The sequence below is a fragment of the Helianthus annuus genome, chromosome 16 (assembly GCF_002127325.2).
Source record: "Helianthus annuus cultivar XRQ/B chromosome 16, HanXRQr2.0-SUNRISE, whole genome shotgun sequence".
NCBI classification, from domain to species: Eukaryota; Viridiplantae; Streptophyta; class Magnoliopsida; order Asterales; family Asteraceae; genus Helianthus; species Helianthus annuus.
Genome location: NC_035448.2, coordinates 43,289,503 through 43,361,591, shown reverse-complemented (window position 1 = coordinate 43,361,591; position 72,089 = coordinate 43,289,503).

Here is a 72,089-nt window from a genome sequence, read left to right as displayed (position 1 = left end):
GATACATTCGACTTCTGTAATACATTTGATATTACAATCAGAGGTTGAAATATATTTATTTATCTTTAAGCTTCCGCTGTGCATTATATAACTGTGTGGTTTGACTATATTGTTGCCAACATCGTCACGGTAATCCCCCACCGGGCCCACCGGTGAGACACGTGGAAATCGGGGTGTGACAGGTTGGTATCAGAGCCAACATTGAGTGAATTAAACACTATCCTAATGTGTTTAATCTCAATGACACAATTGCACATACTTGAGTCTAGACAAGAACTTAGGACAAATTCGAATTGTTATTCCAATTTTGTCTTTTCTTTTATTATTTGTGTTTAAAGTTTTATTAAGCAGGAAAATGCCACCTGTTATATTCCGAGGAAGAGGAAGGGGGAGAAGAGGCAGAGGAGAAGTCGTGACACATCACGATAACGAAGCTGGACCATCTGGTACAAGACATCCTTCGATGACACGAAGCGAAGAACCACAACGACGAAGAGATCTCTACGAACCCGCGAGGCATTCCACCTCGCACAGCTCGACGCCATCCTACCGGCACTCCCTTGGCCCAAATTCAGAAAATGATCCCAACAACCCACAACCTTCCTTCATACCGCTACAACGTTCGGTATCGCACCGAAATTACGATGACCCTACTCCATACTACATAGGTCAGTTTAATCCGGCTGACTACATACAGGAACCTTCAGGCTTTGTTCCCTTAGGGCCACAAGATCATTTCTCCGAGGACCATATGGATGAAGATACTGATCCAACTGAACCTGCGCGTGGTACGCCCATGCATCCGATAGAAGTCTCTGATGGGTCATCCTTCCATGGCACACCCTATCAGGGACCAGACAGTTTCCAAGCGTTGTTTGACCGACATGAGTGGTACTACACGCCACCTCAACAGACATCACAACAACCGCGACATCCACAGGATCCCTCTGAGGATTCACGCTTTGAGGCAGTTACGCCACCACCTCCGCCACCGGCGCAACCAGTAATACCTGATCCGCCAAGGCGTAGGAGGACAAATGCTCGTATGTCTACACGAGGAGGAGGGGGTATCCACTTCAGCACTCCTCGACATTCTAGTAGTAGCCACTATCCGCCACTACAAGAAGAAGGACCTTCAAGTCCTATACAGGAGGCGAACTCCGCACCAGCTGCACAAAATTCGCCACCATTTGGGTATGACCAACCCATACCTGCTTACACAGGTCCAACGACTTACAACCCGTTCGAACCATCACAAGCACAATACAACTACGGCTATGAGCGCGACCCATATGTGGTGTCGGCAAGATATAATGCGCGCTACCCTGACGGAGCACACAGAAACATGGGACCACCGGACTACTCAGCTCATGGGTATCCAATACCTCCCAGACCTCCAGTTCCGCATCAAGCGCCACAACCACGTTTCTCTCCTCCTGAACAGGAAGAAATACTCCATCGACTAGATCGTGTGGAGAAAGAGTTCGAAGAAGAGAAAAAGAGCCACCGAGGATTTCTCAAGGGCTTGGCTAACCTACTAAAGGGCAAAAAGAAGAAACGTGACCACTAGCCCTTAATAGTTATACTAATGTAATTTCTACTTTGAAATAAGTCCCTGCGTGGACAACTTATCGTATTTCAGTCCCTACGTGGACTTACCTTTGAGTCCTTACATGGACATCTATCTTGTATTAGTCCCTGCGTGGACTTGTCACTTATTTTTAAACCTCTATGGAGGTATGTACTATTTGAAAGACCCGTTTAGGGCAATATGTAATTGTATTTGAGATTTTGGAATGTATGTTATGAGTTTTGTTTTCATATGTATAAAATAAATCAAAACCAATCCTTTTAATTGATCTGCCTAAATAAAGAATCTTAAAAGGTGAAACCTAGCTTGGTGTCTTTTAAGATCCAGTCAAGATGGTACGACCTAAATGAAAAGATTATGCTTCCCTGTTAACCTCTGTATGCATGTTAACATTCATGGCAGATGTGATTCGTTAAAATCACGCACGTCATTCTTATACAATAATCCTTTAAGGATTTCAAAACCCAACTAAATGATTTATAAATCGTGGGTTAAATCACCAATGAAGGTGATCAGTATTATAAAAACATCCATTAGTGATGTAGTGCCTACGGGCCAACCTTATAAAAACATCCATTAGTGATGTAGTGCCTACGAGCCAGTATGATTAAAACATCCATTAGTGATGTAGTGCCTACGGGCCAGTATTATAAAAACATCCATTAGTGATGTGGTGCCTACGGGCCAACCTTATTAAAACATCCATTAGAGATGTAGTGCCTACGGGCCAACCTTATTAAAACATCCATTAGAGATGTAGTGCCTACGGGCCAACCATATTAAAAACATCCATTAGAGGTGTCGTGCCTATGGGCCGTAATAATTGTCTTATAACGACAAAAGGCAGTGGTGGTCTATGACTCCCTGTCAGAAAGAGATAAAAGAACTACGGTTCAAATCTCTATGCCTTTGATTCTCTGAAATCTCGGCTAATATTATAAAACATCCTCGTGATTAGGCTTTGTGCCGCCAATACTATTTATATAGCTGAAATAGGATATATTCAAATCCTAATATGTAATGAAATAATAAGTTAACCAAATATGGTCTCTGTACCATGGTTGACAAATTGTCATAAAAAGACAATTATATAATAATCTCCTGAATAAAATTTTGTTATCTTCTGTAACAGATTCAAGTTACAATGGCGGATCCCAACGGAGAGAATAGCCATACTAATGAAGATGACTACGACAATAAGCCAGTGCAATTGACAGGCGCACAACTGAAGGCTCTGATTGACAATGCTGTTCAGGCAGCTCTTGATCGTCAATACACTGAGTCCCAAGGCAGAACCGTGTCAAAGCCACCCTCTAAACCAAAGACACACTCCAAACCACCCTCTCAACCCAAGAAAGATGACGACAAACACTCGTCCACTGAGAACAGCGTTCATCGCGATAGAGAATATACGGATGCATCCAGTGCTAAGGGTTGCACCTACAAATACTTTGTATCATGTAAGCCCCGGGAATTTACAGGGGAGAAGGGTGCTGTTGATTGTATCACCTGGCTAGATGAGATGGACACTATTGTGGACATCAGCGGGTGTGCAGCGAGGGATGTGGTGAAGTATGTGTCCCAGTCTTTTAAGGGCGAGGCCCTGGCATGGTGGAGGGCGTTGGTGCAGGCATCTGGTAAGTCTGCTTTGTACAAAATGACATGGGAGGAATTTATTGCTCTCATTAAGGAAAACTACTGCCCTCAGCATGAGGTTGAGAAGATCGAGGCTGACTTTGTGTCACTGGTGATGACGAACCTGGACTGCCAGACATATTTGACGAGCTTCAATACAATGTCTCGTCTAGTCCCATACCTTGTGACACCAGAACCTCGAAGAATCGCCCGTTTTATTGGGGGCTTGGAGCCCGCAATAAAGGCGAGTGTAAAGGCCTCTCGGCCGAGGACCTTCAGGTCAGTTACTGACCTTTCCTTGTCTCTCACCTTAGACGCAGTCCGTCTGAGGACACTAAGGAACAAGGAGGCTGAGAAGAGAAAACGTGAGGATGATACCTCACGAAGATCAGGGAAGAAGCACCGTGGAAACGGTGAAGGCAAAAGAGGGTCGGAGGCAAAGAAGGATGGGCAAGCTGGTGAAAGGCCCAACTGTAAGATCTGCAAGAAACCCCACTCTGGGAAATGCAGATTTGCATCAAACTCACAGTCACAATCAAAGACTCCTTCCTGTGGACTATGCAAGTCCAAGGATCATAAGACTGTGGAGTGCAAGAAAATCAAGGATGCAACCTGCTATGGCTGTAATGAAAAAGGACACATCAAGAGTAACTGCCCAAAGTATGCCAAGAAGGCGGAAGAGACAAAGAAGTCAAATGCGAGAGTTTTTCGCATGGATGCAAAGGAAGCGGTTAAGGACGACAATGTGCTTACAGGTACTTTTCTCGTAAATAATATATTTGCAAGAGTACTATTCGATTCTGGCGCTGATAAATCCTTTGTAGACCAGAAATTTTGCCAACTACTAAATATGCCTATCAAAACCCTTGACGTGAAATACGAAGTAGAATTAGCGGACGGAACGATAGAAACCGTCTCTACTGTTCTAGAGGGATGTGAAATGTCCATTAAGAACCATTCTTTTCCTTTATCTCTACTTCCCTTTCAAATTAGCGGGTTTTGACATTGTGCTAGGCATGGACTGCCATAACCAGGCCCAAATCATTTGCGGCAAGAGGCAGATAGTTTTAAAGACTCCGAGTGGTGAATCGCTTACCATTCGAGGAGATACGCAGTACGGGTTACCCGAGGACGTATCTATGCTCAAAGCTTCAAGGTGTTTGAACAGAGGCTGTGTAATTTACATGGCTCAGGTGATAATTGAAGAACCAAAGCCGAAGATAGAGGATCTTCCTGTCATTTCTGAATACCCCGAGGTTTTTCCTGAAGAACTACCTGGTTTGCCACCAGATAGACAAGTGGAGTTCAGAATAGACATCATTCCTGGAGCAGCTCCGATAGCAAGAGCACCTTACAGGCTGGCTCCAACGGAAATGAAAGAACTGAGGACCCAGTTGGATGAACTGCTGGCGAAAGGTTTTATCAGACCTAGTTCATCTCCCTGGGGAGCACTAGTCCTGTTTGTAAAGAAGAAGGACGGATCAATGCGGTTGTGCATTGATTACCGTGAGCTAAATAAAGTTACCATAAAGAACAGATATCCTTTGCCGAGGATCGATGATCTGTTCGACCAGCTGCAAGGAGCGAGCTACTTCTCAAAGATCGACTTAAGGTCGGGCTATCATCAACTAAGGGTCAGAGATGAAGATGTACATAAGACAGCATTTAGGACTCGCTATGGTCATTACGAGTTCCTAGTGATGCCTTTTGGGCTCACAAATGCACCGGCTGCGTTCATGGATCTCATGAATCGCGTCTGCAAGCCGTATTTAGACAAAATTTGTCATAGTCTTCATCGACGATATCCTAATATATTCCAAAAACCAAGCAGACCACGAGAAGCACCTCCGTTGCATTCTCGAATTACTACAGCGTGAGAAACTCTACGCCAAATTCTCGAAATGTGAATTCTGGCTACGAGAGGTTCAATTTTTAGGTCACGTTGTGAGCGAGCGTGGTATCCAAGTGGATCCCGCTAAGGTAGAGGCGGTCATGAACTGGCAAGAGCCAAAGACGCCTACCGAAATTCGTAGTTTCCTAGGGTTAGCAGGATACTACCGGAGATTTATTGAAAATTTTTCGAGGATTGCTGCGCCCTTGACTTCCTTGACCAAGAAGAAAGAAAAGTACATTTGGGGCCCAAAGCAGCAAGAGTCCTTCGAAATACTGAAGCAAAAGCTAAGCAACGCACCTGTGTTGACATTACCTGAAGGTACTGATGAATTCGTAGTTTACTGCGATGCATCACACACGGGCATGGGGTGTGTGCTTATGCAGAAGGGCAAGGTGATTGCCTATGCTTCAAGGCAATTAAAAGTGCACGAAAAGAATTACACCACCCATGATTTGGAGTTGGGTGCCGTTGTATTTGCACTGAAGTTGTGGAGGCACTACCTTTATGGTATTAAATTTGTGATTTAATCTGATCACAAAAGCCTCCAGCACCTGTTCAACCAGAAGGAGTTAAACATGAGGCAGCGCCGTTGGATGGAGACCCTGAATGACTATGATTGCGAGATCAGGTACCATCCCGGCAAGGCGAATGTAGTCGCCGATGCCTTGAGCAGAAAAGAAAGGGTAAAACCTATTCGAATCAATGCCAAGAGCATTGAGGTCAAGAACAATTTAATTGAAAGGATTTTGGCTGCACAGCGAGAGGCTGTGTTGGAAGCTAACTATCCAAATGAAAAGCTGGGAGTAACTGAGGAGCAGTTGACTCTTAGCAAGGATGGAATCTTGAGGCTGAACGGACGTATATGGGTTCCGATTTATGGAGGACTACGAGATGTTGTTCTCCAGGAAGCCCATAGTTCCAAATACTCAGTTCATCCTGGTGCTGATAAGATGTACCAAGACTTAAAGGCAAATTATTGGTGGATAGGCTTGAAAAAGTCTGTAGCCGCCCATGTAGCAAAGTGCTTGACTTGTGCTCAAGTCAAAGCCGAGCACCAAAAGCCGTCTGGCTTGCTACAACAGCCTGAACTTCCCGAGTGGAAGTGGGAATGCGTAACTATGGACTTCATAACCAAGTTACCCAAAACCAGGAAAGGAAACGATACAATATGGGTCATAGTCGATAGGCTGACTAAATCAGCTCATTTTCTACCCATCAAGGAGACGTATAGCTCCGATATGTTAGCCCAACTTTATGTGGATAAGATTGTAGCCTTGCATGGCATACCTGTGTCTATTATCTCCGACAGGGATACTAGATACACGTCTCACTTCTGGAAGAGTTTCCAGCAATCTTTGGGCACGCGTTTAAACTTTAGTACGGCTTACCATCCACAGACGGACGGTCAAAGTGAGCGTACTATCCAAACGCTAGAAGACATGCTTCGTGCATGTGCGATCGATTTAGGTGGTAACTGGGATAAGAACCTACCCCTGATCGAATTCTCCTACAATAATAGCTACCACACCAGCATAAAGGCTGCGCCTTTCGAGGCATTATATGGTAGGAAATGCAGATCGCCTGTTTGTTGGGCGGAAGTAGGGGAGGTCCAACTATCAGGACCAGAGATTGTTTTCCAGACAACGGACAAGATTGTCCAGATCCGGGAACGTCTCAAGGCTGCCCGCGATAGGCAGAAGAGCTACGCTGATCCAAAGCGTAAGGATTTTCACTTCTAAGTGGGTGAAAAGGTACTACTTAAGGTGTCACCCTGGAAAGGGGTGATGCGTTTCAGCAAGAAAGGCAAACTGAGTCCGAGATACATAGGACCTTTTGAGGTCATTGAACGGGTCGGGTCAGTCGCCTATAAGTTGAACTTGCCTGAAGAGCTCAATGGAATTCACAATGTGTTCCACATCTGCAATCTCAAAAAGTGCTTCGCCGATGAATCATTGGTGATTCCACACACAGATGTGCATATAGATGAGAGCTTAAAGTTTATAGAAAAACCTTTGTCGATTGAGGATCGACAGGTAAAGAAGCTTCGCAGAAAGCACGTACCGATTGTAAAGGTCAAATGGGATGCTCGTAGAGGTCCTGAATATACGTGGGAAGTCGAAGCTACAATGAAAGAAAAGTACCCCTATTTATTTGAGTAAATCTCGGGTCGAGATTTATTTTAAGGGGGTGAGGATGTAACACCTCGAATTTTTGTGTCCAATAATGTGTTAACACGTGTCATTTGTTTACACGTGGCATTGATATTAAATAAAGGACCAATTTTGACAAACCTTTAAAGTATATAAATTCGAGGGTTATAAATGTCAACAAGGGTAAATATACTGTATAGTAACCCTAAATAACGCTTGAACCTTCAAACGAATAAATCATAGATCGTACGGAAACGAAACGCGGAAGGAAGTGAGAGATTACGAGCTACAGGGGTTAATTGTGTCAACATGTTTAATATTACCTCTGAGTGACCCTTTAACGTTCCCAAGGCTCCGTAACAGTATTTGTCACACCCCCAAAATCCACCTGCGGATAACACCCGCTTTGAGGGCGTGACTGACCAGGATCCAACCACCAATTATACTAAGCATTGGTTAATAGTAAAGTAAAATGTTATCTCGAGTAGTTTAGCAACATCTTAGCTTAAGTTTGATAATAAGTTTAAACAAAACAGCGGAAGCATAAACCAAATAGTTTTAAAAGACAGTTCATGGTTCAAGATAAATAAAACCCAACACACGGGTTTTGACGATCACTACACATTCCCAAGCAGCGGCTCCTCAGTCACTGGTTACCTGCAAAGCATGCAGTAAGGGGTCAATAATAATGCTGAGTGAGTTCACTAGTAGTCCAGTTTTAAATACCAAAAACTTGTTTCACCAGTTAATTTATCCGTTTATACATGCCATGGGGAGCTACCCCAAAAGTTAGCGACTAAACTGTTTTTCCAATACCGAACACTAGGTAACCGTTTGCGTTTCCGCAGGATGCCCCGATGTCAATGTTCTATCATCATTGACGGATGCCTGAGTACATTAGTTCACGACCGATCCCATACCATGGCACGGTGTGAGGTTGGTAAAACCTAAATAGCGCTATCAACTAATAACCCGTTCGCCTGGCCCCGGCGACTAATCGGTATTATGTAGTAGGGACTTGAGTGATAGAGTTGCGTTTAGTGCCGTTTGGTTGCATTTCGTATAAACAGTAATTAACTAAAAGGTTTCCCAATGACAAGGGAAGGAAAAGTAAGTTTGTTCCCAGTAACTAGGGAAGGAATGTAAATGGTATCCCCTTTACAAGGGGATAGGGTTGTTTTAGTCTCGTGTCCCAAACCACCGGGACGCATGCTTTTAAGTTGTGAACTCACCTTGGGTTGCTCGGTAGATTATTTTACCCGGTCAAGTATGTTGGTCACCACGTCCTAGCATGGTTACCAAGTATGGGTCAAGTTGGGTACAAATAAACACATAGCGAACACGTACGGCAAACACATATAGCAAACACGTATAACATGCGTAACAACAAACAGTTGGGTTATTGGGTCAGCCCTAAACATACAATCAGCAGCAACAACACGTAGCCCAGTCAACAGAAAGCCCAACAGTCAAAGCCCAATAACACCAAAATAGCCCAGTCGAGACAAGGGTGGTTGCGACTCGCAACCGAGGTTACGACTCGCAACCGAGGTCTCGGTTTATCACGTTTTGGTTACGAGTCGCAACCAGAGGTTCCGACTCACAACCGGCGGTTCCGACTTCACAGCAGTGATTACGACTCGCAACCGGATTCGACTCGTGTTGATTGCGACTCGCAACGCGGAGATCTCGACAAAACTCGCTGTGGTCTCGAGTCGCAACCAAAGGTTGCGACTCGCAACCGTGATTACGTGCACTGAAGATCTTCTAGAACCTGACATGTACTAACCAATGATATTGCATTTTCATGAAACATAGTACTATCCACACTAAACATGTCTGTTTGTCTATTTTGTGTCTAAATCGGATCAAACAAGGCATATTCAAAATATTTAAGTGACATTCATGCTGTTCATCATCATATTCATATAACATTCAAGCAATTATTTATGAACATTCAACCCCATTTATCAACAATCCAACCCAAAATCCTGTTTAAACCTTCTATATACTTCTCGGACAATATCAAGGCACACAAACAAGATTCATCATATAAACCCAAACATTTATGCCTAAAACCTCCTAACCAACCCTTACTACAACCGAATAGCAAACCTTTAAACACAAAACCGGATCATTTTCATTAAGACACAAAATCATTTCAAGCAACCACTTTTATTATCAAACAAGCATTTTATAGCAACAAACATCAACAATCAAGCACTATCAAGCATTTTAGTAACAAGACAAACAAGCAAAACAATTATGAAGATATTCATGCTAACCGGTTGGAAGTAGGGGTACAAGGGATCAATGAACCAAGCTCCAAATGATGATCTCGAGCTAGAATCCGAGAGTGATCTTGTTACCGGTTGATCCGAGGAAGAAGGAAAGGGGAGGAAATGAGGGTGTTGTGCTAGGGTTTTAGTGAAGGAGAAATGAGAGGAGAGTAGGAGGGTGAGTGTGAGAGGTATGTTGTAAAAATGATTAAGGGAGGGGAGGGTTGGTTTATATAATGTCACGAGTGGGTTAGGGTGTGGTTGCGGTTAAGGTGTGGTTGCGACTTGGGCCTCCATATGGCCCAAACCGAACCGGCCCTTAATAAGTTGCGAGTTGGGTCATGGTTTTCGGCTCACCTCTCTCTTACACATACTCACTCACACACACACACACATATATATATATTTAATACGTACATGTTATCATCATTAGCACGCCACAATGATCACAAACTTTCATTTAATATAAATCATATATATACAAGTAGGTTGAATACAGAAATGGTCGCTCGGGAAAACCCGAAGTGTCACATTATCCCCAAGTTTTAAGAACTTTCGTCCCGAAAGTTAAGGCAGTCACTGGTAAGCGAGTGTAAGTGAAAACGTTTCAACGGGGTGTCACATCATCCCCCTGTTAGTTTGGAATTTCGTCCCGAAATTCGGTTGTAGCTTCAGTGGTGGGATTTTCGTTTGGGAACAACTGGGGATACTTGTGCTTCATCTGGTCTTCTCGCTCCCAGGTAAACTCTGGGCCGCGTTGCGAGTTCCAACGGACTCGTACAAGAGGTATCTGGCTACGTTTGAGGGTTTTGATCTCTCGATCAGTGATTTCAATCGGTTCCTCAGTAAAGTGTAGCTGTTCGTCAATAGTTAGTTCCTTGAAAGGAATTACGAGCGTTTCATCTGACAGACACTTCTTCAGATTAGATACGTGAAATACGTTGTGTACCGCACTCAGTTCTTCAGGCAGGTTCAATCTATAAGCAACCTTACCGATTTTCTCGGTAATTTCGAATGGTCCGATATATCGCGGATTAAGCTTGCCCCGTTTACCAAAGCGAACCACACCCTTCCAGGGTGAGACTTTAAGTAGAACCCGGTCACCGACCTGGAATTCCAATGGTTTCCTACGCTTATCAGCGTAACTCATTTGACGGTCACGAGCTGCCGCCATGCGTTGTCTGATCTGGGCAATCTTTTCCGTTGTATCTACCACCATCTCTGGGCCCGTGATTTGACTATCACCGACTTCCGCCCAGCAGAGAGGTGACCGGCATTTACGACCGTACAATGCCTCAAAAGGTGCTGCTTGAATACTAGTGTGGTAGCTGTTGTTGTAGGAGAACTCTACTAGCGGTAGATGCTTCTCCCAATTCTTGCCAAAATCGATCACTCATGCTCTAAGCATGTCTTCTAGGGTTTGGATGGTGCGTTCAGACTGTCCATCCGTTTGCGGGTGATAAGTGGTGCTCATGTCCAAACGTGAGCCAAAGGATTTGTGCATAGCTTGCCACAATTCCGAAGTAAAACGAGCGTCTCGGTCGGAAATAATCGAGGTTGGCACCCCGTGCCTCGAAACTACTTCCTTTAAGTAAACCTCCGCCAAGGTAGAAAACTTGTCTGTTTCCTTAATGGCCAGAAAGTGCGCAGACTTGGTCAATCGATCTACTATTACCCAAATAGTGTCGTTTCCGCGTTGAGACCTAGGTAGCCCTGTAACAAAATCCATGGAAATTTGCTCCCATTTCCATTTCGGGATTTCTGGTTGTTGGAGTAGGCCTGCTGGCTTCTGGTATTCTGTCTTGACTCTCGCGCAAGTCAAACATTTGCTGACATATGTTGCTATGTGGGCCTTCATGCCAGGCCACCAATATGTAGTCTTCAAGTCGTGGTACATCTTGTCCGAACCAGGATGTACTGAGTAGCGGGACTTGTGGGCTTCGTCCATCACGAGTTCACGTAAATCTCCATAGAGTGGAACCCAAATGCGCCCTGTTACATAGTAAGCGCCATCCTCTTTCTGTTCCAGTCGCTGTCTCGATCCTCGCAAAGACTCAGCCCTGATGTTTTCCGGTTTCAATGCTTCGACTTGAGCATGTCGGATCTGGGTAGGGAGGTTAGACTGGATGGTAAGTTGCAATGCTCGCACGCGCTTTGGTATAGTGTCCTTTCGGCTGAGGGCGTCTGCCACGACATTGGCCTTGCCCGGATGGTATTTGATGGCGCATTCGTAGTCATTCAAGAGTTCGACCCATCGACGTTGTCGCATGTTTAATTCCTTTTGCCTAAAGATATGCTCGAGACTCCTGTGATCGGTGTAAATAGTGCACTTGGTACCGTACAGGTAGTGTCTCCATATCTTAAGAGCAAAAACCACTGCTCCCAGTTCCAAGTCATGCGTTGTGTAGTTCCTTTCGTGTGTCTTGAGTTGTCGTGAGGCGTAGGCAATAACTTTCTCGCGTTGCATTAACACGCAACCGAGCCCATGGATAGACGCATCGCAGTAAACCACAAAGTCGTCAGTGCCTTCAGGCAACGAGAGAATAGGAGCGCTACAGAGGTTATCCTTAAGCCTCTGAAAAGCAGATTCCTGTGCTTCATTCCACTTGTAGGCGATGCCTTTCTGAGTGAGTATAGTGAGGGGTTGTGCAATCTTTGAGAATCCCTGAATGAATCTGCGGTAGTAGCCTGCCAAACCCAAGAATTGGCGAACTTCAGTGGGAGTCTTAGGCGTAGGCCAATTCTTTATCGAGTCGATCTTAGCGGGGTCGACGTGAATTCCGTCCTTGTTGACCACATGCCCAAGGAAATGGACCTCTCGAAGCCAAAAGTCGCACTTCGAGAACTTGGCGTACAATTGCTCATTGCGTAAGAGTTCGAGGATAAGGCGTAGGTGTCGTTCATGCTCTTCTTGACTTTTCGAGTAAATCAGGATGTCGTCGATAAACACAATCACGAATTTGTCGAGGTAAGGCTTACATACGCGGTTCATGAGATCCATGAAAACCGCAGGTGCGTTAGTCATTCCAAAAGGCATGACGAGGAACTCGTAATGACCGTAACGAGTCCTGAACGCCGTCTTGGAGATGTCTTCATTACGAACTCTCAGCTGATGGTAGCCTGATCGCAGGTCAATCTTGGAGTAGTAGCTTGATCCTTGCAACTGATCGAATAGGTCGTCGATGCGCGGGAGAGGGTAACGATTCTTGATGGTAACCTTGTTCAGCTCACGATAGTCGATGCACATTCGGAATGTGCCATCCTTCTTCTTGACAAAGAGTACTGGGGCTCCCCAGGGTGATGAACTAGGACGGATAAATCCTTTATCCAAAAGTTCCTGTAGTTGCGTAGAGAGTTCTTTCAGTTCTGCAGGGGCTAGACGGTACGGTGCACGAGCTATGGGTGCTGCTCCGGGAGCTAGCTCGATTTGAAATTCGACCTGATGGTGGGGAGGGAGTCCAGGTAGTTCCTCAGGAAATACCTCGGGATAGTCGCGTACTACAGGAAAACCTTCAATCCTCTTTTCCCTTTCGTGAGTGTCGGTGACAAGTGCTAGGATAGCGGTGTGCCCCTTTTGTAAACACTTCTGGGCTTTCAGGAGCGAGATAATGCCTGTGACTTCTCCACCTTTGTTGCCTTGAACGATGAGGGGTTGGCCAGAACGACGAGGTATACAAACTGCTTTCTCTTGACAGAGGATCTCAGCGCGATGTTTGGATAACCAATCCATACCGATGACAACGTCGAAGCTTCCAAGTTTGACGGGGAAAAGATCGATACTAAACGTGTGACCCGACAATTCTAGTGTGCAGTCGTGGATCACGTGCGTGGCCTCGATGTTCTTACCATTAGCTATCTCGACGATGTGCTTAGAACTTAATAATGCGGGCGGGTGCTTAAGTTTCTTACTAATGCGAAGGGATACATAACTGGCATCGGCACCGGAATCAAATAACACAGAAACATAACGATCATCAAGTAGGAACTTACCCGCCACGACGTTGGGATCGTTCCTTGCTTCTCCAGCTCCAATCACGAAAGCTCTTCCCCTTGCACCATTTCCAACATTGTTGTTTTGCTCATTGTTCCCAGCTCCCTGGTTGTTGTTGCGATTCTGATTCAGTTCAGGGCAATCCTTTCGCATGTGCCCTGTTGCCCCACATTTAAAACATGCTCGGTTGTTTCCCTGCTGCTGTTTTTGTTGGGGTTGTTGCTGATTCTGCCTTGCTGGGAACTGACTTCTACAATCCTTGGCTTCGTGCCCCATCTTGTGGCATCGCTGACACTGACCCTTGTTGCATGCCCCATTGTGGTGCCTGTTACACTTGTTGCACTTAGGGTAGCTTCCCCGGTAGCCACCCTGTTGCTGAGTGCCCTTGTTGTTGTCAGTTTTCCTTTGCTGAGCTGGGGCCTGAGTAGAGTTAGCATCCTTGCCCTGATTTCCATCCCACTTTCGTTTGCCATCACTGGAAGTTCCTTCCGCAGCACTGATCCTTTTGGGCAACCTGCCCTCTTCCACAGCCTGGTTAGTGAGTTTGTGGGCAAGACGGACCACAGGCTGTATGGTAGTGAGGTTGGCCGAGGTTACATGGCTCCTGATTTCTGGGACTAAGCCTTTGATGTACAATTCGATCCTTCGGTACATGGGTCGGGACATGTTTGGGCAAAGAGCAGCATAGTCGTTGGACAGCTTGGTGTAGGTCTCAATCTCTGACCCAACCATCTTGAGTTCATAGTACTCGTCCTCGAGTTTGTGGATGTCGTCCCTGTGACAGTACTCTTCCTTGATCATATCCTTGAAATCTTCCCATGCAGTAGCGTTAGCAGTCTCCAAACCAAGCATTTGAATTTGCGCCTTCCACCACGAAAGTGCGCTTCCCTCAAGAGTACCAGTAGCAAACTTTACCCAATTAGCAGGGGGACATTCGCAGACAGCAAAGACAGCTTCGACCTTCTCGATCCAGTGCAGAAGACCTATGGCACCCTCAGTGCCACTGAACGGAAGGGGTTTGCAATCCATGAAGGTCTTGAAGGTACAAACACGTGGTTGCACAGGCGCAGGCTGACCTGTTGTGAGGAGTGAAGCGAAATAGGTTTAGAAGCAAAAAGGCGAGGTGGCGGTAGGATCTAAACATCCTGAAACAACGGGCTTACCTATAGGGTGAGCTGCGAAAGCTGCAGCCACCGTGTTGAGCAGGTTAGTGAACTGAGCCTGAGTCATGTTGACGTTTCCTCGTCCGCGTCCACTCATTGTCTTCATAACCAGAAAACATAGTATGAGTGTGGTGTCGTAACACAGCGAGAATGAGATAGAAGAAGGGAGGCGTATCTATCTAATCAGGCAAACTAGTACGTATAGTAAAGCAGAAAGCATAAGACAAATAAGCAAGTAAATATGGGTCCGAGCTAGGAGGTCAGATAAGTCGAGCCTTGCACTTGGAGTGTAGTGTCGTCACGAGTCACGGGTTATAGTCTGGTTTTTCTCAAAAAGATTTTCCCCTTTTTAAAACCAAGTTCACTATAACCAATGGCTCTGATACCAATCTGTCACACCCCCAAAATCCACCTGCGGATAACACCCGCTTTGAGGGCGTGACTGACCAGGATCCAACCACCAATTATACTAAGCATTGGTTAATAGTAAAGTAAAATGTTATCTCGAGTAGTTTAGCAACATCTTAGCTTAAGTTTGATAGTAAGTTTAAACAAAACAGCGGAAGCATAAACCAAATAGTTTTAAAAGACAGTTCATGGTTCAAGATAAATAAAACCCAACACACGGGTTTTGACGATCACTACACATTCCCAAGCAGCGGCTCCTCAGTCACTGGTTACCTGCAAAGCATGCAGTAAGGGGTCAACAATAATGCTGAGTGAGTTCACTAGTAGTCCAGTTTTAAATACCAAAAACTTGTTTCACCAGTTAATTTATCCGTTTATACATGCCATGGGGAGCTACCCCAAAAGTTAGCGACTAAACTGTTTTTCCAATACCGAACACTAGGTAACCGTTTGCGTTTCCGCAGGATGCCCCGATGTCAATGTTCTATCATCATTGACGGATGCCTGAGTACATTAGTTCACGACCGATCCCATACCATGGCACGGTGTGAGGTTGGTAAAACCTAAATAGCACTATCAACTAATAACCCGTTCGCCTGGCCCCGGCAACTAATCGGTATTATGTAGTAGGGACTTGAGTGATAGAGTTGCGTTTAGTGCCGTTTGGTTGCATTTCGTATAAACAGTAATTAACTAAAAGGTTTCCCAATGACAAGGGAAGGAAAAGTAAGTTTGTTCCCAGTAACTAGGGAAGGAATGTAAATGGTATCCCCTTTACAAGGGGATAGGGTTGTTTTAGTCTCGTGTCCCAAACCACCGGGACGCATGCTTTTAAGTTGTGAACTCACCTTGGGTTGCTCGGTAGATTATTTTACCCGGTCAAGTATGTTGGTCACCACGTCCTAGCATGGTTACCAAGTATGGGTCAAGTTGGGTACAAATAAACACATAGCGAACACATACGGCAAACACATATAGCAAACACGTATAACATGCGTAACAACAAACAGTTGGGTTATTGGGTCAGCCCTAAACATACAATCAGCAGCAACAACACGTAGCCCAGTCAACAGAAAGCCCAACAGTCAAAGCCCAATAACACCAAAATAGCCCAGTCGAGACAAGGGTGGTTGCGACTCGCAACCGAGGTTACGACTCGCAACCGAGGTCTCGGTTTATCACGTTTTGGTTACGAGTCGCAACCAGAGGTTCCGACTCGCAACCGGCGGTTCCGACTTGACAGCAGTGATTACGACTCGCAACCGGATTCGACTCGTGTTGATTGCGACTCGCAACGCGGAGATCTCGACAAAACTCGCTGTGGTCTCGAGTCGCAACCAAAGGTTGCGACTCGCAACCGTGATTACGTGCACTGAAGATCTTCTAGAACCTGACATGTACTAACCAATGATATTGCATTTTCATGAAACATAGTACTATCCACACTAAACATGTCTGTTTGTCTATTTTGTGTCTAAATCGGATCAAACAAGGCATATTCAAAATATTTAAGTGACATTCATGCTGTTCATCATCATATTCATATAACATTCAAGCAATTATTTATGAACATTCAACCCCATTTATCAACAATCCAACCCAAAATCCTGTTTAAACCTTCTATATACTTCTCGGACAATATCAAGGCACACAAACAAGATTCATCATATAAACCCAAACATTTATGCCTAAAACCTCCTAACCAACCCTTACTACAACCGAATAGCAAACCTTTAAACACAAAACCGGATCATTTTCATTAAGACACAAAATCATTTCAAGCAACCACTTTTATTATCAAACAAGCATTTTATAGCAACAAACATCAACAATCAAGCACTATCAAGCATTTTAGTAACAAGACAAACAAGCAAAACAACTATGAAGATATTCATGCTAACCGGTTGGAAGTAGGGGTACAAGGGATCAATGAACCAAGCTCCAAATGATGATCTCGAGCTAGAATCCGAGAGTGATCTTGTTACCGGTTGATCCGAGGAAGAAGGAAAGGGGAGGAAATGAGGGTGTTGTGCTAGGGTTTTAGTGAAGGAGAAATGAGAGGAGAGTAGGAGGGTGAGTGTGAGAGGTATGTTGTAAAAATGATTAAGGGAGGGGAGGGTTGGTTTATATAATGTCACGAGTGGGTTAGGGTGTGGTTGCGGTTAAGGTGTGGTTGCGACTTGGGCCTCCATATGGCCCAAACCGAACCGGCCCTTAATAAGTTGCGAGTTGGGTCATGGTTTTCGGCTCACCTCTCTCTTACACATACTCACTCACACACACACACACACATATATATATTTAATACGTACATGTTATCATCATTAGCACGCCACAATGATCACAAACTTTCATTTAATATAAATCATATATATACAAGTAGGTTGAATACAGAAATGGTCGCTCGGGAAAACCCGAAGTGTCACAGTATTATACACTCACTAGAATATACTATATAAATTCCGCGAAGTTCCGTCTTAAAACGAGAGAGTTATACTCGAATTCGTATGAGAAGGGTTAAAAGCGTCAATAATGAAAGTTAAGGCTTTCTGAATAATTAATAAACTAACCGGGGACTTAACAACGCGGGTAAATAACACGAGGCCCCTATCGGTAAATAACCGAGGGCCAAACCGCAAAGTTACCCCTTCAAAACCGAAAGGTCAGGTAAATCATTACGAAAGATTTCGTTATTAATTACCAGGATTTCGTAATCATTTCAAAAGATTTTAAAAATCTGAAAAACAGGCCCCTCGCGACCCGCATTGCATGTTTGGTTAAGTTGAGGCGGGCCGCGAGCCTCCTCTTTTACTCGCCTGATATTTAAATCCCAGGCGGCCCGCATTAGAAAGGCATGGAACTCCCATGCGGGCCGCATTAGACGCCCAGATGCAGAATACTTGTAACTACATGCCTTTTGGAGCCTTTGAACGACCAACAACCAATTAATGGAGCATGGGCGCCCCCTACTCGACCCATAGCCCTCAGGGACACCTACCCATCATCTCTGGACTGTTGTGAGTGTTTGTAATGATCATAGATGCTTGGCATTGGCTATAAATAGCCACATTTTACACATAACCTTCACAACACCAAAAACACACATCTCTGGTCATTGCAAGAGCTCTCAAGTCCTCTTCTCTGCTCTATAAGCAAGAACACACTTCTGTAAGTCGTTCACAACCATTTTGATCATACATTTCCATAGTTTTAGCCTATAAACACAACCGTCGTAACTAACGGTCGTCATTACAATAACTTGCAAATGGTTCAGTCTTATGACGAATCAAAAGTGGTTATGAGATGGTATTTATGTGGGTAATAAACCTCTAAAAAGGTTCCCCCTGATCACCACTCTAACTATGTCAAATATCGAGTCAAACGTGCGGTTAAAAAGTCAACAGAAAGCTATTTTAGCGATTTATGCACAATCTGTAATGTATAGGTTATGAAACCTGTTTTGACACTTATAAAATATGATATTAAGTATATAAACTTGTTTGCGCTCGTTTGAATCGATCATTTGCTATATTGAACCGGTTCGGAGCCGAATGTCGCAAAAGTTTGACTTTTGCTTTGACTTCAGTTCTGACCCGTATTAGTGAGGTATAGATATACCTTAGGACTCTCTTAGGACCAGGTCACATGTTGGAATAAACCTCTGTGATCGGTTCATGAGTTATCCGAGTCTTTTACGTATTTCCGTTAATCGCCTAAAAGTTGACCGTAACGCCCTTTTGAAATTAAAACGAGTAATTCGGACGCGTGAACGGACCAGAACCTTGCTTATTAAATTATAAGCATGTCCTTAAAGTTTCACGTCAATCCGAGGTCTAGAGTGGGAGATATGCTAATTAGCGCAAATTAAATAAACTTTTGTAATAAACGGCGCAATTAGCATAACACCTATCTAAACCAAGATCTCGTCACCAAATCTTTTACCCACTGTTATAAATTAATATTTTGGGAATTTTAAAGATTTTTAATAATTTTTACCTTGCTCATAACCTGCGGTTATGGCTACGGTTCGGTTAATACCGAATATGCCCTTTTCGGCCAAAACATGAGTTCTACAAGGTCTTTTGACCCGATTTCAGTTGCTACTGATTTTAAATAATAAATAAAGTATTTTAAGCTTTATAAGCTGTTCGGGAAACTCAGATTTCCTGTAGAACTCGAAAAGCCCTTTTAAAGTCTTTAAAATGACCGAAAAGCCCCTACGGGGCATAATACTAACTTAAACTCGTTACGGGCATCACGGAAGGTATCCTACTGATACCACAACCCATTTAAGGCATATTAACTTAGGAAATAAGCGTACGACTCTCATGGTTAACCGTTTCGCCTATTGCGCGCACGGTTCGGCTTATGAAACTAGTTTTCATAAATAGCCGATACGGGTCAAATTATATTATTTGAACCCCAAAATCCAGAGTGTGAACCATAAACCCATATAAAACAAGTCTCTGAACTTGTTGGGTCAGAATCACACTCCATTCTCGGTTTTCGCCTTTCACGCGATTAAACCATATCTATATATATCGGAACCAACCGGTCTAGGCTACGGCCATTATAACGACTCGTTAGGGTTCTAAGAGGTTAATTAAAACCTTCGTTCCAGATTAGGAGCCCCAGTAAAAGCTATCGGTGATTTAATCCAAATTAAGGAAATATACTTGCAAAGGTAAATACTTTAACTTATTTCCCCTATATGGGCTTGGGTTACGGTATATTAATACCGCTTGATTGAGCATTATATTCATCCATCGCTTAGGTGGTTAATTAAATAATATGATCGGCTCATTTAAACAGTTTTGTTGCTTAAAAGCCTTTGGGGGGTTTAATGACCGTTGTCCCGGATATCCTTGGCATCATTTTACGAAATGGCCACGACCATCGACATCCCGGTGTAGGCGTACACCCGGTATAAAGTGTCGACATTAAATTTAAAAGACGTAGCCGTTGGTTTTTATACTACGGTTTTACGCAAACGTGGTGTGTCTATAAATCTTTAACCCGGCACGACCCGGGCTACTGAACGCATAAAAGAACATGTAAAACGTTCACAAGATTTTATTATAATTTTCCCAAGTTATAAAAGAGTTTGTGCCTTGTGCATTCAAATCACTTTTAATAAACATTTTCAAATGTGTCAGTTGAATGTATTTACCAGTGTAAACTGACGTATTTTCCCCAAAAAGATTAAGTGCAGGTGCTAGACGAAATTGGCTGGTATTAGCTGCCTAAGCATCACGAATAGTCTCGCAAACTTGATGCCGTATCTGAATGAACAATATTTATTTATTTTGATCCGCTGTGGATACATTCGACTTCTGTAATACATTTGATATTACAATCAGAGGTTGAAATATATTTATTTATCTTTAAGCTTCCGCTGTGCATTATATAATTGTGTGGTTTGACTATATTGTTGCCAACATCGTCACGGTAATCCCCCACCGGGCCCACCGGTGAGACACGTGGAAATCGGGGTGTGACAGGTAAACACTAAAGCATCGAGATACTTGGGATATCACTGCGTGGACTGCGACACTAGCATGTCTGAAACTATTTTATTGTTTACAATATGGATAGGAGTTGTTTTAATCTATTATTCTATTATCAAACTTGTATACTCGCCAATACTTTTGTATTGATATTTTAATACATGTTGCAGGCTGATAGGATGCTTGGAATGCATGGAAATCAAGCTAGGAGGTGCTTAGAAACGTCGCCTAGTTAATTTAGTCTTTTGAACAATTTAAACAATTATATGATTTGGTTTGTAATGTGATGCTTGTGACAATGATTGTTAGACATTTGCATGAAATCAATTAATCCTTATTGAAACAATAGTGTTATGGAATTCTCAATGAGCAATCTGAACGCTTAGTGCTCGCACCCCGATGTTTCCTCCATTGGTTGTGTAACACCTCGAAAAATTTCGTCCAATAATGTCTTGACACGTGTCATAAGGTTCCGTTATGTGAAAACATACTTTAGAGGGACTAAAAGTGACAAACAGTGAAAACTATGGAACGTAAGGGTCCAAAGTGTCAACAATGGATAAATAGACTCTATGATAACCCTACATAATGTTTATAACCTTAAACGGATGGTTCATGGATCATACGACGCGGAAATTGCACAAAAGTGAAGTATTTCAAACTATAGGGGCCAAAAGTGTCAACATGTTTAATTTATACCTCTGAGTGAACTTTTGGCAGACCCGAAGCTTTGTATAGCTAAAATATACTCACTAGAATATGTGGTAAAAATTTCATGAAGTTTCGTCAACGTATGAGAAAGTTATGGCCAAAACCGTACTTGAAGGACTAAAAGCGTCAACGTCGAATTTCAGGGTTTTTCGGTTGAGCGCAAAGTTATCCGAGGACATTACCATGTTGGTAAAAGTCCTAAGGTTATTAAAAACCAAGTTTGGGGGTTTACGGGTCAAATTAAGCAGCCGAAACATCGCACGCAAGCTCAGGGACTAAAGCTGTCAAAGATTGAAACTTGTTTTGCTGAACAGGGGTCAGGCGACCCGCCTGGCATGACCCAAGCGGGCCGCGTGGGGCTGCCAGCGACAGAAAAATCGTATTTGGGTGATTTGGGTCCGAATTTGAGTGTCATACAGCTGGTTCTTGCCTCCAAAAGCTCCAATGGGATGCCATGCATGGCTACTACAACAGTACCCTCGAAATTTCAGCTTTAAATCAGATTACAAACCATTTCTTGGACATTTGCATTTGATCAAGAACTTATTTCTCTCAAGAGCTCTCAAGAACTTTCAAGGCAGGCTTTCTGGAGTTAATCTGATCATCAAGGTCGAATCCTAGTGTTCACTAAACACCTATAGGACTCTTGTAAGCTCTCAATTCAATCTTTAATCCGTTATTACCTTGATTATTGCTAAAAGTCAAACTGGGTGTTCATAAGCTTTAACTTTCTGATTAAACGGGTTTCAATCAGTCATTTCTCGAATTGAAACCTGATTTATGTTGGTAATATTATGGGAAACAAACCCTCTAAAGGGTACTCTCTGATTCCCACTACATGCATGCTAAATGTCGAGTCAAACCTATTTCTAAAAAGTCAACAGAAGCGATTTTTGTGAAAAATGACATGAATAATGATATAGATGACATGCAATCTGTTTGATCTTCATAGAAAGCTTTATTATGAATATAAGAATGTATTTTACCACGATCAACTCGACGATCTTTAGTGTAAACCCGGATTGGAACCGAAAGTCTTAATAAACGACTTTTTCGTAAACTATCGGTTCGGATCCGCACATGCATGTGTGAGATCTGTATTTTAGAGCATTTTTGACCATTGGCATTTTAGTTAAACTTTCTGGAAATTTTATGTCATAAGTCTATGCTTAGCCGATTCGAATGCATGTTTCCGATTTATGCATAAAGTTGACTATTTTGCCCTTTTTGATATAAAACGTGATTTTTGGAAAAGTGAAAGGATAGAAATCTTTATTTCTAATATATGAACTTGCACCGAAAGTTTCGGATCAGTTGGTGGTCCAGATTGTGAGTTATGGCCATTAGCATAAAACTATATTATAAATTTACATAAACGGCCCTTTTCGCATATGACCTATTTCTGGCCACGGTTTGGTATAAAACTTTTTACCAACTGATGTATTATAATATTCTGGGAATTTTGATGATTTTTAATTAATTTTTGGCTGAACGGATCCTAGATCGCCTAGTCATTTCGGCTTATGTCGATTTTGACCGTTTTAGCCATAAAATGAGTTTTACACATCCTTTTCACCCGAAACCTTTTTCTACTGATTTTATATGATGAATAAATTATTTTAAGTATTCTGGAAATATAAAAATCTCAGATTTAATTTGAAAACTCGAAAACGCCCTTAAATCGCATATTTAGCGTTTTAAGCGCATAGTGAGCGTTATACTTGTTTTAAACATATAAGACCTATACCTACTGATGTGTTTAGCATATTTTCATATAATAACAGTAAGTATAAGTATATAATCTCAGATTTCCAGTTTTGGCACTTTTAGCCCTTGTGAAATTACAAAAATACTCCTACGGTGCATAGTTTGGTTTTAAATGATAAATTTGGTATATGGGTCATACCCTACTGATATAATATGTTATATTAAGTATATTTACTGTATGAACCAGACCCGAAACTCAGATTTCAAATTTTACTCTTTTATTATCTTTTAAATGACCAAAATGCCCTTCTAAGGCATAAATTGAGTTTAAAAGTATTCCGGGCAATATAGAACATAACTTACTGATATAATATCATATTTTAAGCATATTATCTCAGGGAACTTGCATTTGAATCATTTGACTACCCGTATCGCCCTTTTCGCGTTCGGTTCGGTTTACGTAACTAGTTTGCGTAAATTGACCGAAACGGGTCAAACGATATCATTTTTATTTCAAAATCCAGAATGTATTTAGTATACCCATATTATACAAGTATTCAAACTTGTCGGGTCTAAATCACATTCTATCCGGTCTTTCGCTTAATCGTGCGTAAACCGTATCATTCTTAAGACTAACCGGTCAAAGCTTAGGCTTAAATAAAAGACCCGTTATGAATCTAATAGGTTAATTATAAACCTTTGTTCCAGATTAGGAGGCCCGGTAAAAGCTACCAACACTTATCATTTGTGACTTATACTTGCTCAGGTAAATACATTTTGACTTATTTTCCCTATACGGGCTTGGGGTACGGTATTTAAAATACCGCTTGATCGGGCGCACAAGTCCTGCGCCTTATAGGCGTACAGTCTTGAATAGCTTGTGCGACTTCGTTTAAACAGTTTTGTCTTACTTAAAGGCTTTGGGGGGTTATTGACCGTGTCCCGGATATCCTTGGCATTATCTTACGAGATGGCCACGACCAGAGCACGGGGTGTAGGCGTACACCCGACGTGTATAACTCTTTAATGTGGTGTGTCATTTAATCTCTAGCCCGGACAGCAGATCCCGGGCCACCAGAGATATAAGTGCATGTAATTCGTTCACAAGTTTATATTATATAATTATCCCAAGTTAATAAAAATATTTATGCCTTGTGCATTTAAATCAATTTTCAATCATTTTCAAAATGAGTCAGTTGATTTGTATTTACTAGTGTAAACTGACGTATTTTTCCCAAAAGGTTAAGTGCAGGTACTATACGAAAATAGGCTGGCTGTTTCCTAAGAGCGTCCGCTATAGTCTCGCAAGCTTGGACGACAAATATCTGTTGAACTATTTTTATCTTATTTTATTTGATCCGCCTGTGGATCCGTTTCAACTACTGTGATATTTATTATTGCAAATTATTTAAAAGTTGAAATGTATCTATTCTGCTTCCGCTGTGCATTATTATATTGTGTTGATTGTCTATGACGATGCCAACTACGTCACTATACCCCACACCGGGCCCACCGGTGACACGTGGAAATCGGGGTGTGACAGGTTGGGGTGTGACAACACAAGAGTTTATTAACTACAGTCCCATAGTTTCACCGGCATGCGCATGACTTAGGCTCTTGGTGCATGTAATATCAGTTTGTTCATGCCTGGAAAATGTTGTGCTTAATCCTGATCAAATGTTCAAGCATGTGAGTTACGGATCCTAAAAACGTTCCAGTCTCCTAAGTATTTTTATATATGCAGTTGTGAGTGTGCAACATACCTGGTACCTAATCCGAAAGGTCGGCCTGGAGGGGGTGCAGGGTAGGCGACGACACAGGCCCCAAACACTCCGAGTGCCTAAATCTTTTTAATTTTGTATAGAATTTACGTTGTATATTCTAGAATATATATGCACTTAATCGATAGATAACACAAACAAGCTCTTGTCAGGATGGTAACTGCGTTGCTTAAACAACAAGGAGATACGGGTTCTAATCCCACCCGTCTCCAAATTCAATTTTTTAGCTTCATTTTGTGGTTTTTTTGCTTGCTGCATATGGCACTTAATGCATAATTTTGTCAACTACCTCTTTCCCTTAAATTAATAAATTACTACCTATACTTAGTTAAAAGTAACTATTTAAATTACTTTCACATAAATTTTAGTGATTAAATAATTGATGAGTTTATAATACATGGAATTTTGCGGATAGGGCCCAAAATTTTTATCTCGCACAGGGCCAAAATTTTTATCTCGCACAGGGCCCAATTTTTTTTTTTTTTTTTTTCGGAGACAACCCTTCTAATCAGGTAAATAAATATACTTTATAATTTATCCTAATCTAATCTAACTTGATGCAAAAAAAGGATCCGTTAATGTTAATATACAGCAACGTATGGTGAGAATCTGTTCTTTAATCTGATGTGTGATTTCGTATAAACTAACTATAACTTAAAACATTCTAATGGTTCTTTGATATTAGAAACACAGGAAAACACAAATTAAGAAGACCTAAAATGATGAAAACATCCATCAAATTATTTTTATTTATTAGTTACTAGTTTAGAAATTCATGTATTACATGAGTTAAATAAATCTAATATGTTAAAATCAATAGTTTTTATGAAGATTTTGTATGTTGGATGTTATCAACCATTGGTGAAATAACAAATAATAAAAATATTAAAATGAAAATCTTAGGATATAGTATAATTGAATTCTTATGGTTTAGAAAATTGTTTAAAAATATTAAAATAAGTAGAGTTATCTTTTAGATAATTAGTTGTTTAATTAGTTATTTAAAATTAGTACCATTCAATAGAATTGTTTAATTTAATTACTTAAATTAGTACCATTTAATAGAAGATAGAGATGGAAAAATTTTTTGAGGCTTCACCGACAAATGTCTCAAAAGAGTTTTGTTTATTATATAAATTATATAAATGAGTAAACTGCCATTTTCGTCCCAAAGGTTTAATCACTTTTGTCACTTTAGTCCAAAACTCAAATCTTTTACATCTGGGTTCCTGTGGTTTTAATTTTATTGTCATTTTGGTCTAAAAGTGAAATCAGATTATATTTATCTTATAAAATCATGCTATTTTGTCCTTTTCCTCAGGGGCAAAATAGTCCTTTCATTTTTATTTTATTTAAAGCTTTTATTAAAGGGACAATTTATGTAATTAGGTTCAAGTTTTCGATCAAAATAGAAAATTTATATGTTTTTAAACACACCTGCAACATCTGTATCTTCTTCATAGCCTCACCATCACCACTACCACCACAGCCTCACCACCACTACTGTTATATATGTTTCTATTTCTGTTTCTTCTTTACATAATCTTTTAGCCTCCATGTATCTTGTTCTGCACCAGTTTTGTGTGCAAATTAGATAAGTGAACAATTTTTATCACTTTTTTTTTATTTCAAATTGTTATCCTAATGTCAGAAATAACTTGCAAAAGCCAGATCCATAACTATAAACAGATTCTGTTTGACATGATACATTCTAATAAAGTAAAGGAATTAGGGATAAAGAAAATAATCAATCAAATTGGGGTACTTATTATCTAAGTCTAATTGATTAGCCCACCAGAGAAAGGTGAATGACTAACCGAATACAAGCGTAGAGCAGGAGATCGACCAGAACAGCTTGCTAACTGAAACAGCAGATTGAGATTCCAACTTGAGTTCTGACTTCTGACCTCATTGACTAAATCAAAAGCCAAACTACAACATATATAACTCTTCTTTTTTTCTACTGTGGCGGTGATGGTGGTAGTGGTGGTGAGGCTGTTGTGGCAGTGGTGGCAGTGGTGGTGGTGAGGCTATGAACAAGATACATAAATAATTTTTTTATTTTGGTCCAAAACTTAAACCTATTTACACAAATAATCCCCTTAATAAAAGCTTTAAATAAAATAAAAATGAAATGACCATTTTGCCCTTAGGGAAAAGGACAAAATAGCATGATTTTATAAGATAAATCTGATCTGATTTCACTTTTGGACCAAAATGCCAATAAAACTGAAACCACAGGGACCCAGATGCAAAAGGTTTGAGTTTTAGACTAAAATGGGAAAAGTAACCAAACCTCAAGAATTAAAATGGCAGTTTACTCTATATAAATACATACAAGTTAGGAAAAGAAAACGTGAAAAAGTATTTCTAACCTCTTTTATTAATTTGTTTCAAGTTTTCTCACTGTTTTTCAAATGTAAATACCTTTTTGTATGATATTATTTTAAGAAAATCGCAGCATATAATATAGAGGGTTTTTTTAACCTTTCATTCAAGTGTCATATTGTTATATTTATAGAAAATTAAGGCACTGTGTAAAGTGTTTTATTCACACTTAATGAAAAATTGTATTATCTTACGGTAAATCAGCACGACAACACATGTAATGAATGCAAATGAAAGATCAGAGCGATCTAATGAACAAAACAACACAACAAAACAACACCAAGCACTAGCAAACCAAGACAACAAAATCTAGCACAATTCATTACATTCAAAATAACAAAATTTCCACAATAAGAAGCAACACATTCTCATATAGTGAAAAAAAAACACAGTTGAAGAAACACTGGTTCAATAGATCGGAATCAATTAAATCAGGGGGTTTGGATCTGCATAAAAGGGTGAGTCCTCAGGAGCGTACCCACCCTAAGCCAAGGGTGGGCGGGCGCACCCCTGAAAAAATATTTTTTAGTGTTATTTTTCGTCGAAAATCTCGACCGCACCCCTTGTAATTTTTCACCCACACCCCTTGAAAATTTTCAACCGCCCCACTTAGAAAAAAAAATTATTAACCACTTATTCACTTAATTATTTAATCCAATCAAAGCCCAGTCAGTCTGGAATCAATTTTTATTAACACAAGCCCAAGCCCAAGCCCAAGCCCAAACCCAACCTAAAGAAATTTGAACTAAATAAAATAATCCAAACCCATGCACTCATTCCATTTCCAAATCCCGCCCCCAAAAAAACTCCCAGCGACTTGACGCCACTGCTCACGACCTGGTGGCTTTTTTTACCGGAAAAACCAAAATTCCGGTTGGACCGACCCATATTACGTCAGAATTCCAATATAGAACTAGTATGGTTTATTTATTTATTTTGTTTTATGTGATGATTAGGAGAAAATATAGATGTGTAAGGGTTTAATCTTTTTATATTTTTTTTTTGATTTTTTTGTTGTTCTAGACTTGTAGTTAAATGATTTTGTTGTTTTATTTATAGCTTTGTTTCTTTAAATGATTAGTTACAAGTAATCAACATTTAATATTAGGACTTAAATGTTTAAAAATATAATTGAAAGTTATGGGCTATGGTTGAACATGATTGTTTATTTTGTTTAAGTGTTTAGTGTTGTTTACGAACTTGTGGAGCAAATTATATGTGTTAGGAACAATGAGTAAGAATGTAATGAACTTATGGCGTGTTTAGTATCGTTAGATGATATTTGGAAAATTTCAAAAAAAACTTGTAGGGCACAATTTTAAATACGTTTGCAATTTGTAATGACGTTTGACGGGTTTTTGATGATTTATAAATTTTAGTTTCATGTTCTTTTGTCTTACATGATCCGACCCGACCCGCTATGAACCGATATTTTTATACAGCTAGGAGCCTAAAATCTTTGAAAATATTCCACACCCCAGGAAAAAATTCCTGGGTCCGCCATTGTGACTCCTCTCGTTTGATTAGGGGTTTGGTTTATCTTCTTCTTCGAACGATCACTACAAAACAAACAGCTGTTAGACTCGCCACGTGGAGAATGGAGGTTCTCTCCGTGACCACCCTCCGGCGTGAGAATAAGTATAGGTTTCAATGAAGAAGAAGAAATGGTAGTGAAAGTGAAGTGAATGTAACTTGTGAAATTGTACCTGAATTATCCTTATTTATAACCGAATTTTGGGCGGGAAAGTCTGTTGACGGAGGATGTAACGGAAAGTTATTTCCGTGAGCGGTTATTTTCTCCATCGTTAATCACTAACGTGATGTGTATGCACACGGATCGTGGGCATGATCAACGACTGGGGAGATGCCACATGGAAGGTGGGCAAGTGTGGATCTTTCTTCAATTCAGTGCCATCATCGTGACTTTGAGGGGAACTCAGGATGATGCCACGTGGCCATTCGGTTATAACCGAATAGTGGTGCACGATAAAGCCTTATAAAAGATTTACAGCTGTAATCCTATGTGGCTCTGCCTTGTGCAAATTCTGTTGTAACAGGAAAGTTCTTTTCTGTTCAAGTCTGGGTGATATCCGCGCGGAGGTGTTATTAGGGTTTTATCCCAACTGTTCTGTTGTATGAGGGCTTGCGCAAGGATATGCTAATTCTATCTTGGCGCGCGGATGTTGAAGATTGTTGTCTTTTAAGTTCTCTTCTTTGGAACCAGTGCACTGCCGCGCAAGGTTCCTTGAAAGAGGTTCATTGGTGATGAAGTTGTGGTATGGTCTCGAGCACCTACGCATGGTTTTTGGGACCTTACCCCTTCAAGTCCACCCAGTCCAGTGTTGCTCTTATGCAAATAAGTGGAGTACTAGACTTATAAGAGATGGGTGATTTTCACTGTGGAGTTTTTGACGCAAAACATGGGGAATCTTCTTAGAGAAGATATTTTTCCAAGCTGAACTGTTCATTATGCTAGAATAAACGTCTGTTATCATGAGCTGATTGATGTGACATGGCTTTTGTGTGCCTTGGGGTAGAAGACGAATGGATGTTTGATTGATCACCTTCTTATTGAAACTGTAGCTTATGGGAATATGTGCAGACGTCTAACACTTGTCAGGGGTTATTTTATAAAATTGATGATTACTGTGGCGCCGTCGTTTCAGAAAGTGGCAATTTGACAGTAATCATTATGATTTCTTTTGTATGTTGCAATTGTTACTTTATCAGATTTGGTAAATATGAGAATGAGTCGAAAATACTGTTCACGGAGAGTCGCCGAGATTTTGAAGACTCTTGATGCTGCTGAAGCTATGCTCCGTCTTGGAAGTCTGACACCGGAGAAGACTGTCGGAAGTGGAGAGTTTTCCGGCACTGTGTTTTGCCCCTGTAAAGGAAAGATGGTATTCCATTTCCTGCTGGGGTTGATGATGATGATGCAGGTGTTACACGATTGTCAGCGAATGTCTTGATGCAGTTTTTTCCGGCTGATCGGAGGGGTCGGTGCGCAATAGTGTATTAACGGCGTCAGAGTGGGCGATCTTCTGTAATTCCGGCTAGGGCCCGAATGGCGACCGCTGCTATGGGTGATGGGGAAGGTGGGAACCCATGGATCATTGACCCTCACCCTCTCGAGTGGTATGGTGAAGCGCTGCATACCCCTTTGGAGGTGTTGGCCATGTTCCCAGATGTCTAGTTTATTTTGTATGTTTTTTGTAAATATTTTTGGTGCACTGTTGTGCTTGTATACTTTTGTGCTTGTGCTTTCTGCACAAGTAGTTTTTTGATGCACTTTTGTGCAAGTAGATTTTTGTTAATGCATGTGGTGTGCAAGTAACTGTGTTTAATATAAGAAATGTTTGAATTACAATGTCTTGCATGTGTATAATTACTTTGTTTAGGTAAAGCGAATAAAGATGGTATAAAGCTCATGTGTGAACATAGGTCTCGATTGTATGCGGGGCTTGTACCCGTGGACCGTTCATGAGACTTGTAAAGTGTTACCACAGTGTTTTCGCTCTTACCAAAAGAAATTACATGCATTTTGTAATAAACAATAGAGAATAATAGAAGTTAAACTTTGTATTTGATTGGATAAGGCGCATGGGCCAGTAGATACAAAGTAAATAAATAAAATAATGCGCGGCCAGTAGATACAAAGTAAATAAATAAAATAATTATGTTGCCTGCGCAATCGTTGGTTGTTATGCTGGATGGATGAGTTGGTTACATATAGCACTTGCGCAGTTGTTGCGCATTCCAGGTGCGTGGTACATCCGTTCCATCGAGCCTTTTGAGAGTATATGCGCCTTTACCCAGGACTTCATGAATGACGTATGGTCCTTCCCATTTAGGCGCGAGTTTTCCTGGTTTCTCAGCGTTAGAAGCCTCATTTTCGCGCAGGACAAAATCTCCTGGAACAAAGGTGCACACACGTACGCGAGCGTTATACTATTTTTCTAACTTTGATTTTTACCTGGCTTCGTTAATGGCTGCATTTTCGCGCCTTTCTTCAAGGAGGTCTGATGGGTTGGTTAATTTTGCATTCTTAAAGTAGGTAATTGCATGGTTTTGATCATTGTTTCACATGGAATATTGTAACTTTTAATGGTCTTTATTGATTCTTAGGTTGATGGTGAGACGGTAACAAAAGACAGAATCGAAAACGGATAAACGAGCTAGCGGGAAAGTGCAAAACAATGTGGAGATATGGTGTCAGGCGTAGGCTACGCCCAGTTAAGCGTAGGCTATGCCCACGTCGAGTTAGTGGCGCAAATCAGCCAAATTGGCCCAAGTTTATAAGTCAGAAGATTAGGGTTCTGTAAGGGGACTTCTCTGGAGACAAGAGGACGAGCAAGGAGCAATTTTTGGTGATCTAAAGGCTTTTAATTCATCATTCCAACCGAAAATCAAAACCTGATTTTGACCCAATTGAAGAATTCAACATGCTGATGAGAGGCTAAACCACCCGTGATCATCTCCGGGACAAGGGTTTGTGTTAGACTTTGGGTTTATTTATATTTATGAACTTTTGGATTAAGATTTGATTAATCATTCGGTTAATCTATCTTATTGTTGCTTGTTTTCGATTAAACGATTGTTTGATTATCATAGACACACGTATTCATCAGTTATTTGGTTTGGTCATCAACATTTGGGATTAAATTCTAAAGTGTCATTGTTCTTAAACCTTTAACCATTGAACTCGTTGATGTTTATGAAATCTAGGATTGGCAATTAATTAGATTACTATTCATTTGCATCAATCCTTTGGTTTCGATCGTGGATCATTGCAATCGAATATATTATATGTTAGTTATTTATCAAAACAAGTGTTTAGCAAATCATGTCTATGTCATTTCCAATTGGTATTGTTTAAGTTACCCAATTTTCTACGCAACCTGAAAACCCGGAGATTAGTCCTTTCTCATCATTGTTTACAACTACAATTTAATTTCATTTTCATAATTCGTCTCACCTTTTGCAAAAAGCAATTAGTTTTAATTTAGACAATTGTCACAAACAACGAGCTTTCATACTTTACACTGATTCCCCATGGATTCGACACCCTACTTGCCCTTTATTAGTAAAGGTGATTAGGACACTTTTTAAACATATTTTTGACCGACCTTACGACATCGTTCAAGGTCTAGGTCAATTCTTCGCTCTCGCTCGTTGACTTTTTTTTCCATGGCGATCATGCGTGGTGATGGAAGGCCGACTTCGGCTGGAATTACCGCTTCTGAGCCATAAACGAGGCTGGACGGGGTTTCGCATGTACTGGTTTTTGGCATGTGCAGTGGGCCCATAAGATGCTTGGGAGTTCGTCCCCCCACCCCCTGCGCGCGGTTCCTAGCCTTGCCTTTATGTCGTCCACTATCTGCTTGTTTACACTCTCAACTTGCCCATTCGCCTATGGGTGCGCCACAGAAGCAAAGCTGTGTTCGATGTTCATTTCTTTGAACCATTTTTGTAGGTCTTCTGATGCGAAGTTTATACCATTATCAGAAATGATACGCAATGGTAATCCGAATTAACAAATAATGTGTTCCCATATGAATTTGCGGATCACCATTGCAATAGTCGACGCGAGAGCCTTTGCTTCTACCCATTTGGTAAAGTAGTCTACTGCTACTACTATGAACTTGACTGCACCGGGCACATCGGGGAAAGGACTAACGAGGTCGATGCCCCATTGCTGGAAAGGCCAAGCTGAGGTGACTGGGACCAGAGGGTTCTGTGGGCAAAGCGTCTTTGTGGCATGGCGCTGACATGTTACGCACTTGCGCAAGAGTTCTACCGCATCTACGTGTATACCTGGCTAATAGTAGCCTGCATTCATGATTTTTGCCACCACCATGCGCGGGCCGACATGGATCCCACATAGTCCCTCATGAATTCCGTGGACTAAATACTGTGCATCGGTCTTATCTACGCAGCGTAGAAGTGGACCCATGAATGATTTGCGGTACAAGATACCATCTGCCATTTCGTAGTTTAATGCCTTGTGCTGAAGTTTTCTGGCTTCCGCCTTTCCTTCTGGAAGGATCCCATGTTGCAAGTATGTAATGATTGAGGACATCCAAGATGGATTCCCGACTTCTATGATGTTCACTTGTCTTAAGGGAACGGATTGGTTAGATAATACCTCGATGCGTACTTCCTTCGCGAGGTGTTTGAAGCTTATAGCAGCCAGTTTGCTTAGCGCATCTGCGTGTTTGTTTTCGCTTCTGTTGATGTGGACTATCTTGAAGGTTTGAAATTGGTTGATAAGGATTCTTGCTTGTTCCAAATATAGAGCCATGGCTTCGCCTTTAGCGTCTTAATAACCGTTGACTTGTTCTGCTAATAATTTGGAATCGACATGCGCTTCGAGGTTCTTTGCTCCCATCTTGAGTGCCAGGCGGAGACCTGCGAGGAATGCTTCGTACTCTGCTTCGTTATAGGTACTTTTGAAGTCCAGGCGAATTGCATACGTGAGCTCATGATCGTCAGAGCTAACTAGGCGAAGGCCTGCACCTGCTCCATCATCGTTTGAGGCGCCATCTGTATGTAATGTCCAAACCCTGTCATCAAAGACTGGGGTCGGATTTTGGATTGCCTCGCACTCCTGGATTTTGTCGATGGGGACTTCGGTAACAAAGTCTGCTAAGACTTGCCCCTTAATAGCTGGTCGCGACTTGTATAAGATGTTGTACCCCCTAATTCGATAGCCCATTTGGCCAATCGTCCTGCAACATCTAGCTTAGACAAGATTTCTCCAAGATGATAGTTTGTAAGGACGGTGATGACGTGGCCAGAGAAATATCGTCGTAACCTGCGTGATGCGTGAACCAATGCAAGGACGAGTTTCTCCATTATAGAATAGCGCATCTCTGGACCAGTTAGCAGTTTGCTGATGTAGTATATCGGAGTTTGAACCCCGTCTCTTTCGACCATTAGTACTGCGCCGACTGCTACTTCTGCTGAAGAGAGATATAGGATCAGCAGCTTGTCTTTTTGCGGAGCCGTTAAGGTTGGTAATTGAATCAGACACTCGTTCATTTGTTGAAAACCTTTTTCTGCTTCTGGGGTCCACTGAAAGTGACTCTTTTTGACGCAGTTGCGCAACGTACTGATGAATGGATATGATTTGGTGGTGTGATTTGCCAGAAATCTGTTGAGTGCTGCTAATCGACCAGCGAGACGTTGCATCTCTTTGATGGATGCTGGTGACGACATGAGTTGAATGGCTTCCACCTTTTCTGGGTTAACCTTGGAACCATCCTTGGTTACAATAAACCCTAGGAATTTGCCTTCTTCCATCCCGAATGAACATTTCACCGGGTTTAGCTTGTGCGCAGGGAATTGAATGTGCGCTGAATCTTTGCCAATATGGATTCTTCTTCCCTACTCATGATAACGAGGTCATCCATGTAAACTTCTACTGTTACCCCAATATCGTCTCCGAAGACTTTGTCCATCAGTCGCTGATAAATGGCGCCTGCATTACGAAGACCGAAAGGCATTTTTGTATAGCAAAAAATACCTTTGTCTGTGCGAAACGCCGTTTTGTCTTCGTCTTCTTTTTTCATTTGTACTTGATGGTATCCTTTATAGCAATCCAGGAAACATTTCCAGTGGAAGGATGCTAACGAATCGACTTTCTTATCTATCTCTGGAAGGGCGTAACAGTCTTTCGGGCAGGCTTTGTTGAGATCTTTGAAGTCGACACACATGCGCCACCCTATGCTTTTGTGCCATTACTGGGTTTGCTACCCAGGTTTGGTATTGTACTTCGCGCAGGATCCCAGCTTGAAGTAGTTCAGCTACTTGTTCGTTTATTGTGTTTGCTTTTTCTGTACTAAGACTGCGCTTCCCTTGCGCGACTGGTTCCGCGGAAGGTCGGATATTTAAGCAGTGTTGTGTTATTTCTCTTGGTACCCCGGTCATGTCCGCTGGGGACCATGCGAAGATATCCATGTTGTTAGATAGGAGTTCTTTTAATTTTGCGCGAATTTCTGGTGAGATGGCGTATCCTAACAAAATGGTTTGTTCAGGGTAGTCTTTGTTGAGAACCCATTTTTCTGGTTCGTTTGACGGTGAAGGTTTGGCAACCTTTACTGGTGGCTCGTCGTCCACATACATCACTTCTTTGCTGGAATATAAAATTGCTACCCCGGTTTCCGTCGGAAAACCACAAGCGGCATGTGGAATGGAGGTAATCATGCTGAACTCTCTCTGCGATCGTCTTCCTAATAATACATCATGGCATGATGTTACTGGCATGACCATAAAATTGACTGTGATGGTGCGCGAGTGCTCACCATCTGAGAGTGTGAGAGGGAATGCAATTTGACCCAACGGAAAGACGGCTTCATTGCAGAAACCAGTTAGGGGAAATCGACTGGTTCCAAGCGCGCCTTGTCCTCTGGGTCTAATTGCTTAAAGCTTTGCTCATAAATTATATCCATGGAGCTACAGGATCTATAAACATATAATCGGTGCGATAGTGGCCGAAGATACCAGTAATGATTACCGGGCGTTCTTCCTGAGGACCCCCTAGAACGACAGGGAAGACTACTTGTTGTTCTCGCCAGTGTTGATTGTGACTCCGTTTGTGTGGTCTTCGTGAAGGTCCTCCTTGTAACATATTTGTCTGTTGCACCTTGGTTTCCTGATGGTTATCAGCCTCCATATTTTGTTTTATGTATCCGAATGGTCCCAGATACCCATTGTTACTAAGTTGGATGTCCCACTGATTCGTTGATTGTGGGTCTAACTCTAGAACACTGAATTCCTTCTTAAGCATGTACCCTTCCTGAGGTTCCTGACCATTAGATCTGTTATGGAAAGACTCAGATCTGAAATTTGGTACAAAAATTTCGTTTATGGTGTTCTGAAATTTGTTGAACCAATATGCTGGAGCTTCTTCTGAAGATAGATCTGGATGAATTCGAGTTCCGGTTCTTATTTCTGGGGTAACAGAGTTTTTCCCCAGTAGCGATTGTTGCTGTTAGCTGTTCTGTCTATGATTCCGTCGATCTGAATAACCTGAGCTGAACTACCCCTGTTTTCAGATCGAGGACTTGATGGACGGTTTGATGGAATCTCTACCATGGATAACATAGATCAAAGGGAAATGAATCAAAACGAGAAGATGTGAACAAAAACTGAGAAATCAGTGGGCGCCAATGAAGAAACACTGGTTCAATAGATCAGAATCAATTAAACCAGGGGGTTTGGATCTGCATAAAAGGGTGAGTCCTCTCGTTTGATTCGGGGTTTGGTTTATCTTCTTCTTCGAACGATCACTGCAAAACAAACAGCCGTTAGACTCGCTATAGGGAGAATGGAGGTTCTCCCCATGACCACCCTCTGGCGTGAGAATAAGTATAGGTTTCAATGAAGAAGAAGAAGTGGTAGTGAAAGTGAAGTGAATGTAACTTGTGAAATTGTACCTGAATTATCCTTATTTATAATCGAATTTTGGGCGGGAAAGTCTGTTGACGGAGGATGTAATGGAAAGTTATTTCCGTGAGTGGTTATTTTCTCCACCGTTAATCACTAACGTGATGTGTATGCACACGGATCATGGGCATGATCAACGGCTGGGGAGATGCCACGTGGAAAGTGGGCAAGTGTGGATCTTTCTTCAATTCAGTGCCATCATCGTGACTTTGAGGGGAGCTCAGGATGATGCCACGTGGCCATTTAGTTATAACCGAATGGTGGTGCACGATAAAGCCTTCTAGAAGATTTACAGTTGTAATCCTATGTGGCTCTGCCTTGTGCAAATTCTATTGTAACAGGAAAGTGCTTTTATGTTCAAGTCTGGGTGATATCCGCGCGGAGGTGTTATTAGGGTTTTATCCCAACTGTTCTGTTGTATGAGGGCTTGCGCAAGGATATGCTAATTATATCTTGGCGCGCGGATGTTGAAGATTGTTGTCTTTTAAGTTCTCTTCTTTGGAACCAGTGCACTGTCGCGCGAGGTTCCTTAAAAGAGGTTCATTGGTGATGAAGTTTGTTAGGATCTGAGTTTGGATTGATTGTGATTTGTGTTTGAATTGAGATGGAATTATGAGTGAGTTGTGCAGCGGAGATTAAATGGAAATAAACTTTTCACAATCAAACAGAAGAAATGCTTTCAAACATACATTTTCAACACAGAATCAAATGATTAAATTTATTTCAAACTTTGATTACAATGTATGTATGATATGCAAACTCCCCCTCAGCCCGAGCTCAGTGTTTGTTCGTGCAGAAAGAAGATGGTGAATGAGCTCAACAGAACAGTACAGAATACTGTTCTATTTATAGGCACTTGCAAACCGCTGAGCATCTAAGCTGACGTCACCATGAAAGTGACATCTAACAACTGACCTGTACAAACATTTCTTAAGCTAACTACTGATGTTACAATTCAATACGTAAAGTAAACATAAACTGCTGCTACATCCTTCCACTGCGGTGAACCCAGCAGTACTTGTCATGATCAGCAGTGCTTGAACCATGGCAGTAGATTGAGCAGCAGAGCTTTAGTTCTTCAATCAGACTTTGACTTGATCAGCAGTTGTAGGTCAGCAGGTTGTATAATCAGCAGTTGTAGGTCAGCAGATGTTGAAACCACTTTCAAGGGGAGAGACGTGCAACCAAACAACTGCTTATTCTGGATCCACTGCTCTGATCCAGTTTTGGCTTTCATTATCTGTTCCTTTGGCAGGGTTCAATCCCAACAATCTCCCCCTGGAACGGATAATGCCAAAACTCTTCATTATTGGTAGTTCTTTATTGCCTCATCAGCAGTTCCCTTATTTGCCCTTTGAGTTGTAATTCAAAGGTTAAGGCATCTGTATCATCATCATCCCTGCTAAGTGGAAGATCAAGGAGATCCTGCAAATCTTCAAGACTCAGGCCAAGAGCTTGTTCCCTTGTTAATTTCTTCACTTCTCCACTAGACTTAAACACTGTCAGTACGTGGGTCTGTTTATCAGTTTTCCACTTTAGTACTTTTGAGCCTGGTGGGTTTCTTGGGAGATTTTTATTTGAAGAGGTATTAGGTGATGCTGGCCTATTCATGACTGGCTGAGCAGTACTTGCAGATTGTTCCAGTTCAGATTCTTCTTTCATCATTAACATAATGCCCTCTTTTACAAGGTCACTTCCAGCAATTAGATCTTGAACTATTTCAGCACTAAACTGGTTTTGACTCATTCTTTTGTAGATGGCAGCACCAGTAGGAGCAGTGGTTCTTTTGGCTTGCAGCTTTGGTGGTCGTTTTGAGACCTCTGCTTTGGAGTAGTCAGGTATTTGTGGAGCTGTTGGATCTTTCTTCCTAAGTTCCTCCAACCTTTTATAGGTGGCCCTGGCCTTAGCTTCTCCCCACTTTGACACAGAATTCCTTGACCCATATTCAGCAACTATCAGCTCCTCTTTCATTCTCTTCAACTCTAAGGCTTTGTCAGCTTCAAACTGTTTGAATTTTTCAGGGGAGTCTGCTTGACCTTATTTTTTATCATTTCATGAATCCTGGCTACTTCCTTTTCAAGCTCAGGGATGGTCCAGTTTTTGTACATATGTTTCTCCCCCTTGTATTTCTTGCAGGTCATGATATTTTCAATGTAGTCTTTTCTCAGGGACTCATCTGCCCTTTCAGAAATTTGCTGACATACATTTTTGGCGAACTGCTCCATAGATCTGACCTGTGTGAGTAGAAACTGATAGTTTTGTTGGAATTCTCTATCAGATTTCCCATGTTTATTTTTTATTGAGATATCCTCTGCCTGCTTGGCCTTGATTTTCAAATATACTTCAATATTATTTGGCCTGGGATATCGTTCAATTGATGGCAAACTCCTTTTGGCAGGGTCATCCTTATAATAGAAAGATTTGATCTCTTCCCTAACTGCTATGAGTTACAAAGGAAATAAAACCCCTGCAGGAGGTAATGGCTTTTGGTTTTGAGCTGAAGAGAGAGGAATGGGTTTCGGAATTGTGACAAGTGCTTGGGATTTTGAAGCTGTTGGTGGTGGTGATGGAGAATCATCATCGGGTATGATAACCCTTCTCCTTTTTATTTTAGGAGAGGCAGATGATGTTTTGGATGGAGCAGTGGCAGTGGTTTGTGACTGACAAACAGCTGTTGAAACAACTGGTGTTTCAACTATTGTTGTCATTACAACAGATGTTTTAACATCTGCTGTCTTCTGCTTTATGGCAGGAAGTGATGGTGGAGATGTTGTTTTTGGTGGTGATAAGGCAGTGGAAGTGGTGTGTGTTGAAGTGGTGTGTGTTGAAGTGAGAGCAGATGTTGAAACAACTGAAGTATCAGCATATGTTGGTACAACAGAGGTTGCAGCAGCTGTTTGGGTGGAGGTTTGATGTTGGTGGCTTTTAGATAGTGGTTTTGAAGTATGCTTTGGAAGACTGGATGGTGTGGATTTTTGGGTTTCCTTACTTTTCTAGTAAGATTTCTTTTTGGAACAGGATTTTGATCATCCTTTTCACCAGAACAACCCTGCGCATACAGCTTCATGAAAGCTCTCTTATCCTCATTCCACCTTGATAAATCCTTTGCCGCTCTATCCTTTTTTACACTTATGACACCTTCATCAAGTGCATTCTGGGTAACATCAACCTTTTTACTTCCATCTGACAAGGGTATGTTTCTGAGCATTGCATCCTTTTCTGGATCAAGATACAACCCATTATCAATCCCTTTCCTTGTCCACTCCTTAATTTTCTCCCCCTTTTTGGCATTATTTGTGGGGATTTCATCAATAAACAGAACTGTTGGAGGAGCAGTGCCAGTGGTTGCCAACAGATGGGCCTTGATAGCCTTGATGTCATCTTTTGTATCCTTGAACCTAGTCTCCATTGTATTTTTGAGCTCTTGAACATGTTTTTCATGCTGCTGCTCAGCCATCTGGTGTTGTTAGTGGAGAAATGGTTGAAAAAGATTCAAGAGCTCATTTGTAACATCTGCTGGTGGTGGAGCAGGTGCTTGAGGTGGAACAGCAGTGGATGGTACCATTTGAACTGTTAACAACTGTTGCAGCATTTCTTTGATTTCTACAACAGATGTATCCAGTTTTTCAACTCGTTCCGTCAATTCCTGGTACTTTAAATCATCACCCAATTTAATGGGATCATCTGATTTCCCACTAGCAGTGGTTGTATCAGAGGTTGAGATAGGAAGTGTACTCCTAACATCAACAACTGATGCCCCTTTTTATTGGTACTGGGGTCTTCTTCCTTCAACACTTGATAATCTTTTGATGGAACCAGTGGTTAATACAAACTCACTAGCAGATAACAGAGGTGTTATGGAACGAATTGCCTCCAAGGAAGTCTTATTGATGTAACCACTGTCCAAGTGTTAACCTGTAGGTTCAACACTTGTAGTGGCTGCTTCACTTGGATTACCACCAAGAGTTACTCATAACTCAAGGGGTGTAACCTCCTCAGGTTGTGTTGGTGGGTTAGCAAAGGTTGATACATCAGGCCCAGTCTTTTGTTGAGGTATATTCTCATGGATAGGTGATTGAGAAGGACTGGTTTGTGCCAGGTTCAGATCAATTGCATCCAACAGTAGTTTGGTATTAGGTGGAATTGGGGATGTGAAGGTAGGTTTAGAAAGCGGAATTGCCCCGAGCATTGGGCTGTGGATGATGGAAACGAGTGCTTCCAGAGCATCATGATGTGGTGACCCTATTTGTACAACCTGTTCTTTTTGTGAAGAGACATGAGGAGTTTCAGGTATGGGTTGAGATATTTTTACTAACTGCTGTGAGGAAGAAGCAGCAGTGGTTTGTTGTGACTTTTGTGTTGTCACAGGCAGTCGCTCTGGTATCTCATCCTCCAGAGATGCCTTTTTGGTAGGTTTTAGGGGTTTTTGATTTTTCTTTTTCTTTTTGGTGATTGCAGGTGTGGGTTTCAAGGCAGTTGTTTTGCTACCTTGATCACCTTGAGCAGTGGGCTCAGCAGCAGATGCCTGAGGAGTAGTGTTTTGTGACATCTGTGCTTGTGATATCATTTTACAAACTCTGAACAATACAATATTAATAAAACAGTGTGTTTCGATCCCAATGTTTGTCATTTATGTTTGGTTTTGTGCTCGTGTTGATTTTTGATCAATTTCAAACTCTATATCGCTTTCTGGAAAGTTATACGCGAACTGATGCGTAAACGGAGTCAGTTTAACGCAACAAACACTCTGGAACATCATCATAAACTTAACATACCTTAAATAATCTTTACATAACTTAGAAATAAGTTTTAAAGGCTTTGGTATGGCAAAAACAAGTTTATTCGCTCTCAGGGACTATTTGCGTCAACTTGCAAAAGTCTGCCGTTTCGTAAGGCAACGTACAGTCCGGAACTTGATCATAAGTTAAACATACCATATATAACCTAAACATGGCTTAGAAATAAGCTTTGATAGGTTCGGTGTGCGAAAACATGCTTACATGATCTTACAGGGACTAAAAGTGTCAAAAACGACGTAAGTTTGCATTTTCGCGCATATCTTACGTTCTGGACACATCTGGACATCCAAAATTTTTGTACACACTAAAATATTTTTATTTTAGTGATCGGCATGCAAAAATTCCATTCGTCGCTTAATTTGGTTCATTTTCGAATCCGTTTGAGTTTCGTCGTAATTTAACGAACAACGCGACCGTACGACCAAACGAACCGACATCCGTGATATTTCCAAGCATATTTCAGGTCCCCTACACTTTGACGTCTTTGTAGAGCCTTTAAAATGACTTTAGGGAGGATAAAAACGTCAAAAACAAGCTTAAACACGTGCAGGGACCATTTCTGCCAAACTTTGAAAGTTCAGCCTACACCCTCGCGCTACGCGACGGCCATAAGGCCTTGTGGTCGCGCTACGCGAGCATCACATCTGGGCAGAAACATTGTTTTCAGCATCAGTTTGATAATTCAGGGACCTTTCTTACAATTCCTTTGTGTAGTGACCAAGTTAGCACCTCTCCAAGCAAAGTATAGCTGTCAATTACACTTGTATGGCCAGATTTCTTTGCTTAATGGCTAATCAAACCACTTGGAATGATCCTAGAGCCTCACCACAACTATAAATAGCATGCCAAACCTCCTCAATTCCTTGCTCATTCCTCTTTTCTCTTCTCTACATCTGACTTGGGAGCTTTCTCAAGCATTTGGAACTTTGTCTTTTTGTAGAAAAGATAGCAAGGACCTTAAGTGAGCCATCTTTCATTCCTTTTATTTCTTTTTCCTTATGTTAGTGCAGAAAGTCAAACAGTTTGGCCAACAGTTTGACTTTCGGTTTTGACCATCAATTGGTCAAGTCAAAGTTCAATTGAACTTTGAAACGTGATTGTAATCACGATAGTTATAATCCTTCGTGATTATAGCCGCTGATTACCACGTTAGCTAGTTGTAGTGTCGAGTCAAAGTTTCGGTCAAAATGCGTTTTAGCACGCATTTTGCCTCGGAACTACTTTAGGGTATCAAAACACTTTGTTTGGATACCAAATCAGTAGGTTAGACATGTTTTGACATGTCTAACTCGACACTATTAGTTGTGCTTGTTTAGGGTCGTAAGTTAAGCGGTCTAAACAACCGCTTACACTTTCGAACCCGACCCGTTTGGTCGATCTTTAGGATCCGACCAAGTTTAGTTAGTGATCATAGTTGCATAGGGAATAACCACTGAGGTTATACCTTATGATCACATAGGATTGGTTAGTCATTTGCTAGTTAGCTTGTATGCCCATAGGAAATGACCAAAATGCCCTTTTGAAGCTAAAATCCGTATCTTGCCTATGTGAACATATTTTTGACAAGTAATCTGATTTAGTAACATGTTTAGGGATAATTGGGCATGTAAGACTTGACATAGCACATAGTTAACCATCCGAACATAGTTTTACGCTAACAACGCCTTATAGTAGCTTATGTTACCATAATGTGTCGAAACGGGTCAAAAGCACTTAGGTAGGCTTTCTAATCAGAATGTTGGGTCTATTAAATCATACCATATGAGTTCAATTACTCATTTGATTTATAGAACCTCATTCTATCCTATCTCCCGATTTAGGAGCCGATTATTAACATAGTTACCTATTCTAGGTGCCGGTTGATTCCGTGATACTTGGAGCTTAAATTGGTCTTATTCTCAAGACTAATTAGCAATCCCAAGTGAGTACATAGTTCCCCTATTTTACTGTTTTCAATTGTTTTGGGGTGATTCATATGTACAAAATGAATTACATGGTTTAAACGATGATTTCAAAAACGATTAAGATGGTTTATACTAAACTAATAACGATTTCAATAAGGTGAACAAGACTTGTTGGTTGTCATTACATAACGAATGACATTCATTAGCTTTGGCCAAGCCGACCAGTATTAGGTTATGGTACCATAGGATCTGACAAATCCCGTTATCAGACTACACCCATGGTTATGTGTGGGGGTTATGTAGGTAACGACCGAACCTGATGATTGTTAACTTACCCTTTGGTGGTTTGTTAATACGAAACGAGAAACGAGTTAGACGAGTCACGAAGGTTTGAATGTTGTTAACGAGACGACCAAAAGTAGTTTCACTATTAAAACGAATACGATTTTGGGACGAGTTAAACGATTTGAAACGAGATACACGATTTGAAACGAGTTAAACAAATTAAACGATTGGTTTTGGGTAGTGATTAGATAATGGGACGGGTGTAGTATGATAGAATCATGGTAGATACGTCGCTGGTACATCTTATATATAAGTGCTTCTATCATATTACATTGCATGTCATTATTTAGTTCACTGGGGAAACGATTTTGAAACGATGTCACACAACGAGGTTTTCGAAACGATATAAACCATACGAGTTTTATTAATGAGTTTTTACGAGATGTTTACAAGTTGTTATACTAAAACAAATGTTTTTGAGTTAAGAGTCATGGCTACGAGATTTTATAAACTATCACCAATTCGATTTGTGTTGGTTATTTATGTTGCAATACACTTTTCAAAACAAGGTTTGTATTTTGACTCTTGTAGTCTAACGAGATATTGCAACAAATAAACGAGCCATGAATCCGATACTCCCATAAAACCTATGTACTCGCCAGCATTTCTTTGCTGACTTTAGTTTTACATATGTTTCAGGTGGTATTGCTTGATGTTGCTTGCTAGGAAGCTTGTGTCACATAGGACCTGGACATGGCTTTAGTGACTTAAAAACAGTTATAAACAATGTGTAATTTGTTTGTTTGGTTTAATGAAAATGAACATTGCATAATATTTCAATAAAACAAAACTTTTAACTACCATGATTGTGGAACAATAATTCTGTCGCCTCACTCCCCGGCGTTTCCGCCGCGGTTTGTTGTTTTAATGCGGCCGGGGTGTGACATGTTTGCTGCTAAAGTCTGCTCAGGCACCTCTGCTTGTGTTTTGCAAGGTGTTGACATTCTTGTAAATGTTTCAGCAGTTAAGCTGTTTATCTGAAAAGAGTCACCTTGGTTTATTACCGCAATATCATCCTTACTGAATTTTTTCTCAAAATAATAACTTCAAAATCTTGGAAACAGTAAGAATGATTTTGTTTCAACATTTTTAACCAAATCATTGAAAATTACCTTGGAATAGTTAAAATTTTCTTCTTGTAAAATAGCATATCCCAAGTTTTGAATTTTCATTGGTATTTCATTAAAAGAGGTGGTTTTATTTGAAACACACATGAGAAGGGCATGGAATAAAAATCTTGTTGCAGGAGGGAAGAAACCTTTTTGTAAGGTATCCCTCTTCATCATTGTGTCTGCATACCCTCTCTCAATGAAGTCAATTTTTAACTCGTTTTTAGGGAAAGAATCTTTACCTTCCTGATCAGCGAGCTGAAAGACCTGAGATATGGATTGCGGTGTTATTTGAACTGCCTTTTTCTGCAGAGTAGAGTTAATCGCTATGACATTTTCACCTTGTTTTTCAAGGGTACAATTTTTCCAAAACTCTCTCTGAGTTTGCAGGTAAATGGGTGCATCAACGGTTAACAAAGTTTTGTACTTTGATGCGTTGATCATATCGAGGATGGAATCAAATGTATCGATGTTGCCGGGTTTTGTGAGAAGACCCAGTAGATTATGAGACGGTTTGTGTTGGATTTCTGTGGAGGTAGCCTTTTGAGAGGCCCCTTTGGAAGATTTTGCGGATGATTTCCAATTTGTCATTTTGAAGATGAGGATCGAAAATGAGTTTGTGAAGAAATTTGATGGAATGGATTGGAAACTGCTTTGAGAAGAGAATTTTTAAGAATTCAATTCGACAGTGAAACCCTGTTTGGGCTTTGAAAAGGGGGTTTTATAGAGGAAAAGTGAATGCTGACGTGGCAGCGGTTACAAAAGGTCTGACCACTATGTACTGTCCGCATGCCATCCCCTGGTGAAATGAAGAACAGTACTTTTGAACAGTACATTTTGTGAAAACAACTGGTGAAGACAGTAGTTGTAATGGTAATGGAGAACAGTGGATGCTTTTAACTATCAGTAGATAGCTCAGCAGTGGATACAACACTGATTTTGAACATCAGTATTTATCAAAGGAAAATGAGAACAGGGGATGACTTTCAGCAGTGGACAAACTTTTGAGGTAGAACAGACTTTTGAACCCATCAGTGGTTATGGCAGACTTTTAGGATTTTAATGAAAAATTCATTTTTAGCTATTTTTAAGGATGGATTTTTGATTTTCTGAAAACATTTTAATGCCTTTATTCATAGAAAAACACGATTTTGCCTGTTATTCCATGTTTAGCATGCCAATCCTAGAGATCAAGCTTTCAAAGGTGGATGTGTCTAATGCTTTGGTTAGCACATCTGCCAGCTGATCCTTAGTTGGAACATGATGCAGAGAAATCAAACCTTTTTCATAGCAATCCCTTACAAAGTGATGTCTGATGTCGATGTGTTTGGTGGTTGAATGGGAAACTGGATTTTTGATGATATTTTCTGCTGCCTGGCTGTCCAACATAAGTGGTGTCTTCAAGGCAGTGATACCAAAATCCAGTAACTGATTTTGAAGCCAGAGCAATTGGGCTGTACAGCTTGCAGCAGCTATATATTCTGCCTCAGCAGTGGATGTGGAAACAGCTGCTTGCTTTTTGCTTTGCCAAGACACTAAGCAATTGCCTAGGAATTCGCACCCTCCTGAAGTGGACTTCCTTGTTTTATCACATCCAGCAAAGTCACTATCTGAGAAACCTGAAAGCTTAATTTTACCATCAGCTAGATACCAGATACCAAGTGTGGGAGCACCTTTGAGGTATCTGAATATCCTTTTTACAGCAATAAGGTTTGACTTTCTGGGGGCTGATTGGGATCTTGCACAGACACATGTTGCAAACATAATATCTGGTCTAGATGCAGTTAGGTACAATAAAGACCCAATCATGCTTCTATATAAGGTCTGATCAACCAAATCATCTTTTTCTTCAGACATGACCAATTTATTGGTTGCAATAGGTGTACTACATGGCTTACAATCATCCATATCAAATTTCTTTAAAAGTTCTTTGGCATATTTGCCTTGATGGATGAAAGTACCATTTTGCAGCTGCCTTACTTGGAGACCAAGAAAGTACTGGAGTTCAACCATTGCACTCATTTCAAACTCAGCTGTCATGAGTTGCCTGAACTCTTCACACATTTTATTACATGTGCTTCCAAAAATGATGTCATCCACATAAATTTGGACAATCATCAAATCCTTCCCTCTCCATTTTAAAAACAGTGTTTTATCAATCCTACCTCTGGTGAAACCAATGGAAAGTAAAAAGGTGGACAGAGTTTCATACCAGGCCCTTGGTGCTTGTTTCAAGCCATACAAAGCTTTATTTAGCTTGTAGACATGATCTGGATTAAATGGATCCTCAAAACCTGGAGGTTGACAAACATAAACCTCCTCTTGAATCTTACCATAGAGGAATGCACATTTGATATCCATTTGATACACCTTGATGTTGTGGTTGACAGCAAAGGCTAGAAAGAGTCTGATAGCTTCAAGTCTTGCTACAGGGGCAAATGTTTCATCATAATCAATGCCCTCTTCTTGTCTGAAACATTGAACCACAAGCCTGGCTTTATTCTTGACAACAATACCCCTTTCATCAGTTTTATTTTTGAAGACCCATTTTGTGCCAATAGGACTCACACCCTCTGACAATGGAACAAGCTCCCATACTTGTTGTCTTCTAAACTGTTGGAGCTCCTCTTGCATGGCTTCTACCCAGCTGTTGTCTTTCAGTGCCTCTTGGTACTTGACTGACTGATGGAGTGATAGAAAGCCTGCAAAAAGACAAATGTTTTGGGATTGCCTTCTTGTGAGCACCCCTTCATTGATGTTGCCAATAATTTGATCTGGTGGATGAGATTTCAAGAAGATGAACTCTCCTTGGTATGGAACAATGGCATTGAGTGGTGAGGGCTGCAGATGTGTATCATCTGAGCTAACCACTACTGGTGACTTTGATGACCCAGCAGTGGTTTCAAAAGGTGGTGGCATAGGGGGTAAAGGTGTGGACACCTGCTGACTTTGATCCCCAGTTTGAGGACTTTTGTCAGCAGTGTTTGATGAGGTGGAAGCAGTGGTTAGTGGGCTACTTTGGTCAACAACTGTTGAGGTAGCAGTGGGTGAGCTTTGACAGCTGTTTTGAACATCTGCTGCTCTTCCCATTGTGGCAGACTTTTGTTGGGGATTGATGATCTCATACCCATAGTCTGGTGATGAATTTTCTAATGGACCTGCACTGTTAGTCTTGACAGCAGTATTTTCAAAAGTGAATTTGTCAAGATTAAACAAATTTGCAGGGTTTGCTGGGATTTTCATTGATGAAAGTTCATTGAACTTCACATTTAAAGTCTCCTCCACTGTCTTGGTCCGTGTATTAAACACTTTGTAGGCCTTGGCATGGTTGAGCATCCCAGGTGATATCCCATATCAATTTTGGCTGCAAACTTTGAGATAGAATCTTTTAAGTTGAGAATGAAACATGGGCAACCAAAAACTTTGAAGTATGAGATTAATGGCTTTATTTTATATAGAATTTCATAAGTAGTCTTTTTGTGCCTGGGGTTGATCAAAACTCTGTTTTGACATAGCAAGCAGTATTTACTGCCTCTGCCCAAAAAGTTAATGGCAAACCTGAATCTGCAAGCATGGTCCTGGCAGCCTCAATCAATGTTCTGTTCTTCCTTTCAACAACCCCGTTCTGCTCTGGTGTTCTAGGGATGTTGTACTGCATTACAATCCCTTTCTTCACACAGAAGGCATGCAACTCCTTATTTTTGAATTCTGTGCCATTGTCACTCCTGAAGACTTTTACTGGAAGGTCAAATTGCTTTTCAACCTGTGTCACAAAGTCTTGCAAAATGCCTGCAGTCTCATCTTTTGAGTGTAAAAAGAAGGTCCATGTAAACCTAGAGAAGTCATCAACAATAACCAAACAATATTTCTTCCTTTTGAGACTCATGACTTGCACTGGGCCAAACAAATCCATGTGCAGCATTTGCAAACACTGGTTTGTTTTGGACTCTTCAATGGACTTGAAAGAGCTTTTGTGCTGTTTCCTTTTAAACAGGAAATGCAGTGCTCAGGACATGAAAACATTTTTTGTGGTAGACCTCTTACAAGGCCATTTTTTGAGATTTCAGTGATGGTTTTAAGATTTGTGTGCCCCAGTCTTCTGTGCCAAAGTTCTATCTCTTTGTTAGAGGCAGCTGAGAACAGACAGGCATCAGCTCTGGGACACTCTCTTGACATGTCAACAACATAAACATTGCCACTTCTTTGAGCAACAAGTTTTGTTGTGCCTTTCTTGATTATTGCTTCAATCTTACTAACCATTTCTGGTCCAACAATCCTACAACAATCCTTTGTGAAGAATGAGCCAAACCCTTTATCACTCATTTGAGATACACTCAGAAGGTTGAATTTTAGATTGTCAATAAGATTGACATTTTCAAATTTTACATTTCCAGACTTTACTGTACCAGACCCCAGAACCTTTCCTTTACTATTATTACCAAAGGATATATCACCCCCTCCATGAATTTTGAAATCTTGAAGAAGGGCTTTACATCCTGTCATGTGCCTGGAGCCTCCACTATCTACATACCAAAGACTATCTAAGCATGCAGAAGCTCCCTACACATGAAGTAAAAGGATTAGTTCATAAAAGTCTCCAAAGCCAACAAGGCTTTGGATGGGGTCTCAACAGTGTCTGGGATGGATGCAGATGTATGGACAGTGGTTAGCACAGGGGTTTGAACATTTTTGAGAATGTTTCTCTAAGCACTGTTGGGGGTCTTGACCCATCATCTGTTGATAACCAAAAGGATGCCTGTTCACTCTTGGTTTAGAGGGCTTTTTGTAAGCCTCATAAACGTGTGGAATCCTTTGGTATGATGCTTTATCCTTGCCTTTTCTAAAATGATTGGCTGGAGGTGCATCGGTCACTTGTACATCCCTTTGAACAAATGTTTGGTTCAGCTGTTTTGTGACAGTAGTTTGGACAGGGACAAACAGTGGTTGTTTCTTGGTGAATTTAACAGATGATGCTGATGAACTTAAGGATGTTTTTGCAGTGTATTCTTTCTTCTTCTCATCAAAGTTTTTGAGATACACACATTCCTTAGTTTTGTGATTATTTTTACGACAGATGGTGCAGCTTTCAGCAGGAACAATGACGTTTGTTTTGTTTAGATCATGTGCTTTTAGATGAAAACAATCTTTTGTTAGATGATTCTTCTTTTCACAGAAATCACAAAACATGTTTTTAATCTTTTCTCTTTTCTTCCTTTTCTCAGATTCCTTTGCAACAGAGTTTTGAACCTCTGTTGGGATATCTTTGATAGGAATGATTCTTGCTTTTGGAGCTTTTACACCATCAGTGGTTGTGAAATCCATTGGTTTGAAATTTTCCAGGATATCACACTCATCATACCATGTGGGTTTAAATTGGTATTTCTCAATTTCCTCAAAAGTTGAGGATCCCACAGATCTTTCCAGAGTAATTTTGTTACCAAGTTTGTCGGTTATTTTAACCTCTTGTCCATTTTTTTTTTTGTTGGAATTATCTCAGTTGAACCAGCTTGTTTTCCAGCAGTGTTTTCAAGATCATCATATTTTCTATGTCCAATACCAAATTTAACATTACTTTCAAGCTGTTTTGCAAGCATAACCTCATACCCTTTACAAGACTCCACCCATCTTTCACAGGTGATCTGGGTAGACTCCAACTCCTTTTTGCAAACTTGGTATTTTTCTACCATAGTTTGGAGTTGAGTTTTGGTTATGCTCTGCTCTTCTTTTAAACTGCTGATCTCTTTATCTTTTTCAGTCAATTTGTTTCTAAGTTCTTTTAATGACTTTTCAAAATTGACTTCATCAGATAGGACTTTATTCCTAAGGTTTTCATTTACCTCTTTGATGTTAGCAAATGCAATAATACATTTGTCTGAACATAGTTTTTCAAGAACTTGAGGTGATACCTTAGCAGCAGCCATCATGGCACAGTCACATTGATGATCACCTTCTTCATCAGCTCTAACTTCTTCCTCACTAGCTTTCTTCTTTTCTTCTTCCTTTTTGTCTTCTTTGGACCAGGGGTCAGACAGTGGTTCAAGCAGGGTTTCTAAATTTTCTCCCAGCAGTAGTTCACCAGCAACTGCAGTAACCACTGCTTCAGCAACTTCATCCACTGTTTCAGCACTTAGCTGTTCACCTTCAGTTTCAACCCCTTCTGGTATTGACTCTAATGCCATCAAACAAACTTCATCATCAAAAGCATCATTAGAAGCATAGAGAGCAAAATTTTCATTACCAAGTTCATCAGGCATGCTGCTCCAATCAACAAAGCCTTTTGTGAAAAAGCTTTGCTGATCTGGTTGTGTCACTGTTGGAGCAGCTTGTTGAGGTGCAGCAGGTTGCACTTGTGCCTGAGGAACAGGGGCTTGAACATATTGAATTTGTGGAACAATGGTTTGAACATAATGCACAGGCATAGGGGTAGCAGCATAATGAGCAGTGTTAACATGTGCTACAGGGGCATATTGGGTATAGTGCACAGTGTTTTGTTGTTGTGGTCTAGGGTTTGAGCCTGGGTGAGTGATTATGGGACCAGTGGTTTGACTCCTACATTCCCTAGCAAAATGACCTAGCCTATTACACTTGAAACACTTGATTTTTGATTTATCCAACCCCACCCTTAAATTCCCATGAAGTCCTGGGAATTTTCTTCCTGTTCTTTTGTAGAATTTGCTTGTTCTAACTCTAAGCAAAGCCAATTGATGCAAGATGTCCATCTCTTCTAAGTCAGTGGGATCAAAATGTTGCAAATCATTCAGCTCAAAGCATAAATTGTCTGACATCTGGTTTTCAGTATTTGCAGTGAAAGCATAATTTGCAGAGTGAGAATCAGAGTTGTTAAAATTACCCCCAGCAGTTATGTCAATAAAGTGATCATAACTCTGATCCTTTCTGCTGCTACCAGATTCTTCCTGACCAAGTGAATAGTCATCAGCAACTTTACCAGACTCTTGCAACTTCCTTTTCTGGTTTAACTCCCTTTCATAGGTCAGGAGTCTACCATGGAGTCGGGTCAGGGTCAGATCTTTGAACTCAGCTGAATTTCTGGTGACAAAAACAATTGTGTCCCATTTTTCTGGTAGTGATCTAAGGAACCTGCTATTTTGGGTTGCATTTGGAAATGTAACCTTAACAAGCCTTAGTTCACTGATGAGACAACTGAAACATTTAAATTGTTGGGTTAGTGATTCCCCTTTGATGTGACAAAATGTTTCATACTGCTGATTCAGAATTTCCCTGTTGTTTTCGATAACCTCTTCTGTCCCCCCCCCCCAAATTGTTCCTTCAATGCATCCCATAATTCCTTGGCACTGTTACAGTGTAACAGCCCAACATAGATTTCATTGGGCAATGCAGAGGCTATGATGCTAAATGCTTTGGCATCCAGTTCGAACTTCTGAAAATCAGATTCAGTATAATTTTCAGTTGGTTTTGGAACGAACTTTTTGGTGTCCTCAGCACTTGGCACCATAGGAACATGAGGACCAAAAACAACAGACCTCCAACATCCAGTGTTCTGTTGAGCAAGGATGTGACACATCCTTCTCTCCCAGATGTTGTATTCATTTCTTTTAAGCATAGGAGGTTTAAAAAGCGAGCCAATGTTATTCTTATCATCTTGAGACTGTGACGACATCCTGGTTGTTTTACAGGTACTGGTTAAACCTTACTCTGTTTTTCAACACAACGAACAAACTATCAGTATCAACAATTTCGAGCTGAACTATTTACGTCAAAATGATTGTTAAATCAAATTTGACTGTCCAAGCTCTGATACCAATTGTTAGGATCTGAGTTTGGATTGATTGTGATTTGTGTTTGAATTGAGATGGAATTATGAGTGAGTTGTGCAGCGGAAATTAAATGGAAATAAACTTTTCACAATCAAACAGAAGAAATGCTTTCAATCATACATTTTCAACACAGAATCAAATGATTAAATTTATTTCAAACTTTGATTACAATGCATGTATGATATGCAAACTCCCCCTCAGCCCGAGCTCAGTGTTTGTTCTTACAGAAAGAAGATGGTGAATGAGCTCAACAGAACAGTACAGAATACTGTTCTATTTATAGGCATTTGCAAACCACTGAGCATCTAAGCTGACGTCACCATGAAAGTGACATCTAACCTCCTAACAAACTCTAACAACTGACCTGTACAAACACTGCTTAAGCTAACTACTGATGTTACAATTCAATACATAAAATAAACATAAACTGCTGCTACATCCTCCCATTGCGGTGAACCCAGCAGTACTTGTCATGATCAGCAGTGCTTGAACCATGGTAGTAGATTGAGCAGCAGAGCTTTAGTTCTTCAATCAGACTTTGACTTGATCAGCAGTTGTAGGTCAGCAGATGTTGAAACCACTTTCAAGGGGAGAGACGTGCAACCAAACAACTGCTTATTCTGGATCCACTGCTCTGATCCAGTTTTGGTTTTCATTATCTGTTCCTTTGGCAGGGTTCAATCCCAACAAAGTTGTAGTATGGTCCCGAGCACCTGCGCAAGGTTTTTGGGACCTTACCCTTCAACAGTCCAAAAAAATAAAGAAACAAATTCAAGACATATGAAACCCATTATTCTAAGTGGTGACATCTTTTAACTTCAAGAATACCAATTAAATAAGCCGACGGTGAAATGATGCTATCAAGGGTAAGTTTCACGGGTACATCAATCCGTGCGGGTTTGGAGAGAAGGGGTTTGAGTGTGGGGTCCACCTGGTATGTGTGATTGGTGGGTGGGGTAAAGTAATAGGGTCCATGGTTCAAGGTACTTTGTGGTACAAAGGTAGGGCGCCGCAAGTGTTTTCTAGTGCAATGATACTTTGTAAAGAATTTGACATGACGCTGGTTAATTGGTCGGGACAAGTGGAGTACCCTTAGGTGCCCCTTCCCCCTAACATCAAGATTAGAATATAGAGTGCTTGTTCTTGTTCTTCAGCCTAACCTGACTTAAAGAGCTCTCTAATAGATATTATAAAACTCTGATTTTCAACAAAATGATCTGCAGCTTATGACGCATAAATATTCAAATATTTTCACACAGTAGCCTGACAACAAAAATTCATAGATAAATATGACTTTTTATGGTTGTGATATATACCATTTGTTCTCTAGCACCGCTAGGGTTGATTGAATGAACCACCAACTTCATCTTTTGGGTTTTTGTAATTGAAGTGAATCTTAAATAAAATTATTTTATTTGATTGGTGCCAATTTACTTATAATTATTGGGGGAATAAAGATTTTGTCTTGAAAAATATTATTAAAAGTAATATATAGTTCACTTGTCGGTTTCTTGAGAATATGGCACAATTGTAAGGGTATTTCCATACCTTCACCTCACACTCCACTTTATAAAAAATTATATTAATAAAACAATGTTTGTGTGCAGTTCCCATCCCTTGGGTCGAGACGAGGTTGCTTGAGCGGACAAGACCACTCCCAACCTCATCTTCTTAATGAAAGCATCAATTGATAGAAGCCGATTCAATACGGCTAATCTCCTAAGAGACCCATTGACTGAGTTAGACTCCAAAAAAAAAAAAAAAAACAAAGATGAAGAAACTAGATGTTTTTCAGCTTATTAATCATTTCTAAAACTCAAAGACCTTTAGGCCGTGTAGTGGTTTTATCAATAATGCCCCCACCCTTGGGCGTTTTCTGCCACGTGGCAGTCCAGTCAGCAAGGGGGCATTATTGGGCGTTTTTACAAAAAGGGGTGTAGTGAAATAATGCCCAATAATGCCCCAAACAATCATTACACAATTATCAATTTTTTTTAAATTAAAAACTTATAATATTTCATTATAATTTTTGCAAACGATCTGATTGGCCAAAACAAGCCCCGCACAGCGTGATTAAAACAACGCCAAAACAAGATTTGCAACCAAACACGCCACGGGGTGGATCCCCGGCGTGTTTGGGCGTTTTCCGGCACACAAAACGCCCAAATGGGCATGACTACGGGTCGTCTTATAAGGCTTACAAATACCATTAACCTTAACTACTCAAGCAGATAAACTGACTAAACAATTGAAGGGAAGCAGAGCAATTAACATCAAAATCTTCAAGGAGATGTGGGTGATAGCATGCAAGACTAAGGGAAATGAGTGTTGTGTATGGTGTACGTGGAAAAGGGGGTGAGGTAGAGATCTTGCATGTATCATTCAGACATGTCCGAAATGTGTGCCATTAAGATGCTATAAGGGTGGATGGGGTGCCATGTGGCAAACGCAAGTCGGGTTGAAAGCCACTAGGCAACACCAAGTGGCGAAGCTTGAGATTTCCGATCGAGGGGACAAAAGTCATCGGACCTAAAAATTTCTATAAAACCGGGGGGTCGAAAACGTATATACCCAAAAATTTCTATACGAAAACTAAATACTCTCCACTACTGAGCGAAAAGTTCGAAGGGTCAGCCGCCCCCTCCTGCCCCTTAAAAGCTTCGCCCATGACAACACAGCCGCCACCCCTACATTTTGCCATGCGGGTTGGTGTTTGCGGTAAACCTTTGCCACTTAAACATCACACATCCATAGACCTTTTTAAAATTGAACGGTTGGGACTAGGGTAGTTGTGGGTACTTGTGGTAAGCGCCGTCAGTGTCTTGCCCAATCTAGGGTACTTGGGATTCGAAATAACATGATAACATCTGATTGGATTGAGCTAGGATAATACGGTATGGTGCCCCTCCCATCCTAATTACTATTCACATCTCTTTCAAAGGTCGAATATTATAAGATATCTAAAAAAGACATTAATAAATTATATAAAAGATGGCTGGCTTAAATGGAAAACGCATACAAATTGCTCGTTTACAACAATGTTACAACTTGCAATCATGCATATAAAATCATACTATAACAATGAAATCAATTATTATTCATCAATGTGTTTACGAGCAATGTGAAATTGTGCAACATAATTGTATGATGTTTCCCATGACATGTATGGTGGTTCGTTCAAAAAAGCACACTTGCTACAAATCCACCTGCATAAGACATAATTTAAAATTTGTTACATTGGCAATCTAATAAATAAAATAATTTAATGAGAGTATATAAAAAGTCACACCAGCCATGTTTCTTTAGAGTTGGTTCCACAATTTCTTCTTCCCTTACAAGGAGACTTGGAGGAAGAAGCTCACTTTCATCTCTCTGTATACATTGCTTTGAGCATAAATTATGTCACATTACCAAAAATAAAAATAGAGTTAACTTCACCTACAAAGTGTTTTATCATACAAAACGTATGAAAGGCATGAAAAACCCAAAAAAACGTGGTGGCATTTTCGTAATTATGTACTCGTAGAGTAATTATTAAAATTACTCCACAAATGATCTTGTAGGTTAATTTTGATCTTGTAGAGTAATTTTGTAAAATGTTCTTGTAGCGTAATTTTGATCTTGTAGAGTAATTTTGTTGAGTATCATAATTACTATACAAATGATCAAGTATGATAATTTTGATCTTGTAAGATAATTTTGTAGAGTATCTTACTCTACAAATGATTTTATAGAGTAATTTTGAATGATATGTTATTTGATAAACTTGCAGAGTAATTTTGATACACTTGTACAGTAATTTTGATGTAGAGTACTTTTGATAATTATCATACAAGACAAAATTACTCTACAAGATATACTTATAGTGTAATTTTGATAATTACCCTACAAGATCAAAATTACTCTACAGGAATATTTTACAAAATTACTCTACAAGATCAAAATTACCCATAAGATCATTTGTAGAGTAGTTATAATAATTCTTCTACGAGTAAATAATTATGAAAATGCCACCGCATTTTTTCAACAAATTCAGTTCTTACGTTTTGTACATTAAAATTATTTGATTTTATCTTTTGTCAATAAAATAATAAAAAATAACAGAAGAATGAAATTCATTACAATTGAAAATAAAAGATTGTGTTAGATAAGTCTATTTTCTATATACTGCATTAAATAAACAACCAATTTCAAGTAGATAACTCTACATTGGTGTTTGGTGGATATAATGAAAGTTAGAAAGAGTTTGAGATGTGGTTACATAAACCAGCATGTACAATGTTATACGGTTATTATAGTTCTGTGGTTAGTTTGATTATGTATTGAATGCTCCTCTATTTATCTATACATTAGTAGATAAGATTTTATTGCCATCCTAAAAAATGAAAAAAAAAATCACATATTCCTTTTATAAATGTGGGTCGTCATAAAATTTTCTTTAAAATGTAGAAACATGACCCACTTGTACTTTTAATAAATTTAGATTCTTGAAAAAAAGGGCACAATAAAAAATTTCACATACCCAACAAGGACTTTTGAAGATAGTCTATGTATATGTGAAAATAAAAGGAATACACAAAAATTATTCATGTATTCGGTAAGAACATCAATGTATAAAAATAGACATTTATGATTTTGTGTGCTACCACATACTTTATCTTCCTTAGAGTGTCTACACGAAGCTTTAAGAAAGAAAAGTTCTTCCTCTTTTATAACACCCTTAATAATTTAACATAATTTAACTAAATATTTCATGAAACTTTATAAAAATGAGAGTTTACATAAAGTTTTCGAGTTTTAAACCTTACATACTAGTAAAATTTTCCAAACATGTTCAAGATAATACATAATTCATTTAAAGGCAACCCCTACTAGTCACATAACAACTAGTTAAGGGATTCAAAACACCATTAACAAAAATCTTTATGACATGTTTAAAGTTTAGACAAGATCATATTCGGTGCGGAAGCTTCAAGTTGCATGTTCGGTTCTTGACAAAGTGCTTGATCATCATCCGGGAGAGATTCATTCATACCTAGAGTCAAACACTAAAAACCGTTAGTTTTGACTTTAATATATAATGTATAAACAGGTTTTAATAACACAAGTGACTATAAAATATAAATTTTTACTGGGTTCCACCGTAAATTACGGTATCACCGTAAATTACGGTGGACCTGGAAATGTTATGGTTCTGCCGTAAGACAGTAGCAAAACACCGTAACACATTGTTGTCCACCGTAAATTACGGTGGAACCGTAATTTACGGTGGGTTCTGCACATTTGCACTTTGGCTATTTTTCAACTTTAGAAGCTCATAACTCTTTACTCATTGATCCGATTCAACCAATTCTTATTGCTATGAGTCCGTAATAAAACTTCGGACTTAACCATGTAAATTTTACATTTGCGGAAACCGTGATACCACAAATTGGTTCACGAATTTCCTTATTACCATTATTCGACCCATTAGTGTGAGTGCATAGCACCTCTTTTCATTCTTAAACCCTTTTTAACATATTTACCCAATTACCCGGGCTCACATACTTGGTGTTTTCACGCCAATTCCATGGCTTTGAAATTCCTCTATGGCTATTACTTGATTATTCGGAATTCAAGCATTCCGTTTCAAACAATCCCTTTTTCCTTTAACATTATTGTTCGACCCATATCCCGGGTTCTTATACTTAGATTCGCCATTACCAAATCATTAGTATGGTACAATTTATCATTTAACAAGGTATGAGACTTTCGAGTCGCAACTCTCGTGACTCTTTTGAAAACATCATTTTGACCCGTTTTGCCAATTAGTGAAAACCATCACTTCATTGACTAACCCAACTAAATACCGAGTTCTTATCTTGACCCGTTTGATAGTCGAGTGCACTTCGTCACTTATCGACACATCAAACGCATCCTTTACACTACGACATCAATTACATTTCAAACCAAAGCAATTAAACTTAATTCGACGAGACTAAAGTCACGTACCTTCAAAGCACACCTTTTCCGCGGGTATCACCTCCGGCGTGTCCACTTGACGTTCCGGATTCCTTGCCTAAAGAGTCCAATTCATAAAAGATTAGAACTCTTTTTCATAAGCTTTAACGCATTCATTCATTACATAGGTAAATCTGCGTTTTTTGCAATCTTTAATATTTTAATCCTCATTTAGGCGTTTTATCAAACACCTTGCGGGTCAGATTTTTACATGATCTAAACCAAGTTCATAACTTGAATTTATCACTCAAATCAACTTCAATTAGACAATATACACATATTTTAACATCAACAATTTCAGAGATTATCTCACAAATTTCAATTTTCACTAGAACAAGAGTCTTAATCCTAGTGTTTATCAAGTTCTACTAACTTACTAATCACCCACTATAGTGATTTTGATTTCTACAACTAACATGCAAGATTTTAACAAGAAATCATCTAGGGTTTGTCCCTAGACTTCACATTACTTCCAATTTCATGTTTTACAACACATAATCAAGCTCAACCTTCGATTTCAATCTCATGCAAGAATTTGAGTTGTATCAAAATAACCTAATTTGACATACCTTATGACCTTCTTGACGAGGAGATCACAATTCTATGTTCAGATTTTGATTACAACATGATTTGAGCCTTCAATTTAGAGTTTTAGTTGATGTTAGGGTTTGGAGGTGTGGGTGTCGCCCCCCTCTGTTGTTGATCGACCAGAACCTCAGTTTTGAGGTGTTTGGTTTGTTTTAATTAAACAAGTAATAACAATAGTTTCAAAGTTATCAACATTAGTCCCTCCACTTTGTTTTAATATTTAGTTTTGGTTAATCTAACCTTATTTCTAGTTATTTATAGACTCATAGTTAACTAGGTTATAATTTCCTAGTTGGATAAATCCTTGTTTATTTAAACTTTATAATTTTAAATATAAAGTTTTGTATTTTCGGGATGTTACATCTTTGATCTTCTTTGATCTCCAAAAGCGAGCGATCTCTTCTTTGGTTAGTGACCTATTCCTCTCTAAAAACAAAATCGGTTAGAGAAACTAAAACACGCAGTTGATCGATCATAGAGCTTGTGTTTGATATATCGATAAAAGAAGATAAGTAAATATACCTAATTGAAGATGACAAACATGTGAGTTCCAACCTGCCATTAGAGAACCCATTTTCTAAGATATGCAAAACAACTTCAAATAATTCGATCTTTTTAGTTGCATGTATATATAGTGTCAGTTGATGATAAGTATGTATGAAAATAGGTGATAAATGGTTGACTAATTGATGTTGACGATTAATTAATGTATTATGATTGTTATAAGATTCTTATGTTATGTGAACGTTCATGTGTATTTTGTACCTAATCGTGATAAGAAAGAAAACTTCATGTATGTAGGAAAGTAAAGTCGAAAAGATCCTTTTAAGTAAATATCATATCTGAAGAAAAAAATACGAACATATATATCATTGTGGATAACTAATAATTTTAACCGCGAAGTGATGTAGGAGCATCCAACCCAATAACTAGACTCGACCCGATTGGTGTGAATGGGTGACGATAGGTGGGGCCAGTTTTTATTCAATCAACAATTATTTTGGAGACTATTTTTGAAATTATCAATTATTAGTTTCCTATTTTTGTGAGGATTTATTTTTCTAAGTATCTTTTTCATTTGTTATACGTTAAGATATAGGGTTATTCTTTAGATAAACTTCTTTTTGATTAAGGATATTGTAACCGGGTCTTTGAAACTTAGAGAGTGTTTGGTGTTGAGTTTTAAAAGAGATTTTTAAATTATTGAGTTTTGAAATCGTAAATAATCCGTTTTGAGTGTTTAGGTATCAAATAAAAAAATTGATTATTTGCGTTTAGAAAGTTACAAAACACAGTTTTCCAAAAATTGTTAATTATTTCATGTATTGTTGATTAAAACTAGTTGAGTTGTAAAGAGCTTTTACATATTGATAACATTGTTTTTTTTTTTTTAACAGCAAAGGTTTTTTTTTTTTTTTTTTTTTTTTTTTTTTTTTTTTTTTTTTTAACATTGTTAGTTTTGTTTTTGTAAGGGACTCGATTTGTATTCTGTTTAAACATAATTATGTATTTCATCACTGTATTGTCTGACCTTTTTTATTTAATTTCTTAAAATATTACAGTCTAGTTAAATGTTCGGTACACCTGATTAAAGTCGTCGCCAGTCATATTTATTTATCTAGATCATAAATATTATAAAGTCATTTTTTATTATTTCTAGAAGTCCTCTTTCACTATTTTCAAGTGTGAAACGATGGTTAACTAAAACCAATAAGTGCCCCACAACGCAGACGGCTAATGACTATTTATACGAACTAATCACAATAGAGAGTTTAATTTTACACCTTAAAGTAATTAACATTACTATTTTCTTTCACTTTTTCTACATAATAATCACTCAAACACCTCATAAAACTTAAATTAATTATATCTTTTTTACGAATCCCACACCCCCTAAGACCACCCGTAGTGGGGAACAAAAATAATGCCCCCACCATGGAGCATTATCCGACACATGGCATCCTAGTCAGCGTTGGGCATTATAGCAAAAGTGGCGTAGTGAGTCATTATTCCAATAACGCCCATATTATTTTTAATGCAAAAAAAAAAAAAATCAAATGGATGTGATTGGTGGGTCAAAATATATACAAAGCAATTTGAGCGTTTTAAATAAAACGCCAGCAACAAACTTTTTCAAAAATAACGCCGGAAAACGCCGGCCGTAATGGGGGTGGGGGCGTTTCCGGGCGTTTTTTTGCAATTTTTTTTAAAAATCACGCCCACTACGGGTGGTCTAAATAGTATTCCCACATCTTTTTCACTCTATCCCTCTTTATATATATCTATGTACTACTCTAAGTACCCATGTGTTACACGGGTGGTCTCACAATAAATTATATTATTTAATTAACATAAACTTTTAAATGAAAGCAACATAGGACCAAACCCGCAAAATACCACTATACCTATAATGGTTGGTTACAAAAAAATAAAAAATAAAAACACAAAAGACCCCCACCCTTGGGCTTATGAGCAGGCCTATGTTACTAGCAAACTCCCCAACATTGGCTTTTACAAAAAAAAACAAAAAAAAAAAAAAAACAAAAACAAAAAACAAAAAACAACCAGGACTTCAAAATTGGTCTATCCCCATCAGACCAACTAGACTCCATAATCACAAGTCTGAAATGCAATGAGGCCTGACCCACTATCCTTATCTCGATAGATCCATCCAGAGAATAATATAAGTTGCGCCATTAAAATGCAATGAGACCTGACCAACTAATCTTGTCTCGATCGATCCATCTAGAGAATAAGTTGCGCCATTAAACATAATGTACCATGCGACCCATGTAAACCACTCTTAAGTAAAAACCACCACCCTATTGGGCTTGCAAATGGGCCTAAAATTAACATCTATATGTGCATACACATATATCATGGAGTTAATAACCCGTATGTTACACATATTACCTAAAGTAAATTATATAATATTTAACAATGTTAACATGAAATTTGAAATGAAAGAAACGTTCCATTACTTGTATTAAATTCCCGATCAACCCTTACAATCTTCTAGTCCAAATAATTTCAACCAAAATTTAATCAAACATAAATCAACTGGACGTACCTACTGAGGAGGTTGTCGAAAAAGAGTTTAAGTGGGTTTGCTTCCTGCTCGCCAATGGGGTTGAATAATAAAAGACAAATTCCATAAATCTTTCTTATAGTTGAATTACGTATTATATTATATATACTATCAAAATAGATCAAAATATTGAGAATAAATGAAACAAATCAAACATAGCTAACAAATTAAATGGGTCAAAATATAATATAGTGAATTACAATGAAACGGGTCAAATTATGGGAATTTAAAATGAAAAGGGTCCAACACGTCACAATATAGTGAATAGATAGTAAATGGGTAAATATTCAGGAATTTAATATGAAACGGGTCAAAATATAATGAATAAATCATACAGTCACAACAATATGATTTCTAAAGATATACATACATTTTACAATAATATGATAGCTAAAGATATATTCATTTAGTTGTATACCTGTTGGAAATATGGTTGTACATCTATTAACACATCAAACCACCTTCCAAACTATAAAAAAGTCACGATTTGGCTGCTTCAAGACGATTATCTCTACCTATTTGTCCGTTCCTGCATAATTGTAAACTACTTTAAACAAATTACTTGTTGACAATACTAATGAGAAATATCTATAATTTCACGAACCTATATTTTAATAATGATATCGTGTTATTCAAGCCGAGCAATAGATTGTACCATAACATGAAGCACTAAAAACCCAACAATTATCAACCCATATTTCTTACATAAACAAATATGTTTTGCATTCACTAATTATGTTTCAAGGATCCTATAAGATACATATGTTGATGGAAAAAATAAAAGAGAATCTGGTATTCATGAATTCAAACCCGTCCGCCATTGTTTTCCCTTTGGATAGTGCTTTAATCCGGTAAAGTGGAGTAAAAGAATGATGACGGTATAGGTAGAGTTTCCTTTGACAACCCATGCAGTTTCTTTACATAACCCATCCCAACCCGTCCAACCATGTCCGCATATTTTGGAGCCCTTATTCAAATCAAATTTCGCTTACACTATAAAAATGAGTACATGAGACTGAAAAATTAGTTTCTAATCAGTACCTAATGCTTCTGGGACTGGCATGTCAATCCTATAAGATGAATCAGAGATAGATGAGAACCGCCTGATTATTGCCTCCTTGAGAATTAGGATCTGTAAATGACACGGCAGAAAGGAAAGGGGGAAATAAGAGCAGGTTATAAATTATTAGTTTTAGACGCATAAACAAAACAATAGGAATTCTCATTATAGGGATGAGCGTGGTACCGGTAACGTACCAAACCGATACGGGTACCAAAAACACTAGTACCGCAAATCATCATAAATGGGTATCGGTACTGAAAATGTTTGGTACGGTATGGTACCGGTATCCGTATTTTACCGGTACCGTACCGAAAGTATTAGTACTGAAAATGCCAAAAAGTGGTACCGGCACCCGATACTAAATGCTCATCCCTAATTCTCGACAGTGTTTATACAACACATGTACTTAGAAGTGTATGCGAGTTTGGAGCCATTTTTGTAAATCAGCTCGAGCTTAATTTTTGGATAGTAAGTGAGTCTAAGCGAGCTTCTGCCTATAATTTCAATTATTTTATTATATAAATAATACATTAAACAATATATAAACTCAATACAAAATAAGTATATGAAAAAATTAAGATGATAACCGCCTTCTTTCCACCATTTGTAATGGCTTTCTATTCTATAACGCTCTTTATCCAACTCAATGTCTGGTTGATAAACTACATTTTTAGTAAATGCCTCTGAATAAAATTTCGCAAAAAAAAAATCAAACAATGACATGTAAAATTTGTTGAAAAATATGGACCTGTAAGGCGTAAGTTGATTAACACTACTAAGTATATATAGTAATCCATTTCATGCATATATGGGAATTTCAAGTTCCATAATAACCTGATTAACACCATCGAATCACACAAATCGACAAATAGCCCTAGAATTAAAAATAGAACATTTCTTTTTGCTCAGCCCAAAAATCATTCTTCGTCTCTTCATATTCAAATCAATAGTCATAAGCTCAAGTAATAGCTTTACTCAAAACATAGAAGAGTCAGTGTTGCTAAAGGGCACCGACATAACCTGTGTACGTAATAACAACTCTAAACTCAGATACGAACAATGACTATATGGTTGGGTAACATGTCAAAAAAAAGTTATTTTTAGTATGGGTCAAACAGGTCGAGTGGGTTTGGTTGACCCACAAACATTTATATCTTCTTTTTAGATTCTTTATAATAACCAATATGTTTATTATTATTATTATTATTATTATTATTATTATTATTATTATTATTATTATTATTATTATTGTTATTATTACAATTACAATCCAAATTTTTAATAAAAATGAATTAGGACGTTATATGCATTAATATTCTACTCGGGTGACTTTCAAGCTATTAGATTCATGAATTCAAACTAATAGCTAGAGTTTTTCCAAGTTTTATTGACCAACATTACCCTAAACTCGTCAGGCTAGTCGATAACGGGTCAAACAGGTCAAAATAAAAATTTAATTGTTAGTTGTAGAAAATATATCTTACCAATCGTGGTAGCACTCCATACATAATGAATAGATGAAATTGGGCAACACTACTTGCTATTCGTCTCCATGCAAATGCTCCATATTTCAAACCTTCGATTGAATTTATATGTCGTATCAACCATATTGTATAACATCCCTAACCCAATATCGGTAGCTCTGTTGCATGCAACCAAACCTACGATTCAAAGACACTGCATTCATTAAATAGGGTGAAAGAAACACGTTAAAAACAAAAATCACCAAAACAAACGGTTTAAGCATCAATAAGTACCTCCTTGTTTTCCCTTTTTCAGCATATAATTCTCAGCCTATAACAAACGTGTCACCACTATTATGTAGTTCTCATGTACACATAGTAGAAAAGAATTCTGGTGCGGCTTTGATGGTTGGCCGTGGCTCGCTCCAGCTAGGTTCCAGGTCCCTTCAAGATTCAATGTAGGGATGACCCACACCATTATCCACTACTACTTTCTAAAACAATTAATTTTAATAATAACACTATAAGTATGAAAGACACAAAATCTAGGATTGTCATGTCATAGCAAAGTGATGGACAAAGTCTCGAAACATGAAAACGTTGAAAGAAAATAAGTAAATCTAAGTTACATAAACTATAAACACGTCCTATTAAGAAGCTTTAAAGTTCTGTTTAGGCACAAACTTAAACTGTACTAAGTTACCAACAAATTCCAACTTGCAATCTGACCCGTTACAAAATGTGGCTGCAAACGCAACCTGCAATCTAAGCCGTTACCATACCATATGCAACTTGATCCATTACAACGTACTGGCGAACTTCCATATATATGCTTCTTATAAGATAAGGCGCCGAGACAAATGGGTCAACTTCTATAGCCAAAACAATGTCAGCACTTCTTCGATATTGTGATATAGTATATATGACCTCATCCGCATACTGAATCTTGAAAATTCTCAATAACATTCTCACCATACTCTGTCAACAAACATGATAAAATGACTACGTCGAAGGGGTTAGTATAAAACTATAATTTATCAAAAGAAAGCATTCCAGTTTCACTATTGAACAAAACCCACCGACAACACCATATCATGTACAATGAAAAATCTGTTAGAAATCGATCATAAGCAAATGTGTCGGACATGATATGATGTTCACCACAGAACATGCCAATACTTAATTGTGCTGGTTAGGAGAATAGCTGAAAACAGGGACCTGTAAACACAATTTTAAATCTCAAAAGATCTTAAAAATCGAAATCTATCATAATAGATGAGTTTTCAAACGATATAAAACGACTCTTAAGTAACGATTACCATGTTGGGCATTTCTAAATATATATATATATATATATATATATATATATATATATATATATATATAATTAAAGGGATCTCATAAAGTTAGAACTTCTAGGTAATTGAAAGGGATTAATAAACTTACATATAACTAATAACAATCGGCACAACAACAAAGCAATATCAACACTGAGCATCTAACCTGATACAACCTACAAACTGCCAAACTCTGGTTCAAAAGCTCTATATCCAAAAGCATAGCGTCGAGACCAAGAGTGTGTTCAGGCTTCTACTACAACACTCTGAAATATAAAAAATAACCTTAGAGACCCAGTTACTATGCGCGTCATCTCAGAATTAACAATCGATTATCCCATTATAATTTTAGGGTTATTCTGCTTCGTTTAGATGGTGAAAAAGAAATGCAAAATTGTAACAAAACCAGATCTAAAATAAAACACAAATGAGAAATCAGATTAACCTAAAATTGAAATCAAACCTAAGAGCTTTTACGAAGCTGATACTCGGCTCCATTCACGGCTCGTTGAACGTCATTGCTTGATTTGACTGGAATCAGGGATCCTCTCGTGTAGCCGCTATTGAAGGGATTGTTGGAGAGCACAACGACGTGGAATCAAAATATTGGTTTTGAGAAGCCATGTAAAGAATCTGGTTATTAATCTAGGGTTTACAATTGATAATGGGAACGAATTCATTATTTTGGAGATGATTGGAATTGATTGAGAAGAGATTAGGTTTCCATATTGAAGAACGTTAATAGGTGGTTTACATATGAAAATCACATTAGCGGTTACAAATTTGATTAAAGGAGAATGGAGATAAAGGAAGATTGTCGCTCAAAACCTAATTATCTAGCTTAATAGCAATGTCACATCATAGTCAAATAGTCAAAGTTATTTTGCTTTAATAATAGAGATAGATATGTAGAGAGAGAGAGAGAGGTAGAGAGAGAAGGGATTGTGAGATATTAATACCCGGGTCATGTTATTCCTAGTTTCTACACCCCTATATCTTATTTACATATCTCTTTATATGTATCTATGTATATATATGTCACACCCCCAAAATACCACCCATGGGAAACCCTACTAGGCGTGTGACAACCAATAACGAGCCACTAATCATATTGAACCAATCACAAGTTGTTAAATAAAAACATCAATTGTTAATGAAAAGTGCCATCAATAAGTTTTAATGAACACCAACATGTTCAGCGGAAGCATATAAGAGACATCATAGTTTAACTGTTTCAAATCAAATGTATAAAATCAATAAGTCAACCACATGAATCCCCCTAGTCGACCCATGACCACTCCAGCTTCTCCAAACAGCAAGTTCCAAATCCAAGACATCTAAGGACCTGCGAGCATGCAACAAGTGTATCCACTGATGAGTTCATAGTTTTACGAAAATGTTGGTTACCAAGTGTTTAGTTAATCCATTGAATTTAAATCCGAAAGTAATGTTGATAATATCTCGATACTGAACAAGACGACTCCTGATGTATGTTTTGCCCGTTCCCCAGTGCTCCTATCAAAACACTGGGCATGACTGGGTCAGTAGTTCACAACCGTCCTCCCCGGTACGGTGTGAGGGTGCCAAACCTAAGTAGTGCTACTAACTAATACCCCGTTACCTCCCCGGTAACAAAAGATGGGACTTAATAGTTATAGGGTGAGAATATTATCCAACATCCCAGTTTTACCCAAAAGACTTATCCCTCCCCGGGATACCCACTGACTGTCCCAACCACCGGGACGCATGCTCAAGAAATGAACTCACCTTTGGTTTGCTCGGTAAGATTAACTACCCGTTTATCAGTTGGTCAAACACGTCCTAGCATGAGTACCAATATCAATCAGCTTTATGTTACTTACACTTTGTTCACATTTACACACGTAATATACATTTATCCACAGGCATATTATAACACTTAGTCACGCACGAATTCCATCATGTAAAGTATGTTCACATATTAGGTGCTACATGTATAGGGTCATACTTCTCCTTTTACGTTTCAAATATTCAATAACACCATGTTTCAAACATACCAAAAATGTGCAGTTCATGTATCACTCGTGGCCCGTAGACCCATTGTGCGAGACCCAGGCCCAACCCGAACCGACCCACTTGTTTAATTCGTTTCTTGAGTGAAACGGCCTAACAGATTTATGCTCGATTTGTTATGCTATGGTGGCCCAAACACATACCAAGCCAAGGTTATTGATTCTCATTGTTTATGGGTTATTAACTATAGTCATTACCAACATCAGTAACCTCCCCCTCCCCAACTACATGCAACTATAATTGTTAAATCATGTCAACACTTACAATCAACAACAATCATAACAAACATTCAAACGAAACCCCATTATGCAATTAGAATCCACCAATTATAAATCTCCTAGATTGTGAAACCTCACTCTAACACCAAACATCATCAACAATCAGGGACACTATCATCGACTGTTATCAATATCAAGTGCATAACACACACATTCAAACATATCGGTTTAGTGTTAAAGTTCACAGAATTGTTCGTGACTAACATCATGCGACCCAAGTCTCCTAGATAACATCTAACCATAACATATAAGCAACCAGCTCACTCATTCATTATTATGACAAGTTCTTCGCGATAACCTTTACAGCCGACACGTAATTGCATATTATTTAGTCACAGCCAAACCCTAGTGTACACGTAACCTTACACTATAAATTCTATCACCATGATCCCTTTGAGATCATGATAACAATTCGTCTCCAGTTATGTATGTATATCAAACCCATGCATCACCTAATGTATTTAACTTCAATTTATGCATAATCTAACAAACAGGTTTTCAATACTCATCAACATATACATGAACCTTGACCATCACCTTATAATTATCATCACCCTTAAAAGAATTAATTTACATGCTTTTATTCAAATCAGGTTAAAAATAATTTTTTTTCGATGCATAATCACTATCCATGATCATGCAATACATTCGTGAGCAGCATACCCACCAAATCATCGAACCGTCATAAATTTAGTTCAATCAGATTTCGATTCAGTTCACAAATCAAAACCCTAAGTTGTTCTATCATGCGATCCATACCCACACTAACAAACAAGTTTTATTCCTAGTCAAGAATCAACAAAGTATTTAAATACAAGAAGTGACCAATATGCTAACCTGAGTCTGTAGACTCACGAGTATGAAAGAACAAGAGAAGTGTAGCTTAGCGGGAAGGAGGAGAGGCTGCCTAGGTGATGGAACGATGGGAGGAGGAAAAGGGCTGCCGCTGATTTGCATGAGTGCTAGGGTTTGCTATCAAACTAATGTGACGTGCACAATAGAAGCCACACCCAATTTATGTGGGTGTTCGAAGAGAGTGGGCCAGATTTCGTTTGGGTTTGGTCCAATAACAGTCAACACATGTGCGGCCCACTTGGGTTATGATGGTTGTTATTGGCCCACTTGCATGCATGTGTCTATTCTTTGTGCCCTCCAATATCATCTGCCAATTTACGTGATGATGCTTCCAAATTATAAATCATGGAAATAATATTTGTGATAATCAAAATAACATTCACCCCCAAGGTTACATGTGTTGGCTGCCTTCCCAAGATGTGATGATGGGATGATGATGTGATGCGTGATGAGGGGATGATGATGCGATGCTGCCACTTCTGCCGTCGCATGTGATGTTGTCAATTCTTTACCCGAGGTAGGCTACGTTACAAACATTCTGATCATTCTCCATTTGCTACACAAACAATTTATGAAAACAAGATTGTAAACAAGTAATGTGTCGGGAAAAGACCTGCGAAAACTCGAGTTGTCACATCATCCCCAACTTGAAAGAAATCTCATCCCGAAATTTGATAAGTAATCCTAAAGCGGCAGAAATTCCTCGAGTGTCACATCATCCCCAACTTGAAAGGGAATTTCGTCTCGAAATTCGTCAATGATACCAGGAATTGATTCAACCGCTCGAACAATTGAAGATATTGGAGTTTCAGTCCACGCACTATGTTCCAACAAACTCTTATGACTGGACTTTGGCTATGCTAACTAACCTTAACCTCCCGGTCCATGTTTTCGATAGATTCCTTGACAATTCCAATTTGTCATTTAACCTTAGGCGTTAGTAAGGGTATCACATGTGTTTCATCGGATAGACGCTTCCTTAAATTCGATACATAAATGACATCTTGTACGCTAACCGATTCATCAGGTTTCTCGAGTTTGTGAGCCATGTCACCGATTCGTTCCAGAAATCCGAATGTCCCCACATATCGTAAACTAAGCTTGCCATGTTTCCCAAGGCGTACCGCACCCTCCCAGGGTGAGACCCCCAACATGATACGTTTACCTGTAGCGAACTCACAGTGTTTCCTAAGCTTAACAGCTTTCCTGACTGTCATGCGTTGCCGTCGAATAATTTCCGATCTAAGCAGTCTTCAAGGGTTCGAGTACAAGTCCTGGATATGCGATTAGGTGGTCACCCACCTTAATTCTACAAGGAGATTAGCGTTACTGTCCATGCAAGACCTCTAACAAAGTTTTCTAAGTACTAGAATGGTAACCGTTTGTAACACCCCAGTTTTCGTATGTCGTAATATAATAAACTAATAGTGATAATTTAATGACAAAGAATGGTAAATATAGATTTTTTTTTACCATTATGAAAGTCAGACTTGTAATGCCCCCAATTTTCGTACATCATAAAATATAATATGTAGTGACGTTTTATTTATTTAAAATGGGAATGTATAGAATTATGTCATATTAAAGGATTAGTAAAGGATAGATAACAAGTTAGGATATGGGTTAATAAAGTGAAAAAGATCTAAAAGGTGAGGGACTAGATGTGAATGTATGAATTAAATTAGATAAAAGAAAGGAAAAGACCAAAATTGGTCCTGGTGTGCGAACGTGAGAAGGCCAGGGGAAAGCTTTTCCTCTCAAAAACCCTAACATCTTAATTTCTATCAAATTGAAAGTGAAATCAGTGAAGAATCGAATGCATGAGCTAAGAATCCTGATTGTCTAAGTATTCTTGATCTCAATTAAGTGAAATTCCCTGATTTGATGATGTTTGGTTATGAGGGTATAGTGTAATTCATGAATGTAATACAAAATTTGGTATGATTTATAATTGCTATGAATGTTTAAACATCAATAGATGCCATATTTCGAATATGAGCATGATTAGGGCAAAAACCCACATGCATGTTAAGTGAGGGTAGAAATTTGAAGTTCTACATGTTAATTCGATTGTTGATTTACGAAATTGTTATCAAAAAAATTGATTAAGAATTAGGTGTTCATGCTTAGGATGATGACTTTCCAAGTTAGAGATGTTTATGTCAATCTATGAGTGAACTATGGAAAATGTGTTCAAGATGCTTGTACATTGTGCTAAGTTAGTGATACGCACACAATGTGTTCGATGAAATGCCTAAGTGAGTTTAGTTATGATTTTTACATGGATACTTGTTAAATTGATGAAAGTTCTTTATGATAATGACGTATGTGATTAGTAGTCGCCATGTGTACTATAAGAATTGTGAAAGTAATGTTTGAGAAAGCTAAAGTATGAGATTATGTCATATAGGCGCGAAAAAGGAAGAAGGCGCAAGTCACTCGAAGGCACAATCATCTCAGGATCGCGGTAAGTTCATATGAACTTTATGTACCCTATTTGTAGATTTATGAATGATACCATTTAGAACTATGATTTTAGCATAATTTCCCTTTATGAATCATGATTGAATAAATGCAAAGAGTTTGTATGGAGAAATGTCCGAAAGATCAAGTTGTGGTAAAATTTAATAGATCCGTCTATTAGGTTGGAATGTTAAGTTGAATGATAGTTGGAATGTTTAGGAATTAGATTTGCCATACGGGTCAAATGGGGTAAGTATATTGAAGAATATGTTATGTGGCGATTCATCACAAATG